Raw genomic sequence first — 60,948 nt, forward strand, 5'->3', positions numbered from 1 at the left:
AGTGTATCTGTTATTCATATTTATTTAAATATTCTCTATAAATATACTGCTATTTGCATATTTGTATACGATACACATATGGCTACATGAGTTGCTCTTTTATTTAGGCACTCTAAGGGATTTGTTTCCAATGTTATATTTGGTGTCCACAAAAAACAAACAGTAGCTTGCAAATCATCCACATGGACTCTTTGCCCTGCTATTGTGATAACATATAAAGACTTATAAGAGATTATCTGGGGTTTTCTCTTTACCTTGTAATATAAAAACACCTCAAGGGATCATTGCTTTTCTGTTTTCTTAAATGCATTTTTCATTTATTTGTTTGCTGTTGTTATTTATTCTTGACTTAAAACTCTGTTGCTTCAAAGATATAAATTCAAGTTATTAGTTTTCATGTCTGTTGTGTGTCAATAATAAAGAATATTAGCATCTTAGCAAAGAGTTGTCATTTCAGAAAGAATCAACACAAGAACACATTTAGTGTTTTCCAATGAAGCATTCATTATGTAAAGTTAAGGGCATTATCACAGAAACAAAACATTGGAATGGAGATAGAGACCTCTGAGGTCACCTAATAGATGTTAATTTGGTTTTGTATTTGTGTTTCAGTTTGTACAGAAAATGTTTTTTGATGTAGCAGCAGAAATACTGTAGAAAAGGAGTTGAAGTGAATGGCCCAAAAGAAGGACCAACAAAAGAGGTCACTCTAAAAGGCATCCTATACAGCTAAGATAAACAGAACAGAGGATATCTCAGAAGCAGGGTTCTGGTAACAAGCTGGTGCTTAATTACTGAGGTAGATGAGAAGATTGAGAACAGGTGTGCAACAAGCCATCCGCTACAGCCGTTGGCCACATCTACTAGAAAGCCCAAAACATAAGGTGCTTTAGAGCAATAGAGAAAGCGAGGAGCCAGAGAGAGAGAGCAAGTGAGAACAAAAATACAGTGAACTCTTAGAAATACATGACATTCCAACAATGGTTGATTTAAGTGATCTGTATTAGAGCTCAGGCAAAGTTCATTTGCACCCATGCACAGTATGCATCTGTGATTAATAACTGTACTCAAGCACAGAACTCAAGAGCAGTCATCCTCGCTGTGTTAAATAAGGAATCTGTACAGAATATAATGAGGCCATGTGTCAGAGCATTCAATAGTCACTGCAAACAAGCCACAAAGTTAGAAAAAACTTTGGAAGTAAAATATGGTGAAAAAAAATCAGACAAACTAAAACTCACTCAACCCAGAATGTGAAGCAGGGTGAATACAGGTCAGTCAATGAGTAGGGAGAACGATAGGGCACACAATAAGTTTCACTCAAGTTTGTACATATTTGTACATCTCAGAACAGGTGCTAAGACAAATTATTTAAAAAAGATATTTTTCGAGGTTTTAAGTGCATCTATTTTAAGAAAAGAAGTGTACATATATATATAAAAAACACCCATCTCGCCCCTGCGGGCGGTTTTATCCTTCAAGCTCGGGTCCTCTACCAGAGGCCTGGGAGCTTGAGGGTCCTGCGCAGTATCTTAGCTGTTCCCAGGACTGTGCTCTTCTGGACAGAGATCTCCGATGTTGTTCCCGGGATCTGCTGGAGCCACTCGCCTATCTTGGGAGTCACCGCACCTAGTGCTCCGATTACCACGGGGACCACCGTTACCTTCACCCTCCACATCCTCTCGAGCTCTTCTCTGAGCCCTTGGTATTTCTCCAGCTTCTCGTGTTCCTTCTTCCTGATATTGCTGTCATTCGGAACCGCTACATCGATCATTACGGCCGTCTTCTTCTGTTTATCTACCACCACTATGTCCGGTTGGTTAGCCACCACCATTTTGTCCGTCTGTATCTGGAAGTCCCACAGGATCTTAGCTCGGTCATTCTCCATCACCCTTGGGGGCGTCTCCCATTTTGACCCCGAGACTTCCAGGTTATACTCGGCACAGATGTTCCTGTACACTATGCCGGCCACTTGGTTATGGCGTTCCATGTATGCCTTGCCTGCTAGCATCTTGCACCCTGCTGTTATGTGCTGGATTGTCTCAGGGGCATCTTTACACAGCCTGCACCTGGGGTCTCGCCTGGTGTGATAGACCCCAGCCTCTATGGATCTTGTACTCAGAGCTTGTTCCTGTGCTGCCATGATTAGTGCCTCTGTGCTGTCTTTCAGTCCAGCTTTGTCCAGCCACTGGTAGGATATATATATATATATATATATATATATATATATATATACATATATATATATATATATATTAGGGGTGAAACAATACATGTATCGGTATTGAACCGTTTGATACAGTGCTTTCAGTTCGGTACGCATATGTATTGAACAATACAAAATTTTGAATTTATTTTATCAACTTTTCTTCTGACGATGCTGTCTGTGATCAGTGGATCTGCGTTCAACTACTCCGCCTAGGCTGCATTGTCGAGCGCAGATCCACTGAGCACCGTACAAGCTAGCGAGACAGAAGTTAAGCTCGTTTCAACATGGCAACTGCCTCAACACTACCCGAAATTGAACCTCCCCCACCCTCATTCAGATCTGGCGTTTGGAACTATTTTGGTTTTCATGTGAAGTATGACCCTAATGGTAAGCGCGTTGTTGGGAAATCAGTTTTACCCCGGTTCTTTTTATTCCTCGGGCCTCCAGAGATGGCACCGGACCCAGTAGTCATTTTTACAAAAACTTTATTCATCTTTATTCATCTTCATTTAAGCATGCACTTCTAGAAGGGAAGACGAGGCCGGTGTCCCTCTGCAACAATCTTCACCTCTTTGTTAGTTACACCCAGCTTTATAGCAGCGACCCCATCATAAATCCCCCACAATGTGCTGCAAACTCTGTGTCTGTGTCTATGTGCACGAGCACGTGAGTGCCTGTGTGTGCGCGTACCCGCGTGTCTATGTGAGTGCACGTGAGTGAGTGTGCATGTGGATGTGTGAGTGTATCAGTTAAAACACTGTGGGTATGTGTCTCTTCCTAGGGGCCATAAATACCATCTCCCCTCCAGACCACATGTGAACCCGCCCCTTGAGGCTGCCTCACACACACCTCATGCTTCTCGCAGTCCCATTCAAACTTTCTGCGAGACACCTTCTCTGCTGATACAGGACAACGCCCTGATCAGCACAAAGAGTGGATATGGAATTTCCACTCAGCATTAACTCCTCTTTGTCTTACTTTCACAGTTCAACTGGGGAGGGTCTCCTAAGATCTACTCCTAAGTTCATGACACAGTCAGGCCTTTATTTATATCCAGGGCAGTGTCAGTGTCTCTACCATAATTCTACATTCTATCTTAACACATTTCTAAACTCTAAAACAAACTACACATTTCTACAGCGTCATGGACAAAAGTAAAACAGTATGCTCAATTACATTGGTGGGAACTAGTGCGTTAGCGCGGTTAGCTTGTTAACGTGTTGATGCCGTCCAGCCCCACGCACGGGGCGATCCGCGGTAACTCGTTAACGGAGATTTGCCGCGTTATGGCGTTAACGTCATTTTAACGAGATTAACGCTGACAGCACTAGTGGGAACACAACGAATATGACTGCACATTTACTCCGACATCATCCTAGTGCAAAGACAAGTGGAAGCAGACAAAAACATGCTACAAACTTTACCCGAGTCATTTAGACAGCCGTTAGCACATGATTCTCCTTATGGGGACCTGATATGTTTAATATGCTGCTGAGAATTTACCCCAGAAGAAGCGTATAGTATAGCTTTTATTTTGGAAAGAGCCATTTCTCTGCAATAAACTCTCTTTTCCAAAGATGAGTGATTTCTCGATCAGATAGATTTATTTTTTTATTATTTTGTTGTTTCAGCAACATTAAATTTAAAATCTGTACTTTTGAGTCAAAATATGTATTTGTAATTTTAATAAATTACAAATTAAAAAAGGGCATGAACATTTTTTTGTATTGAAAAAATATCGAACTGTGACACCAAAGTATCGAACTAAACCGTGAATTTTGTGTATCGTTGCACATGAAGAGTATATTGTTTTGGGCCCATTGTGATATTAATAACCTTCCTGTGATTTGAAGCCTCCAGAGTTTTTAGGAGTGCCATGAATTATTAACAAGCTCCACTGAGGATGATGCAGTCTCATAAAACAATGGTAAAAATGTTTAACACTTCACTTTCTGAATTCTGAAGATGAAAACATACCGAGTGCATTTCAGAGGAAGGTAAAGAGGAATGATTAAGATCTTTTCTCGTTAAGATATTTGCAACTTCTGAGTGAGACATATTTTCATATAGTTTGACTAAATAAAGATATATGCTTATCTGTTTACATTTTTTAAATAACTTTTTTTAATGAATCCTGGATTAAATATGACATATCTAATTCTTGGTGGACATGTGGAAGTGCAGAAATACAGATATCTTTATTTTTTTATTCTGTTCACGGCATATATTCTAATAATTTGCTGTAATACCTCTATCATATACCTCACTGTTATTCACAAAAGCTTGCATGAGCCCATGTACATTTTCATTGCAGCTTTGTTATTAAATTCCCTTTTTTTCAGCACTAATATTTATCCAAGGCTTTTGCTTGATTTCGTATCTGAAAAACAGATCATATCTTATCCAGTCTGTCTCTTTCAAGTTTTTATGTTTTACTCTTTAAGCTGCTCAGAGTTCTTATTGTTGTCAGCCATGGCCTATGACAGATATGTGTCTATATGCAAACCTCTGCAATATCCAACAATAATGAGAAAAATAACTGTCGTTTTTCTACTGGTATTAGCTTGGCTTTTGCCTGCTTGTCAAGTTGCAGTTCCGATCATACTAAATATTAATAACAAACTCTGTAACTTTACCTTGAAAGGCATTTTTTGTAATAATTCACTCATCCAGCTTTACTGTGTGATGTCAAGAGCTCTCTCTGTATATGGTGCATTTGTTTTATTGAATACCGGACTTTTTCCGATGCTGTTCATAATTTTTACATACACTAAGATAATTCTAACTGTTTATCGGAGCTCTGGAGAAGTCAAGAAAAAAGCTGCACAGACCTGTTTACCACACCTGCTTGTTTTAATCAACTATTCCTGTTTGATAACTTATGATATGATTATAGCTAGGATGGAATCAGATTTTTCAAAAACTGCACGTTTTGTAATGACAGTCCAAATAATAACATATAATCCTCTCTTCAATCCAATTATTTATGGACTAAAGTTGAAAGAAATTTCTAAACATCTCCAGAGGTTGTTGTGTCAAAGCAAACTCACCTAGTGTGTCAAAAAAAAATGTTGTAATTCATGTAATTCAAAGATCTGAAATTATGAAACACAGATTTAAGCCTTCTAACACCATTAATTATTACGTTAATATATTAAAAATCTAACTCAACATTTTGTGTTAAATTGTTCATACTGTTATAGTGTAATATGTCATTGTGTTACTTTCACCACTGAATAATAATCTGTTATTGAGTTCATATGTTTGTTGTTTTTTTGCACTATTGAGGTATTCATTTCTATTTTTGTTGCCTATGTATTTATATAGACATATAATTTAGTACTGTGTTTCAGTTTTATTTGTCATGCTGGAGATTCACATAATTCTGTTCAAAGTAAGGGGTTAAAACTGTGCAAAAGTCTAGTTTAATGTTGTTCACGTGTTATTAAAATTACAGATCAATCCTCAAGGAATCGCAATGTAAATATCACTTCCTCATGTTGCTTTAATATGAAAATAGACTTGTGTAATAAATGTGTTATCTTCCTCCAACTACGATCCTAGTTAACCTTTTAACTCAGAACCCACAGACTGAAGCTGTGTCTGGTCTTTTTACTCTCTTAATACTTAATTTGATAAATATAAGAAGAACAAAAACAGAAATCAGTGATTCCTGAGATTAGGGACAAATCAGGTTTTGATTTTCTAAAATATATTTTTTGATTTTTCAAAAACATATTTACAAATAATTGTTACACAAAGTTTTGGCTGTCTCACCATGTTTTGGTACAATCTCCCAGGTGTAACATTTTTTAATAATTTATATATTAACAGCTTCTGTGTTCTACTGTTTATGCACATATGTTTTCAAATGAATTATACCATGTTTAAAAGTAAGCTTGTTTTGGCTTTTTATTATTAGAGTTACAGTCATACATATTTTCAGAAGCTTGTATTTAATCTATAAGAAACAATTATATTTAGCAGCATGCAAATTACACATTTATTGAGAAAATTACGTATTTTAATTGGAAGATCATGAGGTAGGAAAATATATGGTTCTTCAAAAGAGAAAAATAAACAAAACCTCCATATTATGGAGTTGACAAGGTGCTGACGGTGGTGACACAAATCTGAGGGTGGTGACACAGTAGAAAACAAGATATTATTTCTTTCAAAATGACCATTAAACCTTAACAACCTTTGAAATATCACAAGACACATCATAACAATTCTGTTTTTGCACATGTCAAGTTCTACATCTTAATAGTTCACCAGCAAGTAGCTGCCTACTCCTCCTTGATTCCTAAAGTACTCTGTGGTTGTGTGTTTAGACCCTGCTGTACTTTCTCTCCTTTTGTCTCTCTGTGCTTGTTTCCAAAACCTTCTCTTCTGCCTTTTTTCTCTTTCTTTCAGATCACCGATGTTCTTTATTTTTCCCTCTTTCACTCTATTTCTCCATCTTTCCCTTTCCTTTATGAGAAACTCTTTCTTCAACTCAGGCTGGCTGTTAACTTTTTCTCCTTTTTTGATACTCCCTGTTCCTTCTCTTTCATTCCTCTACTGACAGGTTCCCCTTTGCCATTCTAGCCTGAAATGTACCATTTTGTAATTACTATAATTTTTCGGAACCATATGCATTTATACAGATTAAGGATGAATATTCACAACACAATTATGTATTAAGCAACAGAAATGCTATCCGGTCTTTAAGTCTGATGTCATTAGCCGTTTCCAGGTCCAAACTCCGCTGCAGATCCCAAAGTCAAAGGAACTCTGCGGCATCACTGAGAGTTACAAACTGTCTAAATTCTTTCATCTTTAATAAAATGATCAGTGTGGCTGAGTTAGAAGTTAGCTCGCTGGTTTCCACCTACATTCCAACATAAATGAAGACAGAAAACTAAGCAGCAGTGACTTTTGTAGGGTTACTGAAGTTGGGCTATATGTGCTAGGTGATTGCTAGTGACACAGCTATGTCAGCATAACATAAACACAGTGAAGCTGGAGGATGAACACTAGCTTTTTTCTACTTGATAAAAGTTAATGCAAGGGTTTCTGATGGTTAGGCCAACAGTGATCACTGACTTTAGGGGCTTGTTCAGATTAAATAGAACAAGATAAAAAGCATTAAAACATTTTAACAGCACAACAGGCTTAATAAACACAGAGTAGTTTGGGCCCGGAAGCAGGATTCATACATCATCACTTAAAGACCAGCTCTCGGGGCAGAGATAGTTCAGTAGATGCCACATGATCGGAAGGTTGGGCATTCAAATCCAACGAACAGCGGCTATCCTGGATTTGTAGCTGCCCACTGCATCACTGAGTGAATGGGTCAAATGCAGAGGACTAAGCTTTTTCCTACAGGATTAATAATGTATACATAAACAATGAGGTTCAAGATAATGCAAATTTGATAATATTCGACACATCTGTAAAGCAGAAATATCAGTAAAATACACAGGAAGCAATATAACTGAAATATTAATAAAAATAACTTAATATAATTGATGAATAGCACACTTTTGTGGCATTTGTCAACACCATTAGAAAAAGGGTCAACACCGTCAGACAAAAATCCTGATGGTGTTGACAAAATACCCTACTTTCTCTCATAACACGTTTTTCTGACAGAAGCCATCTTGTTTTTCATCATTTGCTTATGGCCTCAACAATCTACCTAAATTAAGCTCTTTTTACAAAAAAAAAATTAAATCTTGCATTACATTGACTTTGGTGTTGACGCATTATGGTTGCGACACAGAGGTTTATCAGAAAGGTATGCAATAAATGAAATAAAAATAAAAAAAATTATCACAGCAGTGACCTCATGGCATGTGTATCAAACAGGAAGTGGTAAAGCGGTCCTCAGAGTGTAAGCTACCCACAATAATTCCTGATTTTTTTGTACTTTTAAAAAAATCTGATGGTGTTGACAAAAACTCTGGACACGATTTTAATTGTCACTTAGTGACGAGAGCCATGATGTTTAACTTTACATTACTTTTAATTTTTTTTCTGTATTTTAATATTATCACACCTGCTTCTGGACAATGGATTTTTAAGGTACTGGTAATCTATTGTACCATTTAACATAAATATATATGTATAAAAAATGCAAAATCATACTTTTGTTGTATAAACATTGCCTTGGTTTGTCTTTTAGGCAGTTGGGTTAACACTTGAATGCATATTTTTAACCACAAAATTGGGTTTTATCTGCCGGACATGTTTTGTGCCTTATCTCAAGAATCACTGAAATACAAGAATTGTATTGTTGAGAATTTACTATCAGAAAAATACATTACAGAAGGGAAGTGTAACCACAAGAGCTTAGAAAATAGAAAAACAAAAAAATTTTAAGGGGCAGAAATACGAAGTAGGGCGGGTAGTGTGAGGTCAAGATAAAATATTATAAAAGCAGCCTGATAAGGACAACTATTAATGATAATATAAAGACAACGAAAAAGTATGTATATAAGCATAAATATAAATATCACTTTGTATTTTATCTCTCTATGTACATTATGTGGAAAAATAATAGTACAATCTCAAGAAAAAAAATGTAAAATGGACACATTTATGAACAGAAACATAGCACACTCTAGCAAAATCAATGCAACATAATGGGTCACACGAAACAGTAAGTAATCTAATAACGTGGTTATGACAGTGTAGCTGGATGTGTAAGTCCAGAAACAGCATGGCAATTCAGATTGAGGACAGGCAGGTGAAGGAGAGTATAGACTTCCTTCCATCATAGTTCAGGGGGGGATAGGTTTTGGAATTTATCCAGACAATAGCAGCTTTATTACAATTATGTGCACCATATAAATCCAGACATTGTGTGCAACAGTGAAGCTGTTAGATATAGAAAAAAGTACTTAAAATCATATTACTAACAATATTGTGACTCTTGAAAACCTTTTTTTCTGTAACACTGTGCAGGCAGGGTTATTTTCTCTTCGCTTACATATGACTAGAGTGCTGCAGGCACTCTAGTCATATGTGGGTGGAGTCAAGGGTTTCCCTCTGCCAGACACACCTGATTTTTATCTTGTTCATCATGCCAGTTTAAGAACCAGCCAGTCAACGCAAGATGGTCTGCCTCTTATAAGTGGTAACACGCCAGTCTTATTCTCTGTGAGTTCCTATATTGTGTTCCTGCTCTTGTGTGTTTTTCCTTGTTTCCATTATTGCGCCTTCCAGCTGAAGATTCTCCTAAAACTGTTTCACAATGCCAACATAAACAGGCTAGTTCTCTCCTGCAAACCACCTGGATCAACCTTTAAGCTGTGTCTGTCTCGGCTCTTCTTTTGAGTCTAATCCAGTTATTCGGCGACACAGCCGTGACATGCAGTAGTGCAAATTAAACAGTTTATGTGACATATGCATGGAAATCTGCATGAGATGAGAAAAATTTTTAATTCAGCCTTATTTTAATATATTTTATGTAGCAGGAATGATACATATTAACATTGCTTAATTTTAATGTAAATGTTACAGTGTACATAGGACTTCTAGTCACAGCTAATTTGTAAAGCTTGTCCCTGGTTAAGTTTTTAAGACAAAGATAGATATCCAGACCTACCTCCTCCTACACTGGTATCCAGCCAAATAAGGACATAATCTGTGTTGTGGGTGTGCTCCAATGTCTTCTCCTGGTAGGGCATACCTGAAACACCATGTAGGAGATTTTCAGCAAACACATAGTTTAAGTTAAAGGAATTCTTAATGTTTCAGAATACTAAGACATTTTGGACAATTTTATGCTATCCAAACAACATCATCTACTTCCAAGATGCATAGAGAAGGACAAACATCTGGTGGCTTGACTCCAGTGACAGTTTAAGCACAATTTTATGGTCCTAACTTTGTGGGAACAATTTGGGGATGACCACTTGCCATTCCAATATGACTGTGCAGGAGTACATAATGCTACTCCATGAAGTAAGTACAATTTATCTATATAGCACTTTTCACAGAAAAAAATCACAAAGTGCTTCACAATAAAGTGAATGAAAATGAAAAAGCATGGAAATACAACAAATAACAACGTAAAACAGTAAAATACAACCTAAAAACAGCAAATTATTTGAAAGCTTATCTATATAAAAATGTCTTTACCTGTTTTTTGAAAGAATCAATGGAGTCTGTACAGCGCAACACCAGTGGAAGAGAATTTCACAACCTTGGTGCCACTGCCTGAAAGGCCCGATCACCACGAGTTTTAAATCGAGTGCGTGGGGCCACCAGCAGTCTCTGACCTGATGACCGAAAGGTTAAAACTAAAAATTTAAAATAAAACCTAAAATTACAGGCAACCAGTGAAGGGAGGCCAAAACTGGAGTGATATGAGATCTTCTGTTGATGCCTGTTAAGAGTCGTCTTGCACAGTCTGAAGACATGGATGAGTGAGTTTGGTGTGGAAGAACTTGTTTGGCCCGCACAGTATCCTGACCTGAACACCTTTGGGATTAATTAGAACAGAAAATGCAAACCAGACCTTCTTGTCCAACATCAGTGTCTGACCTCAACAATGGGCTTCTCCATGAAGGGCAGATAATTCCCATTAACACTTCTAAACCTTGTGGAAAACCTTCCTAGAAGAGCTGATGCTCTAATAGATGCAAATGCTAGGCCAACATCCCTATCAATTAAGAACTGAATGTCACTTGTCGTGGAATTTTGATTAACAAAGTCTGCAGACACGGTTAGCTGTGACCAACACCTTACCACACGCATGGGAGAGCAAACAGACGACTAATAGTCATGTGATCTCTGAGCTCTTAAGGCGTCCCAGCACCCCTTTTAACCTCTCATAACGACAGTACTTCCTCTTTGCTTCCTTCCTCTTGCTTTTGCTAGAGTGGGCTATGCTCCACGGTCTTCCTCCCAGCATGTTTGAAAACAAACAGCTAGTTCTTCCTCTATAGGTCAAAGTGCGGGGTCTTCACCTTTTGACACAAAGACCCGGGGCGCGACCTTTTAATCATCGCCTATTAAGCTTACACACTGTCTTGCACTCCCACACCAATTCTTATGGTGTCACAACTGAGCATGCACATAAGCACTTAAACAGGTAAAATGGGAATAATAGAAATTTTCCATCACACAGTCAAGTTCATATATGTGTGGAGCCAAACATTGATATATTTTACACCATACCCAAACTTTAATGTAAGAAAGTAAAATGTTAAGAAAACATTTGCACTAACAAGGCTTTCAGGTTATGGCCTCTAGGGCTGCATGGAAATGGTCACATGACCGTCCTTGATGTAATGAGATCCACAGAGGAAAGAAGAAGAGATTCATAAGGTCACTCCACTTATTGTAATAATTCACTTTCTCAATCCTGAAACGACAGTGGCTCTCACGGTCTGGTATCTCCCATTTGTATGAAATGCTGATGTCATCTCAGTTGTTCTCCCTGTTGTTGGATTTTTAATTCAATCCCTGAATGATTGAAGTTAGTCAAATGTAACACATAAAAATTGTAATTGTTGTAGAAGATCCATAGAACTTAAACATCAAAAGATTTTCACTGACTCCTTTTTGGCCTAGAGGTGGTATTTTGACTTTTTTAATTAGTTTGCTTTATTTGACATTTAGTTTCATGGGGCGAATGAATGATGAATTTAATGAGACATATATAACTTTTGGTGGGCACATTGAATTGGAAAAATACAAATTTCTGTATTTTGTTATCATGTTTACTGCTTATATTCTAATACTCTGCAGTAATTCAACCATAGTTTGCCTCATCTGGATTAAGAAAAGCCTCCATGAGCCTATGTATGTTTTTATTGCAGCTTTGTTGCTCAACTCTGTTATGTTCAGTACAAATATCTACCCCAAACTTTTGATGGACTTTTTATCCGAGAAACAGATTACAACTCACTCACTATGCAGGTTTCAGGGAATTATTTATTACTCTTTAACTGGTTCAGAGTTCTTCCTCTTGGCATCCATGGCTTATGACAGGTATGTGTCCATATCGAAACCTTTGCAATATCATACTATTATGAGAAAAACAACTGTCAAAATTTTGTTGGTTTTAGCTTGGCTTCTGCCTGCTTGTCAGCTTGTGCCATCAGCTGTATTCAGCAACAACTCACAAATCTGCAATTTCACTTTGAATGGAATTTTTTGTAACAATGCAATTTCCAAGCTTTACTGTGCAACCCCCAAAACATCCTACTTAATATATGGTGTGTTTATACTACTTAACACTGTATTTCTTCCTTTGCTTTTCATACTGTTTACATACACAAAAATATTTATAATATGCTATCAGAGCTGCAGGGAGGTCAGGAGAAAAGCTGCACAGACCTGTTTACCTCACCTGCTCGTTTTGATCAGCTTCTCATGTTTGTGTTCGTATGATATAATTATAGCTCGAGTGGAAATTAATTTATCCCAAACTGCACGTTTCATAATGACTTTACAAGTGGTTTTGTATCATCCCCTCTTTAATCCAATTGTATATGGACTGAAAATGAAAGAAATCTCTCAACACCTCAGGAGGTTGTTTTGTCATTGCATCTTATGTGTCAGAACTGATGTTGGAAGTGCCGTCATTTCATTTGCAATTCAAGTTCAAAGGCCTGACTTCTCTGCAGAGTAGAGATTTATTTATACAGCACATACTGTACATATTAAAGATTAACATTAGCAAATTCTCAAGTTAACTTAGCCATATTAAAATTGTGTATTATAATGTTGTTTGACTTTGGTTACTGACTAATGAAAATTTTATAGATTACTGATTGTATTGTATTGTAATAGTAATATTACTATTTTATTATTACCATAATTAAAAACCATTTAATCTTATATAGTATTTAAGTAGTTTTTTATATCTGTATTACATTCATATAAAGTTCTGTTATTGTGTGTTTGTACTGTTCAAACAAGATGTTTTATGTAACCCTTTTTCCTGTATATGCACATCATATTTCCTTACTCATACTAAGCTGTAATAACCTATGCATATAAAATATATATATATGGGCAAACGCTAAATTAAAATTAAAATTATGGAAGACCTTCAAACATTTCTACAACTGCATATGCTTAGTCACTTTTTAGATCAATTTAAATTGTTAATTTTGTTCTGTTTCAAGTCATTTCAAATTAGAATCATAATAATATAATTGGACAAGTTATACAACATGTTTAACCTCACAAGTTTATGTTTTATTCAATTTTATCATATTTCCCCATGTCTCCCCAGCTCTCCTGAGATTGCGGTGTTGTTGTTTTTGTCTTCCTTCTCTCTCCCTCGCTCTTCTCTGCCGGGGTGGAACACATTGCGGGTTCCCACCTCTGCTCTATGCATCTGCAAATAATCACTCATCTGCTGCTCGTTAGCCTGACTCCAGCCACTACTTAAGACAATGACTCAGTGTTTCTCATTGCTGGATTGTTGTGCGACACTCATCAGTGTAGCCTCTGCGCTTTCCTATATTCTCGTCTCTAGTGTTTTCCAGACAGACGTGTTTTCTTGTGTAGATCTTCCTGGACCCATCCTTGTTTTCATCCCTAGTGTATGTGAGTGTTTTCTGAGTTGCAAGGGTGACTAAAGAGGAGAGTGGCATGTGGCCGAAGAGGAGTGTGTTTTTTCCTCCCCCATCCCTGGATTGCCTGGAGCCCTATAGCACCTGGTGATATTGTAAATAAACTCTTCTTTCTCAACATCAACAGAGTCCTGCGCTTGATTCGACTCATTCACTGGGACAGAACAATCCAGCCACATCATGGCACCAGCAGACTCTGACCCAATTTGCCAGGCTTTTGCAGCTTAAGAGGCATCAACAAATGTTGATGCATATGCGTGGAGAAATTGAGTGCCACACCACTTCCTGCCACACAAAGGTTATTGCCGCCCCAGTAACCATTCACCAGTGAGCTGGACAAATGTTCGTGTTTTGGTACTTCATGGATGATGGAGCCAAAATTACCAACTTTTTGCAGCTGCTGAACGATCAAGAGCTGAAGTGGGCTCAAGCAGCGTTAAAAGCAAACCTGATCATAACCTATCTTGAGTTTCTGATGAAAGTTCCAGCTCTGCGGCTACTGCGCATCGCTGTTAAACCTCAAACAAGGTAAGTAGAGCATGGCTGATTGCTCCATAGATTTTTGGATTCTGGCAGAAAAAACTGCAAGAGGACAACAAAACTCTAACGGCTAGCATGCAATGCTTCACTTGGGGATGACTTCCGGCAGAAGTTCCGCTGAACAGTGCCTATATTGTGGCCACAGAGGCCATTACATTGTTGTCAGCCCGGCTTGGCCAAAAAGAACACAACCGCCAATAGCATAGGGCTGGTGGGCGGCCTGTCTACTAAAAATTCTCCTCCCCATCTCATTATGCTGGCTAAAATCCCCAATCAGGCTATAACTCACTCACTCTCAGGTCTCTTTGATTGACCACAGAGCAGAACTTTTAGAGCAGAGCTTCTCTTGCCCGTGGATTACACATTTCCATTGACGCCCTGCCTCACATGCTCTGTGTCTCCCTGATATAACTCATATTACAGAACCAGTCCACCAAGTTATTAGTTTCTTTGTTTTCAAAGCGCACCTCACTCCTCTCGTTTTGGGTTACAACAGCATAATCTCTGTATTAAGTAGAAGAAAGAATGTGTGTCAGGGTGGGGAGAGGAATGTCACATGAAATGCCTTAAGTCTGCCACTCTGTTGTTAACTCCCAGAACCAAGTCTCACTCCCTGAAAAGCCTGATCTGTTACATGGTAGCTGCAGTCTACCATGACATGAGGTATTTAGAAAAGGTAGAGTGCTGTCGCTACCTCCGAACAGACGTTATGACTGCACAATAGACCTCCTCTATGGGGCGCTGCTTCCATCCAGCAGATCATGCAGTTTGTCGCAATCCGAAAGGGAGGCCATGGAAAAATATATAATGGGCTGCTGGTGTCATTCGGCCATTCCTCCTCTCCAGTTTCTAGATCTTGGTGGTCCGTGAAGCACAGCGATTGGAAGCAGATCTCGGACTGTGCTGCTTAACACCTCTTTGTTCCCACTTCCATTCGTTCCCAGGAGGTGGATTGGGCGCACACTGCCAAGTTTATCTGTCACCCTGGCGTCCATTACACCAAAACTTTCCTCCAAAGTTTCTTCTGGTGGCCCACTCTGTCCATGGACACCGGGGAGTATGTGACCACCTGCTCCACCTACGCCTAAAACAAACCAGTGAATAAGTCACCTTCTGGTCTGCTCCAACATTTATCAACCCCTGGCACCCTCGACTTCATTACTGTACTTCCTCCGTTGGCAGGTAACGCAGTCATACTAACAATCATAGATTGTTTCTTAAAAGCTGCCCACTTTTTAGCCTTATCCAAACTCCCCACAGATCTGGAGATGGCTCAACCACTCACCACACGCAGTTTTCACCCACAGAGCAATGGACAAACTGAGCACGCCAACCAAGAACTAGAGGCCACTCTCAGCCTCCAATCAGGTCATCTGGAGTGAGCAACTACCTTGGATAGAGTACGATCATAACATTCTCACCTCCTCTCACGCAAGTGCCGTCGAGTATAGAGGTCAACACGAGCAGCGCTCCTGCATACTTAGGAACAGAATAAATGTCTGGCTGATCCACACAGAATCCCTCCTCCTGGCTACTTGGAGGGATAAAAGGTATGCCTGTCCACACAATTTGTTTCCCTTCGGGCTGAATGTAAAAAACTCACTGACAGCTTCATCAGGGTTAAATGGTGAGAGAAGAAGGCGCAGGGTTGCAGCTTACCTTGAGGACCAGAGCATTGTGGGAGGACTGCCCCCAGCCCCGAATAACATGCAACTACCTCCAAAATAAACTGCAACTTGGTATTTGGATAGACAAGGATTGTCACCAAAGTAAATATTGCTTCAAGCTTGGAAAATGTGGCTTCAGGTTCTGAAGATCAGAGGAAGGGAGTTTTTGTGGAGATGACTTGTTTAAGGGGTGCTGCTATCTGGCTGCGGTTTCAGATGAACCCAAGAAAGTGGTGGGAGGTGGGGGTTGGCCGGTCCACCACTATCTTAATCTTTACCTCGTCAGTCTCCACTTGCCCCTCTGTGAGAATGTAACCTAAGAAGGTAACAGATGATGAGTGAAATCACATTTTTCTGCTTTGACATAAAGGCGGTGTATCCGGTGTTCCTTGGAAAATATCAAAATGTCATGTAGATGAACAAAAACAAAAAGATTTTTAAAAATCTCTTAGAACTTCAAAAAGTGTACTAAAGCCTGAAATACAGCAGGTGCATTAGTGCGTCCAAAATGCATGAACAAGTATTCAAAATGACCTGACGGAGTATTGGAGGCTGTTTTCCACGTGTCTCCCTCCACAATGGGGACCAAATGATAAGCATTATGGAAGTCAAGTTTAGTGAAGATAGTGGCCCCCTGGCGTGGTTCAAAGACAGAATTGATGAGTGGCAAAGGATATTTATTTTTTATTGTAATGTCATTCAGCCGTAAAGAAAAAACCTTGCATATACCAGCAAAGATGATGGGCAAATGATGCCTGCCACCAGCGACACACGGATGTATTTTTCCATAGCCTGCCTCTAGGGCAGTGAATGGTTGTACAGCAGCGGGGCCCGGGGAAGGATGCATCTATGGCACAGTCATATGGGCTATGCAGCAGTAATGACATGGCCTTATCCTTGCTAAAGATTTCATGGAGATCATGGTAATTTAGGGGTACAGTGGTGAGATCTGGAGGTTGATTGGCCTCTGAGTGTGAGTTGCTTGAACCTGTGGGTAACACAGACTGAAGACAGATAGCCAAATAAAACCACAGCTCTTGACTTTATTGTGGGTACAGTTAATATGGGAGTTATGGATTCCTGTTAAGTGTCCAGATGTCCAGATAGAGGAGGATCCAAGGGAGGAGCTCCTTCGACAAGCGTTTCCAGAAGAAGCAGGGTGGCCAGGTGAGCGATTCAGGAAATCACGAGCTTTGAGAGGAAGCAAGCAGGTGAGTTGTTTAGCTGCTGCAGACGTTGCAGGGATGGTCAGATGGACAGTGATCCAAGAAGCCTGGCCTTAAGTGCGGGGCCACTGATTGCTGCTGATGCCGGCAGCTGTGACTGGGCCGGCTCTGCCAGCAGACACCAAACAACATGGGTGAGGCCAGGTGCAGGAGCTGAAAAAAAACACCAAACAGGGAGACACTACCCCAGACCATGACACCAAATCTGGAAGCCATAAAGTGCCAAAAACCGCCTCACTTCATTTTCATCTAGTGCAGGGGTCTGCAACCTTTAACACCCAAAGAGCCACTTGGACCCAGTTTCCACGCAAAAGAAAACACTGGGAGCCGCAAATACTTTTTGAAATCTGAAATGAAGATAACACTGTATATATTGTTTTTTGTGCTTTGTGTGAACAACTAAAGTAAGTAAGTAAAGTTTATTTATTAAACGCTTTTCACAGACAGGCAGTCACAAAGCGCTGTACACAAATATTAAAATAAACAATACAATCAATAGACATTATACACAATGTAAAAGATCAAATGTAAAGAATGTAAAGAATATAAAATGCGTAGATCAACAGAAGGCTTGTTTGAACAGAAAGGTTTTTAACTGCTTTTTAAAAGAATCCACAGAGCAACTAAGGTGTGCTGCTTATGTAATCCATGAAGTGCTACAGAGAAAATTACATTTTATTTATGTAATCAACACATTTTGAACTCTTAAAGAAATATAACAAAAGGAAAGACACCCAGCTGAACTAAAATGATCCATGTAGCAAACAAAACTGTTCTCAGCCGCCACCCTTATATCGCCTTTGGGCTTTTGGAGCCTTGACCTGACTTTTAAAAAGTAACTGGAAAAAAAGCACTATGCTGCTAAAAAAAAATAAAAAATAGATATTTGCAAAATTCTGCCTAAATATCTATTTTACCTGGTTAATGCGTGCGGCGGGGCGTGGTCTGCAGTGCCGCTGCATGGGAGTCGGACGCACCTAAGCGACACCCGCAATCGCGCCTTGCCGCCTTAAAGTCTGTGTTCTCTCTGCTGTTGTGTTGTCGGGCTGTGAGCTGAAAAGCTACAGCCGGCTGTATGCGTACAGCAACCGTGTGTGAAAAGTGCTCAATAAAGAGATGCTGAAAAGCATGTTCATGGAAACATCGTCGGGTCTGCCGTGATGTGTTTACAATGAGACTTCTGGTCCCAAACCTCTGCGCACAGCGTCCGCAAATCGGGGCTTTCATCTTCATGCAGGACTGTAAGCTGTCATCTGTGAGGCGTGAGCGGTGTTTGTTTTTAAAATAGTTCACGGTGGAGAACAGCTGCTGACATAATGTGGATCTGAAGATCCATAATTGGCCTACCTGGTGTCGAAAGTCTCGATAAATGCACGGCGTTTCTGCGGGTACACCGGCTTCCGCGAGTGTGACGCTTATTGTGAGCGATGAAAAAAAATAATAAGATATCATTTTATTTTTATATTTCAAAATCACAATAATCTTCCAATTTAGAACTACAAGTTAAAAAAAAGAAAGAACTAAACACAAATAAAATACACTTCAGCTAAATACTTCTTCTATTTTCCCAAACCACCTTGAGCCGCAAAATAAGGACTAAAGAGCCGCATGCGGCTCCGGAGCCGCGGGTTGCCGACCCCTGATCTAGTGGCACACAGGATGTGATTGCAGTTGTTTTCTCCATTTGAGAGCAACATCACCAGCCCCCAAAGCACAATGACTAACTTCACATAAAATTTACAATTATAGCAATATATATGGGATGCTGGCAAGACAGTTAATGTTAGAATAAATACATTTAGTTAGATTCAAAAGAAAGGGAAAGCTGTAATTCTGTAGCTGTAATGTATGGGCTTGTTGCCAATCATGGTGTTATATTGCAAAGGTGGAATTTTAAGGTAACACTTATTCACAAAGCATCTTTCTGAAGACAGAAGCTTAGTGATTAACGAGAGGAGAGGACTTGCAATACAAAGTGATTAAATATTATGACTAAAGTAATTAACCACATTTAATATTACTGCCTTAGTCATGACTGAATTTTTTAAAAGGATAAGTACTTATATTCATTATATAAATTGCACCATATTAAAACTTTAATTCGAGGAAAAAAAAGTTTGAGATATTTGCACAAACACTAACAAGACGTACAAGTCATGAAATCTAGAGCTGGATGACAGTGGTCACATGTCTCAGTTGCCGTAATGAGATCCACAGAGAAAAAAAAGATACATAAGGTCCTTTCACTGCTGAGACAATATCAGTCTGGTATCTCGCATTTGTATGAAATCCTGATCTCATCTCAGTTTTTCTCCCCGTTGTACATTCTGGTTGTTGTTATCAATGTTGCTGGATTTTTATTTCTGTTGTTGAAGGATGAGTTAAAATGTGAAGCTTGATGGTTAAATAAAAGTACAGAAAAATTTGCAGAGGGTAACCAAGTGTCATAAAAGTCCCTGGCTGAATTGTGGTATAAAGTAAAGTTTGGTGCAAAGCTCACATTTAGAAATCTTTAATTAGTGTCATTAATTTAATTTTAGTTTCATGGAGCAAATGCATGATGAATTTAATGAGACGTATATAACTTTTGGTGGGCATATAGAATTGGAAAAATACAAATTTCTGTATTTTGTTATCATGTTTACTGCTTATATTCTAATACTCTGCAGTAATTCAACCATAGTTTGCCTCATCTGGATTAAGAAAAGCCTCCATGAGCCTATGTATGTTTTTATTGCAGCTTTGTTGCTCAACTCTGTTGTGTTCAGTACAAATATCTACCCCAAGCTTTTGATGGACTTTTTATCCGAGAAGCAGATTACAACTCATTTACTTTGTAGCTTTCAGGGAATTATTTATTACTCTTTAACTGGTTCAGAGTTCTTCCTCTTGGCATCCATGGCTTATGACAGGTATGTGTCCATATCGAAACCTTTGCAATATCATACTATTATGAGAAAAGCAACTGTCAAAATTTTGTTGGTTTTAGCTTGGCTTCTGCCTGCTTGTCAGCTTGTGCCATCAGGTGTATTCAGCAACAACTCACAAATCTGCAATTTCACTTTGAATGGAATTTTTTGTAACAATGCAATTTTCAAGCTTTACTGTGCAACCCCCAAAACATCCTACTTAATATATGGTGTGTTTATTCTACTTAACACTGTATTTCTTCCTTTGCTTTTCATACTGTTTACATACACAAAAATATTTATAATATGCTATCGAAGCTGCAGGGAGGTCAGGAGAAAAGCTGCACAGACCTGTTTACCTCACCTGCTCGTTTTGATCAGCTTCTCATGTTTGTGTTCGTATGATATAATTATAGCTCGAGTGGAAATTAATTTATCCCAAACTGCACGTTTCATAATGACTTTACAAGTGGTTTTGTATCATCCCCTCTTTAATCCAGTTGTATATGGACTGAAAATGAAAGAAATCTCTCAACACCTCAAGAGGATTGTTTTGTCATTGCATCTTATGTGTCAGAACTGATGTTGGAAGTGCCGTCATTTCATTTGCAATTCAAGTTCAAAGGCCTGACTTCTCTGCAGAGTAGAGATTTATTTATACAGCACATACTGTACATATTAAAGATTAACATTAGCAAATTCTCAAGTTAAGTAATCTATTAAATAATGAAATTTAATAGTGTATTGCAACCTTCACCATATATATGTGTGTGTCTGTGCGTGTGTGTGTGTGTGTGTGTGTGTGTGTGTGTTGTGTGTGTGTGTGTGTGTGTGTGTGTGTGTGTGTGTGTGTGTGTGTTTGTGTGTGTGTGTATGTGTGTAGAGGTACTTTTCAGGTATTTTTGTGTATTTGTGTTAAATTCATATACATTTCTGTTATTTCTGTATATTGTACACTGTAGAAATGGAAATGGAGTATCTTATATATAGCACTTTTTACGCACATGTTGTTCATATTCCTTTATTCACCTATATCATATATATATTTATTACACTTGCAAAAATTACAATAAAATTTTTTCATCATTAACTGCGTAAGCCTACCTATCATCTGGATGTAGTGTTTTCAATGGGAGAAACATTTTGTTACCCATCCAGGTGACTTCTTCAGTCAAGAATAGGTCACCAACCCATCAACAGATCTCTTTTTCTGGGACCTTGTCAAAGCTATCACACCCCCACTGCTTTACAGATACAATATTATCTGTATGGCTGTCTTACAGGCCTCATCAGTCAATATCGAGGCTTGTTTGTAACATATAAAATCTATTGTGTACCATGTTTGAACAGGATACTTTTTACCCCAAAAGTCCAGTGTGATTACTGCATTCCATACTCAAGCATGGTAAATGGAATCTATTCAGATTTATATAGCGCTTTTCTAGGTAACCATGCAGAACTTTACATTTAAACTACTTTGTTTACCTCACCTCCATGACTACCTTAGAATCCCAAAAAGACACATACAGGCACAGAAAGAACATGCGTGCACTCTACACAAAACAAAGAAATATCTTGCTATGAAGCAAAAGTGCTAACCAACCAGTGCACCACCAAGCAACCCATTAAGAATACGGTGCCCTGCATATTTGAAAAGCTGAGCTTTACAGCAATTCCACTGAACTCAGAATAGTATACTTCTGATGTGACTATGCCGACTATCAGAATCAGAATACTTTATTGATCCCTAGGGGAAATTATGTTGGTTACAGTGCTCCAGTTCAAACAGTAACAAAAACAGACAATACAAGAAGTATGAAATAGCACAATATATACAATATATACATACATATAAGTTACTTACTAATAAATATCTGAATAAGAAAGAAGAGCATGTGCAAAAAGCGTGTAGCTATTGGAGTATACAGTATTTTAGGATGAGTTGTACAGGGAGATGGCCACAGGCAGGAATGATTTCCTGTGTCGTTCAGAGGTGCTTTTTGGTAATCTCAGACTATGATCAAGCTTAAATTTAATAGCATCTTCAATGAGAGCTTCCTTTGTGCAGCGCAACTGAAAGTCACAGGCTTAAATAATCAACCTATAAAATAGACAATTAACTCATTCATTACTAAAGCCACTGAAAATAATGTCCAGAGTTCATAAAATCAGACTTTTTTTCTGCTTTCAACAGTGCACTCTTGAAAAACTAAGTGTTAGATTGTAATGAGGTACGAAAGATTGAAATCAAGGCAGCAAACTGTGATAACAAAACTTACAGCAGTTCTATGTTGCTGGTAATCTTTCTTGAAGTGAAGTAGCCTATATCTTTAATTTTGTGAATTATATCAGTTTTTTATGAGATCTGAAAATAGATGAATAGAGAATAGATGTTCTCCTGGTTTAATAAATAACTCTTTCCACAACATTAGCGTGTAATAGACACTCCAGTCCACCGTGTCCATTTCCCGCTTTGGATAAACAAAGCGTGAAATGGGCACGCATGCAGAAGTTGAGGGTGAGATAATATATACATAATTAAAGCCATAAAGTCACTACTCAAAAATTAAGGTATAAAATACACTCCAGGGTCCTTCTATGGCAGAAACAATTAAGCAAGATGGCTCATATGTATTTACATGTAAATAATAATGATGTATACTCTATTGATCCCCGCGGGGAAATTACTTATTTTTCTCTGCATTTGACCCATTCACTCAGTGAAGCAGTGGGCAGCCACTAAGCACACGCCCAGGGAGCAGTGTGTAGGGACAGTACCTTGCTCAGGGGTACCTCAGTGTAGCCGTTCAGTGGATTTGAACCCCCGACCTTCCAATCATGGGGCGACACCTCTACCTACTGAGCTATCCCTGCCCCCCTTTTTTCAACTTATTACATTACAGCTACACACCAAGACTGCTGTCTGCTACATCCTGCAGTCACAAAGGATCTCCATGAAGTCATTATGCACAGTTTGTTGGCTGTGCACAGTAGCGGTTTTTGATAGGGGCGACATGGGCGGTTGCCCAGGGTGGCATCTTGGTGGGGGCGACATCACGAGCATCGGCAAAAAAAAGTTGCTCACACCCATGCTGCCCCGACATCATGCCAATGCATTTCGGAGATTGCATGAACACCGATCGTTTTTTTATCGCCCATTTGCTGGGACTAAGGGCGCCCTCCGTTTGCGAGGTGCTGCTGTTTGTGGCACAAGGAGGAGAGGGCGGGGCGGCGGGGGATTCTCTGGCTGGCTGGAGTGGCATCTAATAACCAACTTGCAAAATAAAACAAAATAAAAACAAACTAACAAACACGAAAACACCAGACATTATGATACAGACTTATAATTTGCACCGATGTTTTTTTTAATTCTATACGCGAAAAATGAGCGCAAGAGCCCTCGATGTGCCTGCTTGCTGCTGTGCTGAAGTCAAAGTAAACTTTATTGTCATCTCCGCTATATACAGTCCAGTATATAGAGAGACGAGACGACGAGACTCCAGTTACAGCAGTGCAAGTAAACAAACAATAAATATAAGAAGAATAAGGGGGAGGGAGTGTTCGCCCAGGGCAGCCAAACAGGCTAGGACCGCCACTGGCTGTGCAGCTGATGGTACTATTTCAGTTATAACCAAAATATTCATGGGATGGTTTTTTTTTAAATGTAACATATATGGCAACATATCAAAAATTGAATAGGAGCAAGAAAAATTTCAAGACAACATTTGCACAAACACTAATAAAGCCTACAGGTCAGGGCCTCTAGGGCTCGGAGGAGGTGGTCACATGGCAGTCACTCTCTTGACGTAATGAGATCACCAGAGAGAGAAAAGAAATGATTCATAAGGTCCTTCCACTAATTCTAAAATTTCACTGTCATGTTTTCACATATCAAGATGACTGTGGATCATTCTTGCTTGGCGTCTTGCGTTTGTATGAAATTCTGATCTCATCTTGTCTTTCTGCCTGTAATATAGTCTGACTGATGTACTAATGTTGAACATTTGGTTTTATTAGTGAATGAGGAATTAAAATTAACAAATATAACACTTGATGGTTATGCAAAAGGGTAAACAAGTGGTACAAATTTTCTCTCACTGTATTGTGTTTTTTCCTTACATTTAGATTTCAGTCTGCTTAATACAAAATTTAGTTTCATGGCAATTGATAATGAATTTAATGAGACATATATAACTTTTGGTGGGCATATAGAATTGGAAAAATACAAATTTCTGTATTTTGTTATCATGTTTACTGCTTATATTCTAATACTCTGCAGTAATTCAACCATAGTTTGCCTCATCTGGATTAAGAAAAGCCTCCATGAGCCTATGTATGTTTTTATTGCAGCTTTGTTGCTTAACTCTGTTATGTTCAGTACAAATATCTACCCCAAACTTTTGATGGACTTTTTATCTGAGAAGCAGATTACAACTCATTCACAGTGCAGTTTTCAAGGATTTATTTATTACTCTTTAACTGGTTCAGAGTTCTTCCTCTTGGCATCCATGGCTTATGACAGGTATGTGTCCATATCTAAACCTTTGCAATATCATACTATTATGAGAAAAACAACTGTCAAAATTTTGTTGGTTTTAACTTGGCTTCTGCCTGCTTGTCAGCTTGTGCCATCAGCTGTAATTATAAATACTTCACAAATCTGCCGTTTTACTTTGAATGGAATTTTTTGTAACAATGCAATTTCCAAGCTTTACTGTGCAACCCCGAGAATATCATATTTAATATATGGTGTGTTTATACTAATTAACACTGTATTTCTTCCTTTGCTTTTCATACTGTTTACATACACAAAAATATTTATAATATGCTATCGAAGCTGCAGGGAGGTCAGGAGAAAAGCTGCACAGACCTGTTTACCTCACCTGCTCGTTTTGATCAGCTTCTCATGTTTGTGTTCGTATGATATAATTATAACTCGACTTGAAATTAGTTTATCCCAAACTGCACGTTTCATAATGACTTTACAAGTGGTTTTGTATCATCCCCTCTTTAATCCAGTTGTATATGGACTGAAAATGAAAGAAATCTCTCAACACCTCAGGAGGTTGTTTTGTCAGAGCAAATTTAAATTATCTGTCAGAGCTGATGCTAGAAGTGCAATAATTTCCTTTGTAATCTAAATTTAAAGACCTGACTTCTCTTCAGTGCAGTTGTGTGTTTTTACAGGTGATATACATTACACCTGTTGTTGTTTTTATTGTTATCATTATTGTTTATGTAAATATTACACTATAATATTATACTGTAAAGTACTGATGTACCTGTATTAATTTGCATGCATTTATATACGTCGGTATTATTTTATATACTTGTGTGTCTACTATATACTGTACAAATAGAGGATGATAGTTAGTATATCAATAGAATATAATACTTAAACTCATTAACCTACTTATCCTGCTTGCTGAACACAATATGCATTACAATGATGCAATAGCTTTGCCCTTTTCACCAGAACTGCATATTCCCAGCAGCTGTGATCATATTTAGTTTCTGATTTTGTTCTGTTTCAGTAGTTTTCTAGATACACTGATGGTATCTAAGATATGATATGATATATGATTATAATATACTATAAACAGACACTATCTCTGTTTAATGTCATGATTTATTGCTTTAATTTTTTATGCACCCTTTGTATTCCTTCGTACCATCAAATGTTTTGGCAATGACCATTTTTAATGTCTGTCACCATACAATATCATTGAAGACTGAAAGTATCATAAAGTGACGTTGTTGCAAAATGAACATATACCATTTCCTACACTTCATAAATAATTAATAAATCTGTGACCTCAAAAATAGTTCAGAGGTATTTGAGGTCACCTAATGAATAGAAAAGATTTCTTTCTTTGTGTTAAAGTTAAATCAATAAGCCCGACATGCTTTGAAAGCTTTTAGAACTTTATTGTTGCCTGTATAATTATAATTTAAACTAACTGATATTTTCAGTATTCATATTTTCAATGTACACAGGAGTTGAAGTGAGCATGATCCAGATCAACATCCTGGTATCATAATAAGCAATTGAATATCATTGGTTCATCCAAAATATTGTTTTAGCCCTGTCTGTTTTAGCCTTGCGTTGTTTCCAGCTAACAGTATGGAGTTTAGTATTTCCTCGGTAATACGAATATTACGATATTGAAAGAACTGCTTACACCTTCAACACATCCTTTGTTCCTTCTCATTCCTCTGATGTGTTCACAGTGCTAAACACACAAATAGTTCTGCACATAACAGGTCTGATAACTAAATATAGATGCTGTATTTCCCAAAGAGAAAAAAAATGTAATTTGCCATAACATCACAAAAAACAAAAGAAAGCTGGGACAAGAGAGGAAGATGATAGATTATTGTCAAAGGAATCAGATATGTGATCTGTTGCTGAAGTTGTGTTTTTTTCATATTGTGAAAGACCTGATAAATAGCTTAAATAATTAGCTCTATTACAAGTTTGCATGAAAATACTAAGAGTTTAGTACAGTTTGGTGGAGACTAAAATGGTTAGTTCATAATATTATGGTAAAATTTATAGTAATGCACTATGTTGGACTGGTACAAACTAAACACGAGAAACCTGCAACACTAGTAACATGGCAACACAGAGAGTGACTAAACAGATGCTCTGAGAAAGGCCCGGGGAAAGCAGAGACAATATATAGACTGAGGGATGATTAGGGAAGTGGAAACACATGGGAACACAACATAACCCGGGCTAAACTAAACTAAAAAATAAAGACGTTTACTCAGTAGAGTGTATTAATTCAAAGTGCTAGACAAAGCGCATACTTTGTTACATGCTGTAGCATATTGTGAAAACAATGAAACATCGTTGAAACAATGTGAAAGTTATCTGGTCCTCTTCTGTATACTACACTGTCCTTTTGGCTGCCTTAGATGCTGGCCTCATCAGTAAATGGAGTACACTCAATGCAGTTTCTATTTAGAAGCAGTAAATGTACTTGTGATTGGAAATTTTCTTAGCACAACTTATGCCAGGGCTGTCCAACTTTAGGCCTCAAGGGCCGGTGTCCTGCAGGTTTTAGATATCACCCTGGGTGATACTTCAAGACATGTTGAGGAGGTAATTTTGCCATTTAAATCAGCTGTGTTGGATCAAGGACACATCTAAAACCTGCAGGACACCGGCCTTCGACGTCTGGAGTTGGACTCATGCCCAACTTGCCCAATTTATGTCTGTTGGAGGGCAGTTAATTATTTACTTGGAAGGGGACTTGTGAAACAGCAAAAAGGTTGTTGGGAAGGAAACAAACTAAAAGCAGGAAAGCTGGGGTAATAAAGATAAGACCTACCGGTCTCAGTATGTCTGCATGGGCAGTGGAAAGTTCCATACATTAAGTACTTGTAAACCGCAGGATGGACCCCACTATAAATGAAGCCAAGACGTTGTATGTTTTAGTTTAGATTCTGAGACACTGTGATCATTGCCTGAGTGGTTTGGTAAACAAATTCTTCTGACAACTCACAATTATATAGTGCTTTTTTATTTGTGGGTGGCTGTAGCTCAGGAGGGAGAGCAGGGCATCTACTAAGTGGAAGGTTGGTGGTTTAACCTCTGGCTTCTCCAGAGTGCATGCCAAATATCCTTGGGCAAGATACTAACACCAAGGTGCTCTCTGATTCATCCATCTGAGTATGAATGGGCAATAGGTGGTTGCCATGGTGATGGGTGAAGTCTTGTCTCCAAATAAGGAGATATGCAGAAAGTTGCAGAAGAAGAAACGTGAACCGACATCAGACCTAAACTGTTTCGATCAGTCATGTTAACATTATGTTTATCACGCATTATAAAAAGCATTTACAGCCTGGGTGCAGCAGCCTTTTGTCTCTGAGCTAGAGAGACGAGTCCACAGCACCATGTAAAACTAATATGAAATTCTAACCATTTTGATAATAAATTGTGAAGACTTTTAATTGGAGTATATTTGTTTTCTCGCTCCTAAAAAACACTACAGTAACAATTAATCAAGCAATTGAAGTTACTGTGCTAAACAATTAACTATATGATAATAATAATATAATAATAAGAGATTAAGAAAAAATAAGAAATAAGATGTGCTTTTAGTTGTGACATGTTTTAAAATATCACTGATAATGATAAGATATACTGGAGCTGTTGACCTATGGCTCCTGGTAGCTAGCAAGTGTTAGCTAATTAGTATTCACTGGTAGTAAAGGTTTCCTTATCTTTCAGCTTCCAGCCAAGCTGTCTGTACACACTCTTCTCCCAGTGGCAGTAAAACGTCAAGAATACATCATTGGATGCTGTATATGGATTTCAAACCATCAAATTTACTTACTACTTATTTTACTTACTTACTTATTTACTTAAATACTAAATATTTGTGGCTCAAGAAAAAAGCGCAAACTCTGTTACATAAGACTCAAGTTGCAGTTCAGCTAGTGACCACTTGAGGCTGGCTCCAAAAATGACCCCAAGGGTACAGTATGGAAAAACATATTTACAACCTGGTTAGAAATCTCATTAGTATTTGTTAGGTTTCACCTATGCTGTCTCCTGTGCTTATACAGCTCATGCCATTTCAAACCTTTCAAATTTGTGACTAAATGTTATGTCTTGTGTGCTAAAAAGAACCCAATTAGTGCCAGTAATGCCTTCTTTTTGCTGAGTGATTTGTGTGTATATGTGTTGCACTTACTGTGTATGGATGCTGCATGATAAAGTTCAGAGTTTTGTGATGGTGATGAAATGTTTGTTAAGATGCAAATAAGGTCCATGGAGGGTGCCATAGTCTGATTAAAAGTGCTGCACAAACATTGGCATTCGATTTATTTTCTGAATTCTGACAAAGACACAAGATGTATATGGGTGTCAGGTCATTTTAAATAACTATTGTGTCTGTTTTTGACTATTTCATGAATGCTGATTTAAATATGACGTATGTAACACTTGGTGGGCATGTGGAAATTCACAGATACAGATATCTTTATTTTGTGATCATGCTTACAGCTTATATTCTGTTAATTTGCTTTAATGTTTCTATCGTATGTCTTATTGTTATACACAAAAACCTTCATGAGCCAATGTATATTTTTATTGCAGCTTTGTTACTGAACTCTCTTCTTTTCAGCACTAACATCTACCCAAAGCTCTTGATTGACTTCTTATCTGAGAAACAGATCATATCATATCAAGCTTGCCTTTTCCAGGCATTTATGTTCTATTTTTTAAGCTCTTCAGAATTCTTATTATTGTCAGCTATGGCCTATGACAGATACGTGTCTATATGTAAACCCCTAAAATATCAAATCATCATGAGAACAACCACTGTCAGCTTTCTGCTGATTTTTGCTTGGCTGGTACCTGCTTGTTATGTTGTAGTGCCAATTGCACTAAATATTAATAGCAAACTATGTAGCTTTACTTTGAAAGGAATTTTTTGTAATAACTCTGCCTCCAAGCTTCTCTGTGTGAGTTCAAGAGCGCTGTCTATATACGGTGTAATTCTTTTGTTTAATCTTGGACTTTTTCCTACACTTTTCATAATTTTTACGTACACAAAGATAATCATAATTGCTTATCAGAGTTGTGGAGATGTCAGAAGAAAAGCCGCACAGACCTGTTTACCTCACCTGCTAGTTTTGATCAACTATTCTATTTTGATTACTTATGATGTTGTCATTGTTAAACTGGAATCTGATTTTTCCAAAACTGCACGTTTCATAATGACACTGCAAGTAATAATATATAATCCTCTCTGCAATCCAATCATATATGGACTGAAAATGAAAGATATTTCTAAACACCTTAAAAGGCTGTTTGTTAAGAAATCATAAACTAATATAGCATTACAAATGTGCACATTTTCAATGTTTTTATCATTTTAAAATTGATGTGAGGATATTTCGAATTAGTGATCAATCTAAAAGTTTTTAATGTTGTGATATAGATGTGAGAAAAGCACACGTACTAGTGCACACACACTCATCAGTTACACATTTGTCAATTTTACTCTGTTTTTCCTGTTTCTGCAGTTTCTGATGCTTCATCTTGAAGTGGGTTAAATAACATTTCATCCTATTTACATGATATTAAAATGTTAAATAGATCTGTGTTTATGTATAAGAAAGACTCAGTCACTTTGCTGCTGCCTATTGATGAGGGAATTAAAGATTCACATATACTGACTGAAGAGCAAGAAGGCAAAGGGCTCCGTTTGTACAGACTAACTTCAAGACTTTTTAATTTTTCATCAAGCATTTGGGCATATTTGTGCTTTTAGAAACTATACAAAATCATAGTTTTATTAAATTTCAGAACCAAAAACAAAAAACAGGGAGCAGGAGATTTCAGGCAGCAGTGATGACAGTTCCTGGGGCCAGCCAAGCCATGGGGCAAAGCAGGGGAACAGTTCAGTGGATCAACCTGGAGGAGGAGCAAAGTCTTAGGAACATTTCTAGGAGGGCAACAGTGGAGACAGATACTTTCCCTCTGGATGCTTTGAGTCAGCCTTTGAGGAGATGTGACCTCAGATGCTTTCTGGCAGTTGGTGATGACTATACTAAATCACAGATTTATTAAATTCCATGATCAAAAACAAGAACCATCAGAGTCCAGGGCCTTCTTGGGCCTTGCTTCTGCTGCGCCAGAAGAAGAGACAGAGACCCTCTGGAGGTTATATGGGCAGCATGTGAAAATAGAAAACAGTTTCTTTATATTCTTTGTAAGAGCCAGTCAGCCATTCATTGCACTTCAGCATTATGGTGTAAATATTATCCTCTTTGTCCTCATCAGAAGAGTTGGAGTCTGCTGGGTCCAACTCTAGTCTCTAGTTTATTTGCAGGACCCAAATGCGTACTCAAAAGACAGGCAGGATTAACAAAAACAAGCAATTTAATAAGAGTGTTTTATATCAATCCAAAACATAATGATTGTGACAAAACAAAATAAACCTCCAATAAACCTGTCAGACCTGAAAACAAAACTCGGGGGGAGGCAACACTATACTAAATAAATCTCAATCAGAATACAAACTGAAATATGCTGAAATTAACAACCACAGACTTAAGATACATGAAAATCAAATATAGCAATGATAAACTAAGAACCAAACATAAACAAAGAAGTCCCAAAAGCTTAAAGCTAGCAGTAGCCTGCATTAGTCTCTCTGGGGTATTACACTTCCCTGTCATAATCCATTACTGCTATCCAGTTACATGGGTCAAGGTCATGGGGGGGACAGCAGGCAAAGCAGAGACATCCACACCTCACAAGAATTCTCAGCCAGCTGTCAAAACACCTCCTCTTATAGAGTAAAGAGCTGGGCTTGGTGGGGCCTCATCTGTGGGTCACAGCTAAGCTCAGCCCTATATGGGCCACCCTCATGTGGGCCCACCATTAGCTTGAACAGGCATAGGACTTTGGTGCTTTGTGAATTGAGTTGCGGTCAGCAATGGAGACCCTGGCAGTCAAATTCCTGATTCTGCAATTAGGCATTAAATGGGCTTGTATGAGCTTCTGAATGCCTTCTAAAACCAAAGAGGGTGCAGGCTCCAAACTGGAATATCCTGTAAAAGAAATACATTTACAATAGCTATTGTCATAGCTTTAAATATAGATGATAAATTTAGAAGATTCATTTGTTCATTTTGTTTGAACTCAAAATAAATATCAGCCCAGACTCAAGAACACTAGTTTCTAGTTTAATAAATCAAAATTAGACTGAGCAAATCAGAACATTAGTCGATTACCAGCTTTTTACAGTGGATGGGTTTGTGTATCCCAATGATCCAAACTGGTCCTGGCTGATGGACCAGACAAAGAGGGATTCAAGAAAGCCCTGTGTGTCATGGTGCTGGATCGGTTACCCAGTGTTTTGAATTTTGTTCTGATTTGATGTTTGATTTCTTCAGTGTTATCTATATTAGTGTTTAGGTTTTGTTCTCAGCGTTTCTAGGTTTTAGGTTTTCTTCCTGTGCCTCCTCTGTTGAGTGTCTAGTTATCCCTGTCCATGTGTTCTCTCTGTGCTCTGTTTCATGTCCCTGAGTCTGTGTATGTAAATTCAGTCTGTGGATTTCCTGTTTTACTTTGAAGGTCTATGTCTCTTGTCTCGTCATGTTAATTAGGATCAGCTGTGCCTCCTTCCTGTTTGCCTTGTTTCCCTCCATGTGTATATATAGTGTGTAAAGGCTGGTGGGTTTTTTTGGAGTTGTCTGGCATCAGGTGAGGGGCTCCTAGCTCCAAGACCCTGATCCGATCGGCTTCCCTTGCAAGTTAAAATGGATCGCTGTTTGTCTTGCTTTGTTCACGGTGATAAGTCTCTGAACCAGCGGGGCCTGTAAGCGCAGACCTAACAGCTCCCCATCCCGCATTTTTGCCTTTATTTTTACCATTGTTACTTTGCCTGCATTTTGGGTCCTTTATTCACAAACACCACACAGCTTGCCCCACAAACCGTGACACTGTAAAGAAAAAAGCAAGGGACAGGTTCACCCTCCCTGATGCAGAATTACTGGGAACTGACCCTTAAGCTTGTGGAGGGAACATCCATCCCCATGGCCCTCTGCATATATGTTGCAATTTTCCCCCATGGCCAAGAGGGTTATTTCCCTGCACTTTTACATTGGCACTGACAGTGACACCTGAAGCAGTGTGATTAGGAGTAATAAGTAGGCATTTTTTTGTTCTCCTCCAGGGTTTTGCAATCATCACATAACTAAAAAATATAAGTAAAAGTAAATGTGTAAAATGTGCAAAAGGGTTTAATATAGCAGATAATTGTACATTTATGTCACAATTGTTTTCCATTGTTTTAGTGTGATAACAAAAGTTCTTAAGTACAGAGCTTTGTAAGCTTTTGTCCATCAGAACAGTTCTTAAAGCACAATATGAATAAAAAAAGTCTCTGCAATTGAGCACTGTAGGCACCTGGAGACACTCTGATCTTGCATCTGTTTTGAGGTTGTAGACTGTGGACTGGCAGAACTGTTACTCCTGTACAGGAAGTCTTGATTGACTCACATTTCAAAAGGTCCATGAGTGTTATGCAGAAGGCAAAGCAGAGCTCGAATTTAAAATTGATCACAGCAAAAATGTGCAGAGAGGTTGATTCCTCTTCTGTTTCTGCTGAAATTTCCTACTGTGAACTCTTCAAGCCAATCTTCTGTACTGCTCATCTTGCAGGATACAAAGGGATGAGCAACTTATCTCTCCACACAAAAATTTTATACCACCTCCAGTCTCTGTTTGACATCCAATCAGCCGATGTCCAACCACACCCTATATTCTCTCTCTGTGTCTCTCTGTGACCTTACACATCAACATGAACATAATTCAAACTATAAAATCACATATGAATATATTTACCTTTATGTTGCATTCACTTTATGCAATTAAACATCAACAGGATTTATCATCAGCTCAATCACATGAATGTCATGATTCTTTATGATTCAAATATGATCTCTTTGTAACTCAATTACACAGGAATACATTTATGTGACGTTTCCTTTTCATGACTTTGTGTTTGTCAGTCACAATATACTCAATATAACTTCTTTAATAAAATCATGCATGTCAAACACACACATGCCAAGGACGCATCATAGTCATAACAATGCCCCTGGAAGGTGAGTGAGATAAGAGGCTGCATGTTAAGTCCTTTTACCCTCTTTCACATGTAATCAGAGATAAACCAGGGGGCACTTCAATTTTTTTTCAACCATCCTACCTCACTTAACAACACCAAATATTTGTTACAATTTTAACCCGATTACTGTTTTAGACCCACCGAAACATTCACAATTGCTCCTACCTGTCAGCAATTATTGTAAAAGTCTTTTAGCCTCCAGAGTTTCACGATGTCGGTGAAATCTTTTTATGACGAGGTTAATGAGATCCATGGAGGGTGTCTGTGTTGGATAAAACCATACCACAAACACTGAATGATTTACTTTCTGAATTCTAAGGACAGTTAAATAGTGTGAATTTCTGTGCACAGTGTAGGAAACAGAGTAGTTATAGCTGTACTTTAACAATGCTGATTTAAATATGACGTATGTAACACTTGGTGGGCATGTGGAAATTCACAGATACAGATATCTTTATTTTGTGATCTTGCTTACAGCTTATATTCTGTTAATTTGCTTTAATGTTTCTATCATATGCCTTATTGTTATACACAAAAACCTTCATGAGCCAATGTATATTTTTATTGCAGCTTTGTTATTGAACTCTCTTCTTTTCAGCACTAATATCCACCCAAAGCTCTTGGTTGACTTCTTATCTGATAAACAGATCGTATCTTACCAAGCTTGTGTTTTTCAGGTTTTTATGTTTTACTTTTTAAGCTCTTCAGAGTTCTTATTATTGTCAGCTATGGCCTATGACAGATACGTGTCTATTTGTAAACCCCTGCAATATCCAGCCATCATGACAACAACTACTGTCAGTTTACTGCTGTGTTTTGCTTGGCTGGTACCTGCTTGTTATGTTGTAGTGCCAATTGCACTAAATATTAATAGCAAACTGTGTAGCTTTACTTTGAAAGGAAATTTTTGTAATAATTCACTTAACAAGCTTCTCTGTGTGACTTCAAACAAATTATCGATATACGGTGTAATTGTTCTGTTGAATCTCGTACTTTTGCCTATGCTTTTTATACTTTTCACATACACAAAGATAATCATAATTGCTTTTCAGAGTTGTGGAGATGTCAGAAGAAAAGCTGTTCAGACCTGTTTACCTCACCTGCTAGTTTTGATGAACTGTTCTGTTTTGATTACCTATGATGTTGTCATTGTTAAACTGGAATCTGATTTTCCCAAAACTGCACGTTTTGTAATGACACTCCAAATAATAACTTATAATCCTCTCTGCAATCCAATCATATATGGACTGAAAATGAAAGAAATTTCTAAACACCTTAAAAGGTTGCTTAGACACATGAAATAATGTAGTGTTATTATACATTTATTTACTAATTTATTAGTAATTTATTTATTGTGCAACACACTGGTAAAAGAAGCAGGTTTATGGTGCATTATAAGGCATAATGTTTTCTGCAGTCATTGATGAAGAGAGTAATCCTTGATTACTCTCTTGTTTAGCACTCATAGTAACAGGAAACATCATAGTAAAAATAATCCAGTAATTCTGAATAAAGATGATAGGTTTGGCAGCCTTTGGCAGTTTCAGTGCAGTTTGTGACATAATGTTTTTATTTTTCATGGACATGAACTGTTGTGGTTACAGTGTGGATATAGAATGAGAACGATTAAAACTCGTGTTTTGTTCCAGTCAAATTTGACTGATTTAAAAGTTTTTCTCCCTGAAAACGTTAGTGATCAGACTGACCTATGATTCCACGACTTTGTCCACAAAGAGGATTTCAACATACAAAATAAACTCTCTTAGTCTGCATACAATTTTCGGTGGTTTATTCAACATTTGCACACTCTTGGTTTTCCTGGTCAGAAATGACCTATCATTAGAAATGAATGTGGAATAGACGAGTTAGTATAAATAACTGAGTTCACGTACATGCCCTTTTGTCAGATGGACACACACACCCACACGTAAGCATGCATGCACGTATCCACATACATGCACACAACCTTCTCTGTACAAGAGAAGACTATAGCATATACTTTCAAACAGTATATGCCAAGCAAGCATTCTAAATATAGGACAAGTTATGCCTGGAACATTTAGGACTATACTTGGAAACCTGCAGATGATAAAGAACCAAACAAAGTTTTTCGTTCTGGAGATGATGGGAGGTCTCAATGACATAAGATATCATGAGCTTTGTCAGAAGCTCAAAAATAAATCACCTCCCTGCCCCACACTCAGGGAGGGGCAGCCATCTGCTACAGCTGGTTGAGAGTGAGGAGAAAGAGAAAATAGAAAATATGAGAGCATAGAAAGATATCAAAAAACACACACACAAAGACAAATGCTAATGTGATGCAGTAGTGGTATATGAAAACACTGGGTATGAAAGAAGTGGAGAAGAGATGCATCATTGGAGGACATAACTAAAGGATTAATCAGAAATTGACATAACAATGAAAAGAAAAATAAATGCTTAATAGTAACACTGATCATAAATCGTGAATAAGGTTTAATGGAATATATTCCTGAACTAATCTGAAGACCAGAAGTTTGGAGATCTTAGGCCATTAACTCTGCAGGTAGTTGGCAACCTCTGCACACTATGCACGTCAGCATCCGTTTACCCCACTCTGTGATTTTACATGACCTATCACTTGTTGTAATACCACTAACAGTTGACAGTAAAATATTTAGTTGTGAGGAAATTTCCGATTGAACTTAAACATAACAAAGCTGTCCACCACAGCCCATACTCTTTGTCACAACACTTTATGTATGGTGGCCCAGAGAGGTCAAATGGACTACAACTTAAGAAAACACCGGCAAATAGAAAAAAAATTCTACAAAAAGCACACAACTGAAGTTGAATAAAATAAAGAAGTGAAAAAAGAAACAATCCTCAAGACACAGCAGACTATTTTCTGGGGATACAATAATGTTAAAGATGTTCTGTTTGCCTGTACATTATATCCACAACATGTAGTGGTTTCAGAATCAGAATCTGAAATACTTTATTAATCCCTAAGGAAATTATGTGGGTTACGGTTGCTCCAAGACGGTAACAGTAATAGACTAAACTATTTAAACAATACAATAAGTTACAGATTATACAAATTTAAGAAATGGCACTAATATATACAAATCATTCAATTATAAATATCAAAAATTAACAATAAATATAAAAAGGATTTAACTATTGCAGTGTTTACAGTGTATTAGACGGAGCAGTTGTACAGGGGGATGGCCACAAGCAGGAATGATTTCTTGTGTTGTTCATTGGTGCTTTTTGGTAATCTCAGTCGCTCACTGAACGTGCTCCTGTGAGTAGCCAGCACGTCCTGGAATGGGTGGGAGATATTATCCAGCATTGTCTTTATCTTGGTCAGCATCCGCCTTTCAGACACCACCCTAAGGGAGTCCAGTTCCATCCCCACAGCATTACTGGCCTTGCGGATCAGTTTATTTAATCTGTTGCCATCTGCGACCCTCAACCTGCTGCACCAGCATGCAACAGCATAGAGGATCGCACTGGCCACAACAGACTCATAGAAAATTCTGAGCATTGTCCGACAGATGTTGAAGGACCTCAGCCGCCTTAGAAAATAGAGACGACTCTGGCCTTTCCTTCAAAGTGCAGTGGTGTTTTTAGCCCATCTAGTTTATTGTCTATGTGTACTCCAAGATATTTATAGTCCTCCACAAATTCCCTTGGTTTAGCTTTGCTTCTGCTCACCGTGTTATGGTAGCAGTTTGTCTGTGTGCTACAAAAAGAAAACACTTTTTGACTTTCCTTTAAAAGGGAAATATTTATGTGCTGATGCACTTTACAAACTTGCATTTCTGAGTGTGACATTCCTGATATCATTATTAGACATCAGTCACTGGTGGAATACTACTCTTTATGTATGATTTTTATGTTGTTTTATTCTGATATTGAAATTTTAGAGATTGTTTTTAAAGATGTATAGACCTGTTTATCCTGGAGGTTTTGTTTAACTCATCCAATCTGGTAACAAATATTGATGGCTTTTTCCTTTCACTGTGATTAAAAATGTATGAAACGGGGATATTTTAATAACATTGTACAAAAATAATTCTAAATTTAATATTAATTTCATATTAATGTTTCTCTCATAATGTTTTCTCTCCCTCTCACACACACACATGCACATCCAGGCAACTCTCAAGACCCATAAGACAACTCTTTAGGGAAACAATACAATAACAAATGTTAATTTCCTCTCCCAGGGTTTGTCTTGTCTGGTGGTTATTCCCTTGTTTTTTTTGTGCTCAGTGTTCCTGATGTAAGTAACTAAAATGTATGGAGAAAAAGATTTTAGATAATGAATTTTTTTTAAATTCAATGTTTAAATTCACAGACTACTGTTTCACATATATTTTTGGTCTAAATGTTATATACTTATACTAAAAACTAGGTTTTCACAGTAATGATGTTTTAGATCATGAAACAATAAAACAAGAGAATAACTCAATCATGATTTTGGGACATATGAAGCCAAAAGGTCCTTCAATTGGCACACTGGCTCAAACAATACAAAAAAAACCCCAACACAAATTGTTACATATATTGATGCATGCTCAATCATCCAGGTAAGGAAATCCCAAAAAGTTGATTCTGTTCATCTGGATGTAGCGTTTTCAGTGGGACAAACATTTCATCCAAGAAGTCACTTGGACAAAATGTTGCTCCCACTGAGACGTCATGTCCAGATGAACAGAGTCAACTTTTTGAGGTAACTGTCACATACTTCAAAAAACAGACTTAACCAAGAAGGATGTCAGTGGCAGTGTAAAGAAACATGTCAGCTCTAACTGAATATTTAATAAAATGAATGATACATCAGATTTTGTATGCCTAGCACAATGCTATTAATTAATTGAACAGAAAGGATAGGGATTAATCAGTTTCTGTATGACTATCGTCATTCTTTAAATCTTTCACATCATTGTGGAGGAATTTTGTCTCACTGTTCTTAACAGTGTTGCTTCAGTTCATTGAAGTTTGCAGGCATTTGTTTGCCTCATCCAGGAGCCAGTCCTGGGGAGGGAGGGTGCCCACAGAAGGGGGATGGGCCCACCCTTCTGTAGGTCCTACACCCGCAAGAAAGGGTCCAGTGTAGTGTCTGCTGGGCAGCGGCCAAGGGTGGCGACCCTGGCGCACTGATACCCAGCTACCAAGACTGGAGATTGGGACATGAAATGTCACCTCGCTGGTGGGGAAGGACCCTGAACCAGTGCATAAGTTGAGAAGTACCATCTAGATATAGTCAGCCTCACCTCAACGTACTGCTTGATCTCCAGAACCAGTTTCCTGGAGAGGGGCTGGACTCTGTCAATGTTGACGACTCATCCATCACATTGACTGTAGAAAACATGGACGACGCGACTCCGCCTCCTACCATTGTGCAAAAATGAAGCCAAAATATCCCGCTTGTGGAGGCTGCCATTTTGCAAATTTGGAGCCAGAGTCTGCGCAGTAGTGACTTGAGGTGGAGCGACTGTGTAACACTCCCGCCCACACACCCGCTGGACATGACCGCAAACACGCCCCTCTACACTTTTTACGTAGCCCGGCTGCTCGAGTTTTTTTGCTGGTTTACCACGACTGACGACTCGTTTAATTAAGGTAAATACAACCATGTCACTGTTATAAAAAAAGACGCACAGCTTATCATCTTATAGTTCTAAAGTCACTTTGTTGTTAATTCGTTTGCTAGATTAGCCGCTAGCATACGCACTGTGTTGGAGGCTTGTTGCTAGCTAGTTAGCGATGCTACACACCTGCTACTCTAATAGTCTGTGTTATTGAAGGATTCAGCACTTCTTAGGTTTGTTTTTATCCATTTTTAGACAGCGATGAGATCATCTGCACACTCTACAGAGGTCCAGAGTTACTGTTAATATCAAAAATATAATGCTGTCCTTTGAGATTTTAACATAAGACTGTGAGTGTAATGGATCTAAAACTGTTTAAATCTTCAGAGCCCTCTACAGCCTGGTAACATAAAAACTTTAAAAACATCAGCAGAACGTTTCAGTAGTGTAGTCTAATTTGTTCTTTTCATTTAATAATAGAGTCCATATTATATCAACAGCTACATTCACCCTGGAGAGAAACTAGTGAGGGAGACCATCAGGACCAAGCTGGGTTTCCTGGGTCCAGAGGTTTGGAGAAACTTCTTCCTTTTCTTTCATCACAGCTGTCCTGTGCCAGAAGTTCTGTTGACCCACTGAGAGAGGCATCATTTAAGAAACACCAGGAAGACTGAAGCTCATCACATTGATCAAGCAGGACTCATGATCTTCACCAGCAGCTCCCTCACAGGGAAATCTTCAGCACTCCGTAGGCCCGATCCAGGAGATGGATAAACCCAGCATTTCATGAACACTGTGATGGAGACCTTTGGTTTGTGTAATGTTATAAATACTCAGATACTCCCCAGAGGCTCCGGACTTTTACATAAAGATATTATATTCAGTCCTGTAGAAAGTTATATATTTAAAAATATATGATCTTCTCTGGTTACTCTGGTATGAATAACTCTGAATCACTTTATGGTAAATAACACACTATCTGCAAAAAACTGTGAAAGAACTGCAGATCACAAGTTTGTAGTTCAACATACAAGTGACGACCTTTGACCTTCATCAGGTTTTATTTAATTGTGCCAGAGAAAATCTCATATGCTCTTCATGCAGCTGAGTACATAAAGTGTTTAAAACGGAAGCTGTGCAGGTCTGAGATCAGCACCTTTGTGAAACATCAAACTGAGGTCCTGTTAATGCTGATATATAGTGACATAGTTACATGAGTGATTAATCCTTTTGTTTTTTTGTCTTTAACTTTATCAATAAAGCTGCAGCTTTCACTACAGCACATGTGGTACTTTAACCTTTGCTCTGTTTTCATCAGTTCATTTTGCAGTTAACATGTTGGATGATCTGTCTGCTGTCACTGGGTGGTGCTGAGGTCTGAATCTGAAGGCAGCTCCTGTAATCACAAAGAGAACAGAACCATCACAAACTCAAATATAAAGTTTATCCCTCAAAATTGAAATGAAGCTGATTCTTCTGTCCTCACACACTCAGGATCTGAAGTTCTTCTCTTGCATTTTTTCAGTATTACAGTACACTACAGTACTTTAATCCATAGTTCCTGATTAACGAGGAGTTACTGAAGTACAAGCTTTTAAAAAAATGATACTGTCTTTACAGATGTGGCAAGAGACTGAAAACATGCTGTTGTTTGCATATATTTGATATTCAGTTCTGCACAGGAGCTGAAGCAGGGTGCAGCCTGTTGCTTTTACAGTATAATACTTGTAATAAAAGTACAGTAACAGTAATTAGTGACTGATTAGCCCGGAACGTTTCTCTTAATTTCTTTAGTAAATTCATTCACCTGCACAGATTAGCTAAACGAACCCTGACAGCCGAGTGCTCATTTTAGCTAGCTAGGTCTCAGGACATAGCTAAGGACAGTAGTTACGGATTAGCTTACAAACACGATTAACTTACCGAAAAAGTGCAGCGGGGCCTCGGGTCCTTCTGTCGGGTAGTCCAGTTTACTGAAGAACACCTCAGGCTGTCAGGTTAAAACAGGCGGTCGTGTTTTCGTAGCATAAACGCTGGCCCTCCTCTCAGAGCCTACGCTACCAGCGCCAAATGAAACTTGCTCTTGTTGAGTATTCATAAAGCTGTTGTGTTGCATGTGTGGTTCATTGTAAATAATTGTACTTTGTGTGAAGTAGTTTCAATGAAACAGAAAAGAATAGTATACATGTTTTTGGTTTTTTTTTATTCTTGATCTGTTCACATGTACTTAGCAAGTACATAAAAACGAAATGCAAACTATTTACATGGCAACACACAGCTGGCATCAATCTTGAACCACAAAATGAAACATTGCAGGCTATTTAGAGCAGCACGTTGTTTGGAGAAGTATTTCCCAACAAGTTCAGGAAGACACACTTTAAGAAAGAAGTCTTGTGCTTGCTTTAAACGTGGTTCCCAGAAATCCACATCAGGGAAGACGCGTATGACAGAAGGTCTCTCTGTGTCCACACAACGAGGTCACAGTGCAGTTTCATTCAGTTGTTGTGAGTGCAGTACCTGAAACACACAAAAACCACTTTTAATAAAAGGTCTGTAATGAACCAAGGCTAATATAGATGGGTTGGCTGTACGTGCAAATCAAAAACTGTAACAAGGAAGTTGTTTAGAAAGTTATCATGTTCAAACCGACTTACCTTTGTCTTAACGACAACGTACTCACAGCATGGAGGCATAAAGATGGACAAATCTTGCACCCAGCCGTTCGTGAATTGGATGTGGGCCTCCAGGGATTTATAATTCTTAAACTGGTTCGCTGTGTATGCGCTGACTCCACAGCCAAGGTATGCAAAGATCGGGATAGGACAAAGGCGGTAGGTCGTCTGGGTTTCCACTCCGCTTCCTTATTTCATACGGGTCCACATTACCGATGCACGCAATTTTTTGAAAGTACCGTCTCTTGGCGTCTCGGCGCAATCGGTCGCGATACAGCCCTTTGTCTGTGGAGTCAGCGCATCACAGCAAACCAGTTTAAGAATTATGCTTATTATTATTAATAAGAACCTTCAGACTCTGCAGCTGCATAATAAAAGCCTGTAAGATAAAATTAGTGCACATGACAGGTGTGTGATTCATCTGGAAGTTATGTGCGGATTAGTGTACAATGAGAGCAATTTAGTATGTTTTTAGAGGCCCATGTGCAGTGTTGGTGCCCAGTCTGGATTTGTTACATCCATTTCATATGCTGGTTTGCCTGCAATAATGCTAAATCATAAGCTACTCAGTCGACATGATGACATGACGTGGTTCTGCAGCATCACACATTAGCATGTTTTATCTCATTATCTATGACCTCAGCACATTGAAAATAACACTAAAAGCATTTTAATAGTGATATGAATTAATTTAGAACTCACCGGAAAGAAGATGCGGAGACCAAACCAACAAAAAGCTGGGGATTGCACAGAACTCGATCCGCTCGTCTCACCGCTGCAATGCAAGCCTGACGTCTTTGTTTAGTAATATCGGATACATGGGATCCCTCACGTTGCCTCCAGGTTGAAAAACGATGAAAAGAGAGCCCATTATCCAGCTTCTTGCCTTCACGATCGTGTGATCAAACGTTGCAACTGATAATACAACACGTACGAACCATAGCTGAAGCTGTATCCTGTGTCTAGCCTACTGTCATGGCGGAAAGGGAGGCGTGGCCCACCTCCAGTGACGTCAACTCCAAAGCCCTATCTGCTATTCCCGAACAGAGATACGCAAGTTTCTCCGTGACTGCAGCTGCCAGTCAAAGCTGTTATGATGACGTTTCATCCCAATTTAACATCACCGCTGTAGGAATTAGAATCAAACTTATGGGAAAGGAGACCCCTTGGACATCAATCAGCATGATGAGAACTATTGATAACAAAAGAAAGAATCATTGGGAAAAAATTATCTGAGGAGAATAAATTTATTTTAGTCTGACCCCAGTCCCATCCGCTAACATGGAGGAGGCGGGGTTTATGACCTATACTGCAGCCAGACACCAGGGGGCGATAGAGACGTTTTGGCTTCATATTTGGGGAGCTGTGGCGTCGTCCATGTTTTCTACAGTCAATGATCCATCACTGGAGGTGAGGTCACTGAGGAAGTAAAACCACTCCTTGGTGGCAGAGCCCCTGGGGTGAATGAGGTTCACCCTGAGTTCCTGAAGGCTCTGGATGTTGGAGGACTGTCCTGGTTGGTACTCTTCTAAAGTGCTGCATGGAGATCTGGGGTGGTACGTCTGGAATGGCAGGCTGGGATAGTGGATCCCATCCAGATGGGACCAGAGGGTGTACTCACATTCCTCAGCCTCCCTGGAATGTCTATGCCAGGGTGCTGCACAGCAGACTGTGTTAGTTGAACCTCGGATACAGGAGGAACAATGCTGTTTTCATCATGGTTGTGGAACACTGGACCAGCTCTTTATCCTCTTGAGGATATTTGAGGGTGTGTGGAAGTTTGCCCAACCAGTCTACATGAGTTTTGTGGACTTGAATGAGGCATTCGGGCATGTTCTTCAGAGTATTCTGTGGGAGGAACTTCGGGAGTATGGGCTGTCTGACCTGTTGCTACGAGCCATTCGGTCCTTATACAGCCATTGCAAGTTGAACTTGTTCCTGGTGGATGTTGGACTCCACCGGGGCTATTTTTTTGTCACGATTCTGTTCATAATTTTTATGGACAGAATTTCTAACCAAGCGGTGGAAGGCTTCCACTTGCGTGGTCTCAGAATCTTGTCTCTGCACTTTGCAGATTAAGAGGTTCTGTTGGCTTCATCAGGTGGTGGCCTCCAGCTCACACTGGAGTACTTAGCAGCCAAGTGTGAAGCGTCAGGAAAGGGAATCAGCACCTCCAAGTTTAAGCCCATTGTCCACAGCTGAGAAAGGATGGAGTCGCCACCCCAGATAAGTGGAAGAAAATGGATGGTTTTTTGTAACACTCTATATATTTTGGGTAAGCATCCCCCCTTTGGTCTCATCTCTACAAAGGACATTGTTTCAGAATTCTTGTGGTTTGTTTAGATGCAACCTCACAAACCTTTCTCCTGGGAGCTCTTCCAAATAAGCCATACCTGTTCAGTCTTTTTGTAATTGTACTATCATTACATTCAGCAGGTTTTTGCTTATATTTGCTTAGGTTTTTTTTTTTCTAATAACCTTTTTCATATATACAATATTTTTTACATATAACCTATATGTTGACACTTGCTAATGATCAATTAATAAGTTGCATTTAAATATTAGCACATTGTTACTACTTACCCTTTTAATTCCTATAGAAGCAACCAGTGTGTACTTAGTTTTTCACACTACTTGCAGTCTTGTGAAAGGATTTTTTTTACAGTGAGAACATATATACACTATAATACTACAAAGGACAAAAAGTATTTTTTAGATGAATGGAAAAATTCTTACAAAATAAATACAATTTTACTTTGTGGGTGCAAATATTCACAATAAATGTGGTTGTGATCAGGAATGAAACAAGAAATTCCTTAAATGTTTTAATAGTCAAAAAAAACAGCGGGGGCAGTACTGAGAAAACAGTTCAACACAGGACTGTACTGAGAGTTAGGGATGAAGTTAGGGATGAAGTCCATAGAGGGTGAAGCAGTTTCATGAACAGAGTCCAAGTAGAAGTCAAACCATTCACTTTCTTAAGTCCACTCATATGCCGATCAGGATAAGGTAGGTGTTCACTTTCTGTTTTCTCTCACTTGCTGTCATATCTCATTTTATTTATTACAATTTTGGTTCATCATTTTAATGGAGCTTGCATTAAATGTATCATACGTAACTCTTGATGGGTTTTTCCAGGTGAACAAATACAGATATCTTTATTTTATGATCATGTTTACTGTATACATTCTCATACTCTGTTGTAATTTCACCATTGTATTCCTCATTGTGGTTGAGAAAAGTCTCCATGAGCCTATGTACATTTTTATTGCAGCTTTGCTATTGAACTCTGTTATGTTAAGCACTGTTATTTACCCAAAGCTTTTGATTGACTTTTTATCTAAAAGACAGATCATATTTTATTCCGTCTGTCTCTTTCAGTTTTTTATGTTTTACTCCTTGGGTGGTTCAGAATTTTTACTCTTGTTTGCCATGGCCTATGACAGATATGTGTCTATATGCAAACCTCTGCAATATCCAATTATCATGACAAAAAACACTATCAGCATTTTTTTAACCTTAGCTTGGATTGTGCCTTCTTCTCAGGTTGCAGTGGCAGCTGTATTAATGGCCAATAAAAAAATCTGTAACTTTACTTTCCCTGGAATTTTTTGCAACAATACAATTTACAAGCTTCTATGTGTGCATTTAAAAGCACAGACTGTACATAATATGGTTGTACTATTTAATGTTGCAATTCTCCCTGCAGTTTTCATATTCTTCACTTACACCAAGATACTTGTGATATCCTATCAAAGCTGTAAAGAAGTCAGGAGAAAAGCTGCACAGACCTGTTTGCCCCACTTGATAGTTTTGATCAGCTATTTGTGTTTGTGTGCATTTGATATCATTATATCTGGTCTGGAGTCTAATTTTCCAAAGATTGTACATTCAATATTGACTTTGCAAATCGTAATGTATCCTCCCCTTTTCAATCCAATTATATATGGACTAAAAATGAAGGAGATTTCTAAACACCTCAAAAGGTTGTTCTGCGCTGTCAAAATAAACTAATGTATCAATACTGTCAATACTCATTTTTTTTACTTACAGTTGAAATCATTTGTGTTCATGATTATGACTAATTAAACAGTAACATCAGTATCAATTATGTATTTTTCTTTTCCCTCCTGCTCTCATGCATGCAAGAAGAAGCAGTGACTAAATGCCTATTGCAGATAAATATAGCCATTCATACTCGACTGCTCAAGCACTCAAAGACCATCCTAATCACAGCTAAAACTATCGTGTTATTGTTGTTGTTTGGGATTTAGTTGTTGCTGACGCTGATTTTTTTCATTTTTCTTAAGGAATACTGCCTATTCTTACAAGCCTAATTTCCTTAAGGGTTATTAATGTATTCTGATTCTGATTAAACATAATGTGAACATATTTTTTGCCACCACAAGTCCTACTGCTGCAGCTGCTGGTGCAGGGCCGGAAGAGGAATTAAAAACATGATTAGAGACACATCTTTACTAAATAATATCTGGTACAAATGCAATGTGCTAATGCTGAACACAGGAAATTATTACAAGACATATTTTATTCAGTCAGATATAAAATTGTATAACATTAGCCTATAGAGTTACGTGTCATTTGTGCACAAAACTGTGTGTATGAGAGAGAGAACTGTCTTTGTAGCCTTCCTTTTTAAACAATGCTATGAGTAGATTTGGTGTCCAACTTAGTGGTATTTTAGACTGCCATAAAGTTACAGTTTGCAGGTGTTACAGCTTACAGTTATTATTATCATGTAATATTAGTAAAACTTTGCCTTGCTTAAATTAGTGATTTATCATTGATAGGTAACCAGAGAAATACTACCAGTGAATTTAACATTCCATATATCCTCTGGTATGTCATGTGCTTTCATATATCACACCTAAATCAGGATTCCAAGCCATGGAAATAGGGCAGTCATGGCAGTATTCATCACAGCCTGAAAAGACTGGGCCAGCATTGGCTCCCTCTTCCTACTATCCTCCTCGCTAACATCCACTCCATATGCAGCAAATCTGGTGAGCTCCTGGTGAATGTCAGGTTTGTGAAAAATTATAATAGCGCTTGCCTTCTTGCCTTCACTGAAACAGTCTTATCTTCCCTGTATGTTTCCAGTACTTTTCTTTGTACTCATGTTTGTGCTGCCATTTGCTCCACCTTAACAAAGGTTTGTCATTTATTTCTTGAAATCATCCATCCTCAGTCACACATTAAGTGAATACCTTTAACATATTAACCCATAAAAAAAATTGAATGCAGGTGTTCCAATTATTTACATGGCCACAGGTGTATAACATCAAGCACCTAGATGTGCAGACTAGTGAAATTTGCTTGCTACTAAATATTCCACAGTCATCTATCAGTGGTATTATAACAAATTGGGAAAGACAGTAAATCAGCCATGAAGTGGACACAGAGTGGTGTCAACGGATGCTTATGCTTAGAGGTCGCCAGTTTTCCTCAATCACTACAGACCTCCAAACTTAAGATAACCTTTGTTAGTCCCACACGTGGGAAATTTGTTGTGTCACAGCAGAAAGTGGACAGTGGACAAAAGAAAATCGGTTCCTACTTTACCTCGAGGGGGCAGCAAAACTATTAAAATCCGTTTCTGCTGCTGTTATTCTGGTGATAAGTCTTATGATTTACTCATTTAACTGGTTCCTTTTGAATTTTTCTTATACAGCATGATGTTCACTTGATTTCTGCTTCAGTATAATGAAGAACAATCACAAGCATTTCATGAGATTAAAGAATTTAATTGGGAAAGAAATCAAATGTATCCAGTGTGTACAGTGATGATTCTTCTTCATAACTTCTGAAATTGTGTGCCGGGCGGCAGCCAGGAGCGAAGGCCCTGGCGGACTGATCCCCGGCTGCTGTTGCGTAATCAGTTTTACCCCAGTTCCTTTATTCGTCGAGGGATCCAGAAATGGCACCGGAACTCAGTAGTCATTTTTACAAAATCTTTATTCATCTCTATTCATCTTCATTTAAGCATGCACTTCTAGAAGGGAAGACGAGGCCGGTGTCCCTCTGAGGCTACGTCCACACGTACACGGGTATTTTTGAAAACGGAGATTTTCCGTTTTCGTTTTAAAAAATAATCCCGTCCACACGTAAAGGCAGAAATGAAGGAAAACGCTGCTAGGAACATGCCAAAGCAACAGGTGGCGCTATATTCCTAACCGTGTAGAAATGTTGGCCAATCAGAAGTCTAGAAGCCTCGGTGGGAAATAGTAAACAAAGATGGGGCATAGAAACAGAACCGAGTCGTATGTGTGGAGGGACAGTAACTGTGTGTGTGTATGTAAGCATTTAAACACTGCAGAGAGTACAATTAACAGTAACAGTATTGTAGAAATTCATTTCACCGAAACAACAACGTGGCGCACACTGTGACGTCAAAAAAGGCGCACACCTTTGACGCTGTGTTTTCTCCGTTTTTCTCGTCCACACGTAAATGCAAAAACGGAGTTTTCGAAAATATCCACCCTGGCCAGAGTTTTTAGAAATCTCCGTTTTCAGTGACCGAAAACGCCGTTTACGTGTGGACGAAAGGTGCAAACGCATAGAAAAATCTGCGTTTTCAAAAATACCCGGGTACGTGTGGACGTAGCCTGAAACAGTCTTCACCCCTTTGTTAGTTCCAGCCAGCTTTATAGAGGCGACCCCATCATAAATCCCCCACAGTGTGCTGGAAACTCTGTGTCTGTGTCTATGTGCACGAGCACATGAATGCCTGTGTGTGCGCGTTCCCGCGTGTATGTGTGAGTGCTCGTGAGTGACTGTGTGTGCATACCTGGTATGTGCGTGCACGTCAGTGAGTGTGCATGTGGATGTGTGAGTGTAACAGTTAAAACACTGTGGGTGTGTGTCTCTTCCTAGGGGCCATAAATACCATCTCCCCTCCAGACCACTGTTATCAAGTTAAATGTTGAGACCCCCACACAGGTATCCTCTGGGGAATTTCCACTCAGCAATAACTCCTCTTTGTCTTACTTTCACAGTTCAACTGGGGGAGGGTCTCCTAAGATCTACTCCTAAGTTCATGACACAGTCAGGCCTTTATTTATATCCAGGGCAGTGTCAGTGTCTCTACCATAATTCTACATTCTATCTTAACACATTTCTAAACTCTAAAGCAAACTAAACATTCCTACAAATCCCCCTTTTTATCTGCCCTATGGCAGATAAAACTACACTAAATCTTTCACCATAATGTTTTCATACTGTGACTCCCCATTTCCCAAAAGTAGCATGGTGTCTGCCTTTGTATCAGATTCTCCCACAGCACGATTTATGAGTCTTACGAACAAAGCTCTGATACACGGCACACAACAACACCCACATGTCGCTAATATTGCAGTAAAAACAGACAAAGAAACCATAATTGACATAATGAAACCTTTCCATTGCCCAAAGACAGAAATCATCCATACTTCCAGCAGGTTATCCACTCCTGAATGCTCGTACATCGTGGTGGACAACGTCCTTAGGCCTTCCAGAACTCGGATCACAGAGCTGTCTGGAGCTGTGTTATTTAAAATAAAAGTACAATACATATCCCCAAACGTTGCGCAAACGCCCCCTTTTTCTCCCAACAACATATCTAACGCCATCCGATTTGTACTGCCATTAAAGATGTTGGACCCAACTATTCAGCAAGCCCTTCAACCGCGTCCCTGGTAAGGTTCGCCAGTCTCAGGACATTATAATGCACATAATTAATACGATCCACATTCTTATTTGGAGTTACTGGAAAAAATGCAGAAATTATTGGGAGATTTTCAATTCCTCCAGCAATTTGGTCTGCTACCTTAAATTCATTTAAGCACACCCCTAGGCACTCCAATAGCATCTATGTGTGTTGGTGATCCTATTATAAGGTCAAATGATCCTGGTGACCGTTTGGCCAACACATGACGTCTGCACGTGGCTGTCAGTTGAGCAGTGCCGGGCTTAGCCAGCCGCACCCCCTTTTCTCCACTAAAACGAGAGGTGCACCTAAACGTACCATGGCACAGAGACCAGAAGTCCCACTAGGAATTCTAACATACAATCTGTACCCACCATAATAATACTACAAACCAGCACGTGCCCACAGGCCTATTTCAGTGCCGGTGTCTCTTGATAACTTTCCTCTCGCCAGGTACGTCACAGTGCACCAATCAGCGTTAATCTCCCCGACCTCATTCTCATGTCTGTCAGGGAAAAACACAGTAAAGTTAAAACATGTGTAGTTGGCTCTTCTTGGCATGAAGGGACCAAGTACAGTGTCATTACCTATTGGTGGAAACAAACTTGCTAATGTAGTACAATTACCTTCAAAAACCGCTTCTCTGGTGAGTCTGAGCATGCACTCAAATCCCCACTGGTCTTCGGGATATAAAGGAGCTGGTTCTGTGAAAAGATGTGGGCGGGCAGCTGCGCACGCCACACAATCTGAAACATTCTGTTCCCTAGCATTTTGGATAAGCCAGTCTAACCATAAATTGCTCTCACGGTAGCCAGTGGCCATTGTAATGAGCTGTTTTAGCTTTGAGTCTTGTATAATCTACCTCAAGTATTTGTGGGCCCTATTCTGAAAGTGACAATGGTGGGGGAGGTGTTAATACAATTATTTCAGCCACATCAGGTGCAAACTCTCTAAAATTAATTTTAACCAGACCGTATGGATCCTTCCTTGAGACATCTGCCCCTATAAATAAATACACCACAGACCGGGCGGGCCACACAGTGTCATACCAACGGGTCAGTGAGAGGGTCAACGGGTTCTGCCCAGCTGAGAAGTCCCGCTGAAACCCAAGCTTCTGCCACGCGGTGTCCTTGTACGGGCGCCACGTGCCAGAATACTTCACTATGGTAGACCAGTACTCACACGGGCCCTTCCAATAAGTGTGATAGGGGTAGCCAAGCTTCTGATTATTACACTCTATATCTACCATTGGATTGTAACCTACCCAGACATATCCCCGCCATGAACTGTTTAAACCTTTACATTTAATGACAGCACAAAGGTCGAATGTATACGAAGCTATGTACCCTTTAACGTGGTCCAACTCTATACCGCCATAATAATCAAAACACTCATCTGATTTACCTGTTTCCCTACGTTTGGTTCACTTCGCCGTGGCCTGTGATGGTGGAGTCGCCGGAGTGGATTCAGGTCTGTCTCTGGGCAATTCACTTATAAGAAAAATCACAGTTACAATAACAACAGTTATCACACCTAACACTACTGTTTCTCTCCAATTTCCCCTTAACCAGCCTAGAGAAGTTGACATGATATAAATGTAGATGAAAGGCTTGTCTGTTTACATCTCTCCCTCATAAAAGGCTTCTCTACAGAGCATCAAATCATTTGTGCTGTTCACAGAATCACAATTCCATCGCTGGACTTCCTCTGCGCTGTCACTTTTGGAGCTTGGCACGCTCTCTCCATCCCTCGATTCTCATGTTCCAACGCTGCTGAAGATTTTAAGGCAGAGCACGTCGTACACCTTAGCTGTCTTCCTCAACGTCAACACTCTTTCATTTTATTTAAAATTTTGCTGTGCAGAGTCTCCTCATGACGATCTCCTGCGCGATGTCTGCTGTGCTGAAGGTGATCTCTGATCCTCCTGAAGACTCTCTCCTGGCCTCAGCTCCCATCTTGTAGACGATCCTCTCAGTTACTCCTTCTCGTCATGGCACCTCACGACATCTACAGATTAAAACAATAAGTCCTCTCCCCACACTAAAACAGCATTCCTTTTCTTTCACTCTGGTCCTCTCTCTTCGTTCTTCTCTCCCACTTTGCAGTCCGATGTCAGTCAGTCTTCTTCAGCTTTGTCCCGTGTATCTCTGTGTCCCACTGTCTCTTTCATTGCCATCTCGCTCCAAACATGGCAAATGTCAAACTCAGACAATCTTCTCAAAGGTCCTTCACACACAGTGAGGTTGCAGCTTGCTGGAAACGAATCTCCATTCATCCAATCAAGATGATGGATCTTCTCTCTCTGATGCCGTTTGCCCATAGTGCTGCTGGACCTCTCTGCTCAGGTCTCTGGTATTGTCTCTCGGACTGCTGTCCACTGTTAATGTTCATGGCTGTGCTTCTGGAACTGCACTCTGTGTCTTCAGGGAGAGATTAGCTTCCTTGGAGCTTGCTTGTTCAGGATGAGGACGGGAAGCTGCAAAACAATTCAGCCAAAAAATTCTGGCTGGGTGTTTCTATTTTTTTTTTCTAATGATTTTAACCTATAATTTTCCTCCGACTGCTGCCCGTGGAGAATTGATCCAGGTCCGTTCCCCACCTGTAACCGACAGACTGAGAGACTTTCATTATGCACTGTGACTGCACATGTTTTCATCACTCCTAAAGCAACACATCTCCGCTTATTTTGTTTTGTACTCTACTGACTTTAAACCCCAAAATAAAATTTTATTTGTCCTTAACCGCAAACACAAAAAACTTCTTGATGTTGTTATTAATCATTTTCACTCACAACACTCCAAATTATGTTTTCTTTTGTGTCCAGCAGGGGAAGAAGGTGACCTGAAGTGTCACTGCTTCCCCCAGTTGGAGACAATTTCCCACTCACACTTCCATACTTTTTATTTTCTCTCTCTCTCTTTTTTTTTTTTTTTTTACACCCACACATTAACCTGTAAACTCACTTCTCCTGTCATGGTAGGCTGTGTGGCAGGCAGGCAGGAGTGGTGGACCCAAAATGCAGGACTCTTCGGAAACTAGATTTAAACTGAAAACGCAGCTTTATTGCTGGACCAAAAACTTCCACATAAAATAAAACTCACAAAAGCAAACAAAACTCAAAACAGAGGTGCAGGAGGACTGGAAATCATGAGCACACAGCAAGTTGAGGGTACAACGCGACAGAGAGCACAGGAAAACACAGGGCTTAAATACACGGGGAGTAATCAGGGAACGGGCAACAGGAGGGAGACACAGCTGGTAGAAATTAGGCTAACGAGACAGGGGAGAGGTAAAACTGGACACACTGATATGAGACATGAACTTTCAGAATAAAACAGGAAACTCAGACACAGAGAACCAGACACGACACTGAACTACACAGAGAGATTCACAAGCAGACAGTGAGACCAAGGCAGGCACAGAACAGAAACCTAACAAATGGCAAATCATAACAGAATACATACTCAGAATAAACAAAAGCATAAAGAAACACAAAACACTGAGTAGACAGACTCAGGACCATGACATCTCCAACCTCATTCTCCTTTAACCCCAACAGCTCGCATACAGTCAGCAAACAAATTCTCCATTCATCCTTGAGTACTTGATCACCTTTAAATGTCACTATTAATTTTATCAATTTATTTATCATTTACTTAACACTAATCCACTGTTTAGTTTTTCTTTAGTTACTTTATTTCATTTTCTCCTATTTGATCACTTTGATTTCTTAACTATTATTATTTCACAGAAAATCAACTCATCTGCTTTGTCTCCCTTTTTGTCATCAAGTAATTCACACACACTCACAGGCTGGTCACTCGCCCCCACCTTTTGTTTCTCTCTCACACACACACACATTTTACTCCTCGTTTGTTCCACCTGTGAACCCGCCCCCTCGAGGCTGGCTCACACACCTCATGCTTCTCGCAGTCCCATTAAAACTTAATGCGAGACACCTTCTCTGCTGATACAGGACAACGCCCTGATCAGCACAAAGAGCGGGTGCCGTCCGCTCTTATACACCTCAACCTAACTAGGACAATTAGGCTCACGATCTTCAGATCGCACCACATTTGCCTCACGAATTATTCAAACTGCGCCACGGACTGGATACCGCAGTTTCTCTTCCCCATAAAAAATAAAACCAAATTCAACCGCCCAATTGACTTCACAGTTTGCAACAATTCGCGACACGGCCTCCTGCCGCAATTTCTACACACCACAAACACACACTTTTAGACACAAATTCTTTTTGTTACTGTAATTGACTCCCGTACTTCAAACGAGACGCCGACTCTAACGGCGCTTTCCACACACACAACGCAATTTACTAATGCTGCAGTCAGTGGGGTGAGCCAAGCCGTCATGCTTTCACTAACGAAGCAACTTGCCCCCACTCTCATGCAGGTTATCAAGGGCGACTAGGATCCAACACCTAGCTTTAGTTATTTAAGGCGTCCCCGGTCCCCTAGGTAACCACCCTGGAATCTCCTGTCCCACAGGTCCTATCCCCGCGTCCAAGAATAGGTGGGGCAACCAAGCCCGGAACACACACAGCCCTAAGCTGGCGACGAGGCCTTTCAGCTCCGCTTTCTAACTAATAGTAACACGTTTCCTGCTTTAACGCACGGAGGACGGATCACACGCCGCCACTTTTTCCTAATACTAAGACGGATCACACACCGCCACGGATGAAACACCGATTCTATTAAATACTAACTAAGACGGATCACGCACCGCCACTAAAACAGATCAAACACCATTTCTTTTACATACTGAGTGAATTTACACTGAGACACGCTGAACTTAGCGAACAGATAATTTAGGCTTTAAACAATATGCACGGTTGGAAAATAAACAGGTCGTGCTTACCTTTTAATCATGTGAGCTAGCTCTCTGTTCGCCTCGTTTCACGATCTCAGCTCTGCCAATTCATCCTCTCTGGGCCTCGTACGAATCCCGGGTTTCGGCACCAAAACTGTTGCATAATCAGTTTTACCCCAGTTCCTTTATTCGTCGAGGGATCCAGAAATGGCACCGGAACTCAGTAGTCATTTTTACAAAATCTTTATTCATCTCTATTCATCTTCATTTAAGCATGCACTTCTAGAAGGGAAGACGAGGCCGATGTCCCTCTGAAACAATCTTCACCCCTTTGTTAGTTCCAGCCAGCTTTATAGAGGCGACCCCATCATAAATCCCCCACAGTGTGCTGGAAACTCTGTGTCTGTGTCTATGTGCACAAGCATGTGAATGCCTGTGTGTGCGCGTTCCCGCGTGTATGTGTGAGTGCTCGTGAGTGACTGTGTGTGCATACCTGGTATGTGCGTGCACGTGAGTGAGTGTGCATGTGGATGTGTGAGTGTAACAGTTAAAACACTGTGGGTGTGTGTCTCTTCCTAGGGGCCATAAATACCATCTCCCCTCCAGACCACAGTTATCAAGTTAAATGTTGAGACCCCCACACAGGTATCCTCTGGGGAATTTCCACTCAGCAATAACTCCTCTTTGTCTTACTTTCACAGTTCAACTAGGGAGGGTCTCCTAAGATCTACTCCTAAGTTCATGACACAGTCAGGCCTTTATTTATATCCAGGGCAGTGTCAGTGTCTCTACCATAATTCTACATTCTATCTTAACACATTTCTAAACTCTAAAGCAAACTAAACATTCCTACATATCTAAACTCTAAAATAAGCTAAACATTTCTACACTGCCAAGACTGGCAATAGGGACATGGAATGTCACCTCTCTGGTGGGGAAGGAGCCCGAGTTAGTGCGTGAGGTTGAGAAGTACCGGCTAGATATACAGGGAGTGCAGAATTATTAGGCAAATGAGTATTTTGCCCACATCATCCTCTTCATGCATGTTGTATCCCTCCAAGCTGTATAGGCTCGAAAGCCTACTACCAATTAAGCATATTAGGTGATATGCATCTCTGCAATGAGAAGGGGTGTGGTCTAATGACATCAATACCCTATATCAGGTGTGCATAATTATTAGGCAACTTCCTTTCCTTTGGCAAAATGGGTCAAAAGAAGGACTTGACAGGCTCAGAAAAGTCAAAAATAGTGAGATATCTTGCAGAGGGATGCAGCAGTCTTAGAATTGCAAAGCTTCTGAAGCGTGATCAGCGAACAATCAAGCGTTTCATTCAAAATAGTCAACAGGGTCGCAAGAAGCGTGTGGAAAAACCAAGGCGCAAAATAACTGCCCATGAACTGAGAAAAGTCAAGCGTGCAGCTGCCAAGATGCCACTTGCCACCAGTTTGGCCATATTTCAGAGCTGCAACATCACTGGAGTGCCCAAAAGCACAAGGTGTGCATTACTCAGAGACATGGCCAAGGTAAGAAAGGCTGAAAGACGACCACCACTGAACAAGAGACACAAGCTGAAACGTCAAGATTGGGCCAAGAAATATCTCAAGACTGATTTTTCTAAGGTTTTATGGACTGATGAAATGAGAGTGAGTCTTGATGGGCCAGATGGATGGGCCCGTGGCTGGATTGGTAAAGGGCAGAGAGCTCCAGTCCGACTCAGACGCCAGCAAGGTGGAGGTGGAGTACTGGTTTGGGCTGGTATCATCAAAGATGAGCTTGTGGGGCCTTTTCGGGTTGAGGATGGAGTCAAGCTCAACTCCCAGTCCTACTGCCAGTTTCTGGAAGACACCTTCTTCAAGCAGTGGTACAGGAAGAAGTCTGCATCCTTCAAGAAAAACATGATTTTCATGCAGGACAATGCTCCATCACACGCGTCCAAGTACTCCACAGCGTGGCTGGCAAGAAAGGGTATAAAAGAAGAAAAACTAATGACATGGCCTCCTTGTTCACCTGATCTGAACCCCATTGAGAACCTGTGGTCCATCATCAAATGTGAGATTTACAAGGAGGGAAAACAGTACACCTCTCTGAACAGTGTCTGGGAGGCTGTGGTTGCTGCTGCACGCAATGTTGATGGTGAACAGATCAAAACACTGACAGAATCCATGGATGGCAGGCTTTTGAGTGTCCTTGCAAAGAAAGGTGGCTATATTAGTCGCTGATTTGCTTTTGTTTTGTTTTTGAATGTCAGAAATGTGTATTTGTGAATGTGGAGATGTTATATTGGTTTCACTGGTAAAAATAAATAATTGAAATGGGTATATATTTGGTTTTTGTTAAGTTGCCTAATAATTATGCACAGTGATAGTCACCTGCACACACAGATATCCCCCTAAAATAGCTAAAACTGAAAACAAACTAAAAACTACTTCCAAAAACATTCAGCTTTGATATTAATGAGTTTTTTGGGTTCAGTGAGCACATGGTTGTTGTTCAATAATAAAATTGTTCCTCAAAAATACAACTTGCCTAATAATTCTGCACTCCCTGTAGTCGGGCTCACCTCTACGCATGGCTGGGGCTCTGGAACCAGTCTCCTGGAGAGGGGCTGGACTCTGTCTCAGTCTGGAGTTGCCCCTGGTGAGAGGCGGCGGGCTGGGGTGGGTATTCTAATATCCCTCGGCTTGCTGCCGGTACGTTGGGGTTTTTCCCGGTGGATGAGAGGGTTTGTTCCCTGCGCCTCAGGGTCGGGGAACGGGTCCTGACTGTCATCTGCGCTTATGCGCCGAGTGGCAGTTCAGAGTACCCAGCCTTCTTAGAGTCCCTGGGGGAGGGGGGGTGCTGGAAGGTGCCCCACCTGGAGACTCTGTTGTCCTGCTGGGAGACTTCAATGCTCACGTGGGTAACAACAGCGAGACCTGGAGGGGCGTGATTGGGAGGAACGGCCTCCCTGATCTGAATCCGAGCGGTGTTTTGTTATTGGACTTCTGTGCAAATCACAGTTTGGCCATAACGAACACCTTGTTCGAACATAAGAGTGTCCATAAGTGCACGTGGCACCAGGACGCTCTAGGCCGCAGGTCGATGATCGATTTTGTAATCGTATCACCAGACCTGCGACCATATGTTCTGGACACTCGGGTAAAGAGAGGGGCTGAGCTGTCAACTGATCACCACCTGGTGGTGAGTTGGATCAGGTGGCGGGGGAGGACGCTGGACAGACCCGGTGCACCTAAACGTGTAGTGAGGGTGTGCTGGGAACGTCTAGCAGAGGCCCCAGTCCGTGAGATCTTCAACGCACACCTCCAGCAGAGCTTCAACAGCATTCCGAAGGAGACTGGGGACATTGAGTCCGAATGGACCATGTTCAGCGTCTCCATCGCCGAAGCTGCTGCATTGAGCTGCGGCCGCAAGGTGGTTGGTGCCTGCCGTGGTGGTAATCCCCGAACCAAATGGTGGACACCAGAGGTGAAGGGAGCCACCAGGCTGAAGAAGGAGTCATATCGGGCTTGGTTAGCCTGTGGACTCCGGAGGCAGCCGACAGGTATCGACAGGCCAAGCGGAATGCGGCTCGGGCAGTGGCTGAAGCAAAAACTCGGGTGTGGGAGGAGTTCGGAGAGGCCATGGAAAAAGACTTTCGGACTACCTCGAAGAGATTCTGGCAAACCGTCAGGCGTCTCAGGAGGAAAGCGGTGCTCTACCTGCACTGTGTATAGTGCTGGCGGAGCGCTGCTGACGTCGACTGAGAAAATTGTCAGGCGGTGGAAGGAATACTTCGAGGACCTCCTTAATCCCACTGACACGTCTTCCGAGGAGGAAGCAGAGTCTGGGGATGAGGGGAATGACCCGCCAATTTCCGGGGGCGAGGTCACTGAGGCAGTTAAACAACTCCTTGGTGGCAGAGCCCCTGGTGTTGATGAGGTCCGCCCCGAGTTCCTGAAGGCTCTGGACGTTGTAGGGCTGTCCTGGTTGACACGCCTCTACAATTTTGCGTGGAGATCAGGGGCAGTACCCCTGGACTGGCAGACCGGGGTGGTGGTCCCCATCTTTAAGAAGGGAGACTGGAGGGTGTGTTCAAACTACAGGGGGATCATACTCCTCACCCTCCCTGGGAAAGTCTATGCCAGGGTGCTGGAAAGGAGAGTTCGTCCGCTAGTCGAACCTCGGATACAGGAGGAACAATGCGGTTTTCGTCCTGGTCGCGGAACACTGGACCAGCTCTTTATCCTCTCAAGGATACTTGAGGGTGCATGGGAGTTTGCCCAACCAGTCTACATGTGTTTTGTGGACTTGGAGAAGGCATTCGACCGTGTCCCTCGGGGTGTCCTGTGGGAGGTGTTGCGGGAGTATGGGGTGTCTGGCCCATTGCTACGGGCCATTCGATCCCTATACAACCGTTGCAAGAGTTTGGTTTGCATTGCCGGCAATAAGTCGGACTCGTTCCCGGTGGGTGATGGGCTCCGCCAGGGCTGCCCTTTGTCACCGGTTCTGTTCATAACTTTTATGGACAGGATTTCTAGGCGCAGCCATGTGGCAGAGGGCCTTCACTTCGGTGGCCTCAGAATCTCATCTCTGCTTTTTGCGGATGATGTGGTTCTGTTGGCTTCATCAGGTGAGGGCCTCCAGCTCGCACTGGAACGGTTCGCAGCCGAGTGTGAAGCAGCGGGAATGAGGATCAGCACCTCCAAATCTGAGGCCATGGTTCTCAGCCGGAAAAGGGTGGAGTGCCCACTCCGGGTCGGGGATGAGTTCCTGCCCCAAGTGGAGGAGTTCAACTATCTCGGGGTCTTGTTCGCAAGTGATGGGAGAAGGGAGCCGGAGATCGACAGACGGATTGGTGCTGCGGCTGCAGTGATGCGGACGCTGCACCGGTCCATCATGGTGAAGAGGGAGCTGAGTGTAAAAGCGAGGCTCTCAATTTACCGGTCGATCTACGTCCCTACCCTCACCTATGGCCACGAGCTGTGGGTAGTGACCGAAAGAACGAGATCGCGGATACAAGCGGCAGAAATGAGCTTCCTCCGAAGGGTGGCTGGCCTCTCCCTTAGAGATAGGGTGAGAAGTTCGGCCATCCGGGAGGGGCTCAGAGTAGAGCCGCTGCTCCTTCACATCGAAAGGAGCCAGTTGAGGTGGTTCGGGCATCTGACAAGGATGCCTCCTGGGCGCCTCCTGGGTGAGGTTTTCCGGGCATGTCCCACCGGGAGGAGGCCCCGGGGCAGACCCAGGACATGCTGGAGAGATTATATCTCTCGGCTGGCCTGGGAACGCCTTGGTGTTCCCCCGGATAAGCTGGAGGAGGTGGCTGGGGAGAGGGAGGTCTGGGCTTCTCTGCTTAGGCTGCTGCCCCCGCGACCCGGCCTCGGATAAAGCGGATGAAGATGGATGGATGGATGGAACTTCTGAAATTCTCTGTGGCCAAATGATGATTGATGGCCATCCGTTCCTGCCTTATCAGAGCTCCAAGGTGATCACAGTTTGTGGGACTTTGTTTGTTCACTTGCATTATAGGATTGACTATCTCGACTGGATTAAGATTTGGGGGATTTCCTGACTGTAAAATGTTATTTTGTGATCATCCGCAAAACCAATTTAAGGAGCTTGGAAAACTGGACTACTTTAAGTTCCTTGAAGACATTTTACTTCTTCAGTTCAGTGAAGAGTCCCAGATTTTGCTTAAAATCTTAAATTGGCTGCAGAAGTGGAAGTTACTGTTTTAGTGTTGTTATAGACTGGCCACCTTTCTATCCAGGCTATTTCCAAAAACCAACAACAAAACAAAACTTTTTTTTAAAGGAATGGCATATTTAGAGTAGGTTAAATAGTAGGTGAAAGAACATGAAGTTTTTTTCTCATTAAATTGTTTATTTGTGGAAGCTGGTTTAGATCACTGGGATGAACAGTCAACCATTGGCTCTCTCTCTCTCTTCCCCTGGGCCTATACAATATTGGTGTTACACCAGTGTTGTAAAGGCTTTTTAGGTTTTTGTTTGCAAACAACAAAAACCTAAAAATTAAAAATTAAAAAAGACTTGTGAATATAGTAATAACTAGAGATAGGCAGTAACGTGTTAAAAGTAACGCGTTACTGTAATCTGATTAATTTTTTCAAGTAACAAGTTAAGTAAAGGATAACTATTGCAAAAAAAGGAATTAGATTACTGTTACTTGCGTTACTGCGTTACTAAACAGGGATTTTGTTTGTGAGAGTGTCTCATGACAATAACGTATGAGCCTGCGATGTCCGTGGCAGCAACAGACATGTGTAGATCAACAATGGATAATATAGAGTTCGGGAGAGAGTACGACCATGCAGCGTTTAAAACTTGGAATTACTGACATTACTTTGAGTATGATTCCGTAAAAAGTGACAAATACATGT

At 40.2% G+C, this 60,948-nt stretch overlaps 5 protein-coding genes across 5 annotated transcripts; all 5 read left to right on the plus strand.

Moving 5' to 3' along the window:
- The first annotated feature begins 4,162 nt into the window (after window positions 1-4,162).
- On the plus strand, window positions 4,163-5,263 carry LOC100696282 (olfactory receptor 2AT4-like). Its single transcript, XM_003449534.2, has one exon. The coding sequence runs from the start codon at window positions 4,337-4,339 to the stop codon at window positions 5,261-5,263; it is 927 nt and encodes a 308-aa protein (XP_003449582.1). The 5' UTR covers window positions 4,163-4,336.
- Window positions 5,264-24,011: 18,748 nt separating this feature from the next.
- On the plus strand, window positions 24,012-25,621 carry LOC100708004 (olfactory receptor 11A1-like). The gene has a single exon (XM_003449494.3). It carries the CDS (start codon window positions 24,291-24,293, stop codon window positions 25,272-25,274), a length of 984 nt encoding a protein of 327 aa, XP_003449542.2. The 5' UTR covers window positions 24,012-24,290; the 3' UTR covers window positions 25,275-25,621.
- A 3,602-nt stretch (window positions 25,622-29,223) lies between these two features.
- LOC100696544 (olfactory receptor 4D1-like) lies at window positions 29,224-30,181 on the plus strand. The gene is made up of 2 exons (XM_025903929.1): window positions 29,224-29,774; window positions 30,175-30,181. Exons 1-2 carry the CDS (start codon window positions 29,224-29,226, stop codon window positions 30,179-30,181), a joined length of 558 nt encoding a protein of 185 aa, XP_025759714.1.
- Window positions 30,182-33,999: 3,818 nt separating this feature from the next.
- On the plus strand, window positions 34,000-35,092 carry LOC109197412 (olfactory receptor 6N2-like). The gene is made up of 3 exons (XM_025903930.1): window positions 34,000-34,005; window positions 34,466-34,633; window positions 34,841-35,092. The coding sequence occupies exons 1-3, from the start codon at window positions 34,000-34,002 to the stop codon at window positions 35,090-35,092; spliced, it is 426 nt and encodes a 141-aa protein (XP_025759715.1).
- Window positions 35,093-45,129: 10,037 nt separating this feature from the next.
- LOC109197411 (olfactory receptor 52E4-like) lies at window positions 45,130-46,066 on the plus strand. The gene has a single exon (XM_019352394.2). The coding sequence runs from the start codon at window positions 45,130-45,132 to the stop codon at window positions 46,054-46,056; it is 927 nt and encodes a 308-aa protein (XP_019207939.1). The 3' UTR covers window positions 46,057-46,066.
- The last annotated feature ends 14,882 nt before the right edge of the window (window positions 46,067-60,948 follow it).

This window comes from Oreochromis niloticus, linkage group LG16, assembly GCF_001858045.2.
Source record: "Oreochromis niloticus isolate F11D_XX linkage group LG16, O_niloticus_UMD_NMBU, whole genome shotgun sequence".
Classification (NCBI taxonomy): Eukaryota; Metazoa; Chordata; class Actinopteri; order Cichliformes; family Cichlidae; genus Oreochromis; species Oreochromis niloticus.

Coding starts and splice junctions, on each gene's coding strand:
- LOC100696282 (XM_003449534.2), top strand. CDS start 4,337: ATGAATCCTGGATTAAATATGACATATCTAATTCTTGGTGGACATGTG.
- LOC100708004 (XM_003449494.3), top strand. CDS start 24,291: ATGGCAATTGATAATGAATTTAATGAGACATATATAACTTTTGGTGGG.
- LOC100696544 (XM_025903929.1), top strand. CDS start 29,224: ATGTATATTTTTATTGCAGCTTTGTTACTGAACTCTCTTCTTTTCAGC.
- LOC109197412 (XM_025903930.1), top strand. Junction 34,634..34,840: donor TGGTACCTGCTTGTTATGTT/GTAGTGCCAATT, acceptor ATTGCTTTTCAG/AGTTGTGGAGATGTCAGAAG.
- LOC109197411 (XM_019352394.2), top strand. CDS start 45,130: ATGGAGCTTGCATTAAATGTATCATACGTAACTCTTGATGGGTTTTTC.